At 44.0% G+C, this 72,089-nt stretch overlaps 1 protein-coding gene and 1 long non-coding RNA gene across 4 annotated transcripts; both read right to left on the bottom strand.

Moving 5' to 3' along the window:
- Positions 1-9,319: 9,319 nt before the first annotated feature.
- LOC120997218 lies at positions 9,320-9,547 on the bottom strand. Its single transcript, XR_005778121.1, has 2 exons — positions 9,509-9,547; positions 9,320-9,475 (listed from the first exon to the last, which is right to left on the bottom strand). It is a non-coding gene; the product is annotated as an uncharacterized LOC120997218 (long non-coding RNA).
- A 26,362-nt stretch (positions 9,548-35,909) lies between these two features.
- Positions 35,910-71,873, bottom strand: LOC120997227 (cysteine-rich venom protein pseudechetoxin-like). Of its 3 annotated transcripts, none has more exons than XM_040427221.1 (9): positions 71,773-71,873; positions 64,235-64,300; positions 61,139-61,261; positions 59,640-59,730; positions 57,903-58,048; positions 54,737-54,831; positions 44,764-44,849; positions 36,944-37,082; positions 35,910-36,002 (listed from the first exon to the last, which is right to left on the bottom strand). In XM_040427221.1, the coding sequence occupies exons 2-8, from the start codon at positions 64,292-64,294 to the stop codon at positions 36,961-36,963; spliced, it is 723 nt and encodes a 240-aa protein (XP_040283155.1). In that variant the 5' UTR covers positions 64,295-64,300; positions 71,773-71,873; the 3' UTR covers positions 35,910-36,002; positions 36,944-36,960. The 3 variants fall into 3 exon arrangements, with proteins under 3 accessions (XP_040283155.1, XP_040283157.1, XP_040283154.1); XM_040427223.1 differs by having other exon boundaries at positions 35,947-36,005; positions 36,947-37,082; XM_040427220.1 differs by lacking the exon at positions 35,910-36,002 and having other exon boundaries at positions 36,877-37,082.
- Between the last annotated feature and the right edge of the window lie 216 nt (positions 71,874-72,089).

Here is a 72,089-nt window from a genome sequence, read left to right as displayed (position 1 = left end):
AAAGAGGTTCTCCAGGATTTTGATATTGATGGCCTATCCTCAGGATAAGTCATCTACAGTCAGGTCCATAAATATTGGAACATAGACACAAATCTAGCATTTTTTGCTCTATACACCACCACAATGAATTTGAAATGAAACAAACAAGATGTGCTTTAACTGCAGACTGTCAGCTTTAATTTGAGGGTATTTACATCCAAATCAGGTGAACGGAGTAGGAAATACAACAGTTTGCATATGTGCCTCCCACTTGTTAAGGAACCAAAAGTAATGTGGCAGAATAATAATCATAAATCAAACTTTCACTTTTTAATACTTGGTTGCAAATCCTTTGCACTCAATTACAGCCTGAAGTCTGGAACGCATATACATCACCAGACGCTGGGTTTCATCCCTGGTGATGCTCTGCCAGGCCTCTACTGCAACTGTCTTCAGTTCCTGCTTGTTCTTGGGACATTTTCCCTTCAGTTTTGTCTGCAGCAAGTGAAATGCATGCTCAATCAGATTCAGGTCAGGTGTTGTATAACATTCCACTTCTTTCCCTTAAAAAATTCTTTGGTTGCTTTTGCAGTATGCTTTGGGTCATTGTCCATCTGCAGTGTGAAGCTCTGTCCAATGAGTTCTGAAGCATTTGGCTGAATATGAGCAGATAATATTGCCCGAAACATTTCAGAATTCATCCTGCTGCTTTTGTCAGCAGTCAAATCATCCATAAATACAAGAGAACCAGTTCCATTGGCAGCCATACATGCTCACGCCATGACACTACCACCACCATGCTTTACTGATGAGGTGGTATGCTTAAGATCATGAGCAGTTCCTTTCCTTCTCCATACTCTTCTCTTCCCATCACTCTGGTACAAGTTGATCTTGGTCTCATCTGTCCATAGGATGTTGTTCCAGAACTGTGATGGCTTTTTTAGATGTCATTTGGCAAACTCTAATCTGGCCTTTCTGTTTTTGAGGCTCACCAATGGTTTACATTTTGTGATGAACCACTCTGGTGAAGTCTTCTCTTGATGGTGGACTTTGACACACATACACCTACCTCCTGGAGAGTGTTCTTGATCTGGCCAACTGTTGTGAAGGGTGTTTTCTTCACCAGCGAAAGAATTCTTCGGTCATCCACCACAGTTGTTTTCCGTGGTCTTCCGGGTCTTTTGGTGTCGCTGAGCTCACCGGTGTGTTCCTTCCTTTCTCCTTCTTTTTAAGAATGTTCCAAACAGTTGTTTTGGCCACGCCTAATGTTTTTGCTATCTCTCTGATGGGTTTGTTTTGTTTTTTCAGCCTAATGATGGCTTGCTTCACTGATAGTGACAGCTCTTTGGATCTCATCATGAGAGTTGACAGCAACAGATTCCAAATGCAAATAGCACACTTGAAATGAACTCTGGACCTTTTATCTGCTCATTGTAATTGGGATAATGAGGGAATAACACTGTCACGAGGGTGTCAAGAGCCACGCCTGACTCCGTTATACCCGGGGTCAGGAAGTCGCAGCGGGTGGCTGCGCGCTCTATGTCTAAAGACAGTGCTGTTTATTAATGGTAGCTTTCTGGGTTTGCCTTGCAATCCTTTTTGGCTCACTCAGGGATCCATAGCTTCTCCTCCTCAGCTGTTTCTTGTCCAGCAATCCCAACCTCCTTATATTCCCATCTCTCACTTCTATAGAGCTTCCTGCCTGGACTTCTATACTGACCCACTGGAGCTGTGTAGCTGTGTTCCCTGGTTGTTGTTCCAGAACGTTACCCTCCGGATCCCTGTTGGGCCTTGGTGGTCTGCTGTTGTCGCCCACCTGGGATTATATGTTTGTCTGTATTGTCTGTCCTCTCCTTGGTGTTTTCCTCTTAGTGTCAGTGGTGCGGACTAGTGATCCCACTGCCCCGTTCACTACATAGGGCTCATCTTAGCGAAAGCCAGGGTTTAGGCACGTGATCGGCATACGGGTGAGGAACCCGTCTAGGGACGTCAGGGCAGTCAGGTGCCAGCCGCAAGGTGAGTCAGGGGTCACCATCTTTCCCTCTCCCTTGGACAGGGCCTTCCCATTTCCCTCCCTTTGCGTGACGCCGGTCATTACATTATATCTGGCCCTTATTTTGTGTAGGTAAAAAAAAAAAAAACTTTTTCTTTCTACCTACTTAGAATCCAGTATGGATACAATTGCTGCTTTGTCAAAGCAACTTCAAGGCCTGTCTTTGGAGGTGGCAGGATTGAAGGCGTCGGCCCTCCAGCAACAGCAGCAATTGCTACAGACCGCAAGCCCAGCGGTTGCTACAGGTAACTAGGTTGTTGCGGAACCCAAGGTTGCTCTTCCTGACAGATTTTCTGGTGGAAGGGACAAATTTGTGACGTTCCGTGAGGCCTGTAAATTATATTTTAAACTGCGCCCTTACTCCTCTGGTAATGAAGAACAGCGGGTGGGGGTTGTTATTTCCCTGCTGCAGGGGGACCCGCAATCCTGGGCGTTCTCTTTACCCACTGATTCCCAGGCTCTCCGGTCAGTGGATGAATTTTTTGGGGCCTTGGGTCTCATATATGATGACCCTGACCGAATCGCACTGGCTGAATGAAAGTTACGGAGACTCCTACAGGGAGAGCGGCCAGTAGAGGAGTATTGCTCAGAGTTCCGTAGGTGGGCTACGGATACCCAGTGGAACGACCCGGCTCTCAGGAGTCAGTTCTGCTCTGGGTTATCCGAAAGGATTAAGGATGCGCTTGCGCTGTATGAGACTCCCTTTTCCCTTGATGCGGTTATGTCCCTTTCTATCAGAATAGATAGACGTCTTAGGGACAGATTGAAAAATCCGGAGCAACTGGTAACCCCTCCCAAGCAGCAGTTAGTCTGTATGGACTTAGACGAGCCTATGCAGCTAGGAGGAACTACTCGTCAGGCCCGTCCCCCTGAGGCTCGCCGTAGGCGTGGGGGTTCTTTTTTCTGTGGGGAGAGGGGTCATTTTATTAATGTCTGTCCTTGCTTTCTCAAAAACAAAAGACCGTCGGAAAACTACTAACCCCAGGCTGTGTGGAGGATGTCAGCCGGGGGGTATACGTTTCCTCCATACGAACATCGCAATTTGTGTTGCCAGCGGTTGTTGTTTTTGGCGTTAAGACGGAGACTATTTCTTTTTTTCTAGACAGTGGAGCAGGAGTAAATTTGATTGATGCCCATTTTGCCCACACTATGGGTTTGTCTCTCTGTACGCTACAGAGACCTATTCCCATATTCACTATTGATTCTGCTCCTCTGTCTCAGAGAAACCTCACTCACATTGTCCATAACTTACACCTTCGGGTAGGGGACCACCATAACGAGTTGCTTTCATGTTATGTTCTGGAGGGGCTCCCCACTCCTGTGGTGTTGGGTGTTCCCTGGTTGGTAGCGCACAATCCAGTGGTGGATTGGCAGGCCAGGGAGATATTGGAGTGGAGTGAGCAGTGCAGAGAAAATTGCTTAAATAGCAATTGCTTAGTCGCCTCCATAGCTACCCTACCTACATTTGTTTCGGACTTTGAGGACGTTTTTTCTGAAAAGGGTTGTCAGAAGTTACCACCTCACCGTCCTTATGATTGCCCGGTTAACCTGATTCCTGGTGCAAAATTACCCAAGACCAGGTTATATAATCTTTCGGGTCCAGAGAGACAAGCCATGAAAGATTATATCTCCGAGAGCTTGGCTAAGGGACACATCAGACCCTCTTCTTCACCCGTGGCTGCAGGGTTTTTCTTCGTTAAAAAGAAAGATGGGGGCCTGCGTCCTTGCCTAGATTTTCGCGAATTAAACCGGATAACCATCCGAGACCCATACCCTCTTCCTCTCATTCCTGACCTGTTTAATCAGATTGCGGGTGCTAGGTGGTTCTCCAAACTTGATCTTAGGGGTCCAACAATCTGATTCGTATCAAGGAAGGGGATGAGTGGAAGACAGCTTTTAACACCCCTGAGGGGCATTATGAAAATCTAGTCATGCCTTTCGGTCTGACCAATGCTCCTGCTGTCTTCCAACATTTAGTTAATGACATTTTTAGTCATCTTATCGGCAGGTTTGTGGTGATATACCTAGATGATATTTTAATTTATTCGTCTGATCTGAAAACACATGAGGTGCATGTCAGACAGGTACTGCAGGTCCTACGGACGAATAAATTATATGCTAAAATTGAAAAGTGTGTCTTGGCCGTTCAGGAAATACAGTTTCTAGGTTATTTATTATCTGCTTCAGGTTTCCGTATGGATCCTAGGAAGGTCCAGGCAATTTTAGATTGGGATCTTCCTGAGAACCTCAAAGCACTGCAACGGTTCTTGGGCTTCGCAAATTTCTATAGAAAGTTCATTAAAAATTATTCGGTGATTGTAAAACCCCTTACTGACATGACTAGGAAGGGGACTGATTTTTCTAAATGGTCTGACGCCGCTAAAATTGCTTTTTCCTCTCTAAAAGAGAGGTTTACCTCGGCACCTGTACTAATCCAACCTGATGTCTCCCAGCCTTTTATTGTTGAAGTAGATGCGTCAGAGGTGGGAGTGAGGGCTGTACTGTCTCAGGGTCCGTCTCCTGGCAAATGGCGTCCTTGTGCATTCTTTTCTAAAAAACTATCTGCAGCGGAGAAGAACTATGATATTGGCAATAGGGAACTATTAGCTATTAAACTAGCGTTTGAAGAATGGTGTCACTTTTTAGAGGGGGCAATCCACCCCGTCACTGTGATTACGGACCACAAAAACGTTCTGTACCTCGAATCAGCTAAGCGTCTCACCCCTAGACAAGCTAGGTGGTCGCTATTTTTTACCAGGTTTAACTTAGGTAATAACAATCGTCCTGGGGCAAAAAATACCAAGGCAGATGCACTATCTCGTTGTTTCCCTGGAGGGGGTAATGTGAGTGATCCGGTACCCATTCTACAAAGAGGAGTGGTTGTCTCTGCGTTACACTCTGTTCTGGAGGGGAAGGTGTTAGAGGCCCAGGGGGACGCCCCGGTCTCTTGCCCCTCAGAGAAATTATTTGTACCATTAAACCTGCGCCTCGAATTATTAAAGGAACATCATAATTCGGCACTTGCTGGGCACCCGGGTAGTAAAGCAACCTTGGAGCTATTGTCTCGTTGTTTTTGGTGGCCAAGGTTGCGTCAGGATGTAATGGATTTTGTGTCTTCCTGTTCTACTTGTGCGCACGCGACATTCTCTCATACACGTCCTGCAGGGTCTTTATTGCCACTTATCATTCCCAATAGACCATGGACACATCTGTCAATGGATTTTATCACTGACTTACCTTTGTCTGCGGGTAAAACAGTTATCTTGGTAGTAGTGGACAGGTTTAGCAAAATGGTACACTTCATTGCGTTACCCGCACTACCTAATGCTAAGACTCTTGCTCAGGTATTCATCAGTGAAATCGTGAAGCTTCACGGGGTCCCTTCTGATGTTGTTTTGGATCGGGGAACCCAGTTTATTTCTAAATTTTGGAAAGCTTTTTGTTCCCGTTTGGGGGTACACTTGTCCTTTTCCTCAGCTTTCCATCCTCAGTCGAATGGACAGACTGAGCGTACCAACCAAAACCTTGAGACATATCTAAGATGTTTTGTGTCTGAAAACCAAGAGGTGTGGTCATCATATTTACCGTTAGCCGAGTTTGCCATAAATAATCTTCTGGGGTTCCCGAAGAGGAACGGTTTTCGTCATCTCTTTCTTCTGTATGGCAGAAAGTGCAAGCTAATTTGAAAAATATGGGAGGTAGATATAAATGCATGGCTGATAAGAGACGGTCGCCAGGTCTGGACCTAGGAGTGAATGACTGTGTGGTTGTCTACTAGGAATATTAAATTAAAGGTTCCCTCTTGGAAACTGGGTCCTAGGTTCATTGGCCCTTACAAAATAGTAGCCATCATTAACCCCGTGGCTTTTCGCCTGGAGCTACCTCAGACTTTTAAAAACCATAACGTCTTCCATAAGTCGTTACTCAAGAAGTACAGTTGTGGCCAAAAGTTTTGAGAATTACATAAATATTGGAAATTGGAAAAGTTGCTGCTTAGGTTTTTATAATAGTAATTTGCATATACTCTAGAATGTTATGAAGAGTGATCAGATGAATTGCATAGTCCTTCTTTGCCATGAAAATTAACTTAATCCCCAAAAAACTTTCCACTGCATTTCATTGCTTTCATTAAAGGACCTGCTGAGATCATTTCAGTAATCGTCTTGTTAACTCAGGTGAGAATGTTGACGAGCACATGGCTGGAGATCATTATGTCAGGCTGATTGGGTTAAAATGGCAGACTTGACATGTGAAAAGGAGGGTGATGCTTGAAATCATTGTTAACCATGGTGACCTGCAAAGAAACGCGTGCAGCCATCATTGCGTTGCATAAAAATGGGTTCACAGGCAAGGATATTGTGGCTACTAAGATTGCACCTCAATCAACAATTTAAAGGATCATCAAGAACTTCAAGGAAAGAGGTTCAATTCTTGTTAAGAAGGCTTCAGGGCATCCAAGAAAGTCCAGCAAGCGCCAGGATCGTCTCCTAAAGAGGATTCAGCTGCGGGATCGGAGTGCCACCAGTGCAGAGCTTTCACGCACAGTGAGGTGAAGACTTTTGGAAGATGGCCTGGTGTCAAGAAGGGCAGCAAAGAAGCCACTCTCCAAAAAAAAAACATCAGGGACAGATTGATCTTCTGCAGAAAGTATGGTGAATGGAATGCTGAGGACTGGGGCAAAGTCATATTCTCCGATAAAGCCTCTTTCCGATTGTTTGGGGCATCTGGAAAAAGGCTTGTCCGGAGAAGAAAAGGTGAGCGCTACCATCAGTCCTGTGTCATGCCAACAGTAAAACATCCTGAGACCATTCATGTGTGGGGTTGCTTCTCATCCAAGGGAGTGGGCTCACTCACAATTTTGTCCAAAAACACAGCCATGAATAAAGAACGGTAGCAAAACACCCTCTAACAGCAACTTCTTCCAAAATTCCAACAACAGTTTGGTGAGGAACAATGGATTTTCCAGCACGATGGAGCACCATGCCATAAGGCAAAAGTGATAACTAAGTGGCTCGGGGACCAAAACGTTGACATTTTGGGTCCATGGCCTGGAAACTCCCCAGATCTTAATCCCATTGAGAACTTGTGGTCAATCCTCAAGAGGCGGGTGGACAAACAAAAACCCACTAATTCTGACAAACTCCAAGAAGTGATTATGAAAGAATGGGTTGCGATCAGTAAGGAATTGGCCCAGAAGTTGATTGAGAGCATGCCCAGTCGAATTGCAGAAGTCCTGAAAAAGAAGGGCCAACACTGCAAATACTGACTCTTTGCATAAATGTCATGTAATTGTCGATAAAATCCTTTGAAACGTATGAAGTGCGTGTAATTATGTTTCACTACATCACAGAAACAACTGAAACAAAGATCTAAAAGCAGTTTAGCAGCAAACTTTGTGAAAACTAATATTTGTGTAATTCTCAAAACTTTTGGCCACGACTGTATGTTCCACCTCTAGAACCGTCACCGCTGCCACCTCCTCCTGTTGTTGTGGATGGTAATCTAGAGTTTCAAATATCCAAAATTGTTGATTCTCGTCGGGTCCGCCGCTCTCTTCAATATCTGGTGCATTGGAGGGGTTACGGTCCCGAGGAGAGAATGTGGGTTCCAGCGTCTGAGGTAAACGCCGACAGGTTAGTTTGGGCTTTTCATGCCTCTCATCCTGAGAGACCTAGTCCTGAGTGTCCGGAGGCCCCTCGTAGAGAGGGGGGTACTGTCACGAGGGTGTCAAGAGCCACGCCTGACTCCGTTATACCCGGGGTCAGGAAGTCGCAGCGGGTGGCTGCGCGCTCTATGTCTAAAGACAGTGCTGTTTATTAATGGTAGCTTTCTGGGTTTGCCTTGCAATCCTTTTTGGCTCACTCAGGGATCCGTAGCTTCTCCTCCTCAGCTGTTTCTTGTCCAGCAATCCCAACCTCCTTATATTCCCATCTCTCACTTCTATAGAGCTTCCTGCCTGGACTTCTATACTGACCCACTGGAGCTGTGTAGCTGTGTTCCCTGGTTGTTGTTCCAGAACGTTACCCTCCGGATCCCTGTTGGGCCTTGGTGGTCTGCTGTTGTCGCCCACCTGGGATTATATGTTTGTCTGTATTGTCTGTCCTCTCCTTCGTGTTTTCCTCTTAGTGTCAGTGGTGCGGACTAGTGATCCCACTGCCCCGTTCACTACATAGGGCTCATCTTAGGGAAAGCCAGGGTTTAGGCACGTGATCGGCGTACGGGTGAGGAATCCGTCTAGGGACGTCAGGGCAGTCAGGTGCCAGCCGCAAGGTGAGTCAGGGGTCACCATCTTTCCCTCTCCCTTGGACAGGGCCTTCCCATTTCCCTCCCTTTGCGTGACGCCAGTCATTACAAACACACACCTGGCCATGGAACAGCAGAGAAGCCAATTGTCCCATTACTTTTGGTCCCGTAACAAGTGGGAGGCACATATGCAAACTGTTGTAATTCCTACACCGTTCACCTGATTTGGATGTAAATACCCTCAAATTAAAGTTGACAGTCTGCAGGTAAAGCACATCTTGTTTGTTTCATTTCAAATCCATTGTGGTGGTGTATAGAGCCAAAAATGTTAGAATTGTGTTGATTTCCCAATATTTATGGACCTGAATGTATATCTGATCATTAGGGGTCTGACTCTCAAAGCTCCAACGATCAGCTGTATAAAGAGGCTGTTGCACTCAGTCCTACGAAATGTGACATCACGTTTATTCGTCACATGGCCTAGACATAGCTTAGTCTCATTCAAGTAAAAGGTACTCAGCTACAGTACCAAGAACACCTGCTATCCAATGAAGGCACTGTGCTTGGTATGCTGTGAGGAGGCCATGCTGCTCCCCAGAGCTGTTGTGAGCGCCACAAATTCCTCAAACAGTTGATTGGCAGGGGTGACAGGAGTCGGATCTCCTCCGATCTCATATTAACCCCTTAGTGACCAGCCTGTTTTGGGCCTTACTGACGAAGCTTTTTTTTTTAAAGTTTGCATCGTTGCCTTCCAAGAGCTATAAGTTTTTTATTTTTTATTCTATATAGCCGTATGAGGGCTTGTTTTTTTGCGGGACAAGTTGCAGTTTTTAATAGTGCCATTTTGGGGTACACATAACTTTCTGATTAACTTTTATTAACTCTTTCTGGTCAGGAGAAGGGAAAAACAGCAATATTGCCACTGAATTTTTATGTTATAAATTTTACGGTCAGTGGCGTAGGGATCGCCATAGCAACCATAGCAGTGGCTATGGGGCCCTACGCCACTGGGGGCCCTGTCCGGACCGCATAATTATATATATTTTTTTATTAATACACACAGGCAGCCAGGCCCGACTGCCCGTCCAGTGTAGTGGGCAGGGCGCGGGCGGTCCGCGGCTCGGGCCTGGCTGGGGGGAAGGCGGAAGCCAAGGAAGGAGGAGTAGTAGTAGGAGGACTGTAGGAGTACGTACTGTAGGCCTGGAGGCTGGAGCAGGCGGGCCCGGGGCGCACTGCCGGCTGCCGCACAAGGAGAACATGAGGTAGGCGGTGCTGGTGGAGGGGGCCCGAACGGGGGCGTAGCGGAGGCGGAGCCAGGCTGGCACCAGCGCCGCAGACCGCAGTGCAGGAAATGGAATGAAAGATTTCCACCGCCTCCGCCTCCTAGTAACTAGAGGGAGGACTCAGGAGGTGGTGGAGGGGGCAGGGCCAGGCCGGGGGGTTGGGGGGGCGGGGGGGGTACCTGTTGTGGAGGGACTATGGAGGGAGTGGTCCCTCCGGCCGCACTGGCGCCAGTCAGATTCGGCGTGCTATCTATCTGATAATTCTAATCTGACTGCCCGAAACCAGTCTGAGGCTGAGCAGAGCAGGCGCAGCTCAGACTGAGAGAGAGAGTGAGAGAGAGGATTCCCCACTCCAGTCTCCAGTCCAGTGACAGTCCTGCCGTCCGTCGTGCCACTCCAGTCTGTGCGACTACAGTGACTCTAAAAGTAAGTGATGTGAATATGTGATTCATTTGATTGAATTTAAAGGGATTGGGAACCTGTCACCAGGATTTTGTGCATAGAGCTGGGGACATGGGCTGCTAGATGGCCGCTAGCACATCTGCAATACCCAGTCCCCATAGCTCTTGGTGCTTTTAATGTGTTAAAAAAACGTTTTGATCCATATGCAAATTACCTGATATGAGTCCTGTGTCCGGAGATGAGTCAAGCGGAAAGGAGCCCAGCACCGCCCCACGTCCTCCGAATCTCCTCCTTGCTGGCTGACATCACAGAGCTGGAGCGCTGAAATCTCGCGATGCGCGAGCTAGCGCATGCGTAGTTCGCTCCCTGTGCTGATGCCAGCACAGGGAATGAACATGATGCCGACACTGCGCATGCGCTAGCTCGCACATCGTGAGATTTTGGCGCTCCAGCTCTGTGACGCCAGCCAGCAAGGAGGAGATTCGGAGGACGCGGGGCGGTGCTGGGCTCCTTTCCGCTTGACTCATCTCCGGACACAGGACACATATCAGGTCATTTGCATATGGATCAAAACAGTTTTTTAACACATTAAAAGCGCACAGAGCTGTGGGGACTGGGTATTGCGGATGTGCTAGCGGCCATCTAACAGCCCATGTCCCCAGCTCTATGCACAAAATCCTGGTGACAGGTTCCCTGAGATTATTGAGAATTTATGATTTCTGAGATAATCTAAATTCTTAAGTTAAAAAGAGCTGCCTGCAGACTCAGAGTGGGGCCCCCAAGTCCTCAGGGTTCTCTTGGGGCCCAAGAGAAGCAAGGGGCGCTCTCCTTATCCTTGCAGGTCTGCAGGCAGCTCTTTTTAACTTCAGAATTCAGATCATCAGACTCTCACTAATTACAGCACACACCCTGCGCCCTGGCCTGTAGTGTCCACCATCAGACAGGGGAAGGAAGAAACCCTAGAACTAGAGTGTGGCCCCCAACACATTGGGGGCCACACTGACACTCTAGTTTTGGGGTTTCTTTTTGTTACGACACTCACCGCCAGGTAGATGAAGCCGCCGTTTAGTGAATAAGCCCCTTTCTGCAGAAATGCAGTTTTTAATCCAGCCGATCGTCAAACTCCCGAATGGAGCATACGAAGTGGCAACTCCCGATCAGCAATTCAGTCGAACTCCTTCCACAGCTAGCAATATACGAAAGCGCTGTCCCAGTAATAAATCCCTCCACAAACGAGACCAAGCTCCGTCTTGAAAGTCAAACAGGAATGTTTTATTGAGGGCTACCCGCCCGTATTTATGCAGGTCTCCATCTGGTGGACACGCCCCTAGGGGACCAGAATGGAGACTGACACAGGACAGACATGCAGCACTACAGAGACAATACATCCCCACAATGCATCATGGTCTCCTCCTCTCTGCCCTGGAGACACCCGAGGAGTAATCCCATTATCTCTCAAGACAGAGGGAAACCACAATACACATGTGGGGACAACAGAACAGACATCACCATTTAAACATACAATGTCACAACCCTTTTCAATACACAGACATTTAACATCCCAAAATGGCACGCATTAGACCAGGAGTTCAAGTTAGTTCAAGTCCTTTGTGAACAATGAGGCCATTTGGGTTAACTAGCAGCACACTCCTCTCCTGGGTGGCCGTCCATTCAGTAGTTCCAATCGGTATTTGGGGAAACACAGGAACAGGGGCATACGGGCAGGAAATCCAGCGAAATGAAGGCAAACAGACGAACCAGCAATATAGGTCTATACAGATGGATCTGTCACACGGCTCCCCCCTTGTGGGACACTGCGGCAGACCCGGCTTGACCCTTTAGCGGGTCAACTTGGGGATGACCGGACTAGGAGGTAGCAAGAACGTCGGTTTGCCGGGACAATCCATCTACATTCCCATTCTGCTTACCGGGTCGGTAGCTGATGGTGAAGTTATACGGTTGTAAAGCTAAACTCCACCGCAGCAGTCTACCATTGTCTCCTGAGACCCGGTTAAGCCAGACAAGGGGATTGTGGTCCGTCACAAGGGAAAATTCCTGTCCATACAAATAAGGGCTTAACTTTTTCAATGCCCAGACCAGGGCCAAGCATTCCTTCTCCACTGCCGCATAACTCACTTCTCGGGGTAACAGCTTTCTACTGAGATATGCGACAGGGTGCTCTCCTCCATCTTCCCCGACCTGGCTCAGCACAGCCCCCAGTCCATACATGGAAGCATCTGTATGGACGAGAAAACTTTTGTTAGGGACTGGGGCAGCCAGGACAGGGGCATTTACAAGAGCCTGTTTGAGTGCTTGAAAGAGCAGCTTCACAAGTCGGAGACCACAGGACCTGCTTAGGGTGATTTTTCTTAGTCAGGTCAGTCAGGGGCTTAGCAATAGTGCTGTAGTCTGGGACAAAGCGTCTGTAATACCCTGCTGTCCCTAGGAAGGCTAACACCTGGGTCTTAGTGATAGGTGTGGGCCAGTTAGCTACTGCCTCTATCTTAGCCGGCTCCGGTCTCTGGCTCCCACACCCCACTCTGTGACCCAGGTATTGCACTTCAGCCATGCCTAGATGGCACTTCTCTGGCTTCAATGTCAGGCCAGCAGCCCGAATTTTGTCCAAAACTACCCCTACATGTACTAGGTGTTTCTCCCAGGACCCACTGTAGATCGCAATGTCATCCAGGTATGCACACGCAAATTCCTGGAATCTATCGAGAAGTCTATCCACCATACGCTGAAAGGTAGCCGGGGCATTCTTCATCCCAAATGGCATGTCCTTAAATTGGTACAAGCCAAATGGGGTGACGAAGGCCGACTTGGGGATAGCATCCTCGGCCAGGGGAATCTGCCAATAGCCTTTACACAGGTCTATGGTGGTCAGATAGCGTCCCCTGGCAATACGATCTAATAATTCGTCTACCTGGGGCATCGGGTAGGCGTAAGTGGTGGTCCGCTCGTTGAGCCGCCTGTAGTCTACACAGAACCGCGTGGTCCCATCTTTCTTAGGCACCAGGACTACAGGCGAAGCCCAAGGGCTATCGGAGTGTTCGATGACCCCAAGCTGGGTCATCTCATGTATCTCCTTCCGCATTCCTTCTCGGACTGCTTCAGGGATACGGTAAGGGGGCTGTCGCAGGGGGTTCTGTCCAGTGGTCTCTACCTTATGTACAGTTAGGGTAGTGTAGCCAGGCTCTTGGGAGAACGTCGCCTGCTTCTCCCACAGAAGCTATCTTGCCTGTCCCTTCTCTGTGGGGCTTAATCTATCCCCTAGCTGTACAAGACTAGTAAGGTCAGTCTGGGAGTCCCTCTCTAACAAATTAAGTAAGGGTAAACTCTCTGTATCGTCTGCAGCAGGGGCACATACTGCAGTGACATCCTCCGGTCTCTCCTGATACTCCTTTAGCATGTTCACATGAAAGGATCGCTGGATCCTTTCATCTGAACAGCTGGCTATGAGGTAGGTAGTATCACACACCTGAGCTACCACCTTTTACGGGCCCTGCCAAGATGCTTTCATCTTGTTCGCCTTCACAGGTTTGAGCACTAGCACTTTCTGCCCAACCTGGAAGACTCGCTGCCGGGCACCCCGATCGTACCATCTCTTCTGTCTCCCCTGGGCCACCTGGAGATTCTCTCTTACCATCAGGGACAGTTTCTCCATGCGGTCCCGGAGTTCCAGGACATATGGTACTATGGGGGTCCCTTCCTGCTCTGTCTCCCCTCCCAGTGGCCTCTAATGAGATCTAGGGGTCCGCGGACCCTCCTCCCATAGAGCAACTCAAAGGGGGAGAACCCAGTAGATTCCTGGGGCACCTCTCTGTAAGAAAACAACAGATGAGGCAGGAATCGCTCCCAGTCTCTGCAAGTGTCAGAAAAGGTCCTCAACATCTGTTTGAGGGTGCCATTAAATCGCTCGCAGAGGCCGTTAGTCTGTGGATGGTACGGGGAACTAAGTATCGGTTTAATGCCTCACACCCTCCACAGTTGCTGGGTGAGCACAGCGGTCAGAGAGAATCTTCTTAGGGAACCCGACCCTAGTAAAAATTCTAACCAGGGCATCAGCAACTGTCTCTGCCTCTATATTAGACAGCGCTACTGCCTCTGGATAGCGAGTGGCATAGTCCACCACGGTGAGAATATACTTCTTACCGGATGGACTAGCCCTGGCCAGTGGACCCACAATGTCAACGGCTATGCGGGCAAAGGGCTCCCCAATGATAGGCATAGACATAAGCCTAGCTCTTGGGTGGTCCCCCCGCTTTCCTACCCGTTGACAAGTGTCACACGTACTACAATATATTCGCACAGCCTGATTAAAATTTGGCCAAAAGAAGTTCTGCATGATCCTATAGGCTGTGCGGCGGGACCCTAGATGTCCAGCTAATGGAACATCATGCCCTATCCGCAGAATCTCCTGCGGGTATTTTGCGGGCACCACCAGCTGTCGATTCGGCGGATGGGCAACCCTTTTCTGGGACGGTTTAGGGATCCTATATAACCTGTCCCCCACCCATTCATACCGCTCCCCATCTACTCCTACCTCTCCAGTATCTGCTCTGTCTCTATACTTCTGGAGAGTCGGATCTGCCTGAGTTTCCCTCCCAAACTCCTCTGGGGAATCCCAGCTAGCAAAGGTCTGTCCTAGGGTATCAGTCGGGGAATCGGGTCTTACCTGGGTCTCAGCAGCAGGTGGGCTGGTTCCAGCAGCACGGGTCTGGGCCCGGGTAGTCACTGCGTTGACATCAGCAGGTCCCATTGGAGCATAAGCAGAAACCAAAGGGGCCAGGTCATTCCCGAGCAAGACATCAGCAGGCAAGTCTTTCATAACCCCCACATTCACATGTCCAGAGCCCACTCCCCAATCCAAATGAACCCGGGCAACAGGTAGACGGAACACAGCGCCTCCTGCTACCCTCACTGCCACAGTATTTCCAGTGTGTTGGTGTTCCGAAACAAGGTTCTTTTGGAGCAGGGTCATAGTGGCTCCGGTGTCTCTCAGACCAGTGACCACTTTGCCGGTCTGCCTGTGCTGCTGCCGGTTATCCTGCTGGGCTGCTTGTACTGGATCCGCCTCATGTAGTATACCCCAAAATTCCTCCTGCTCAAGACAGTGAGCGGAAGGCTGGGGTGGCTGCTGATGTCCGCCGGCTGGTTTTCTCCACGACTGCGCTTGGTTGGTATTGTTCAATGGGCACTCCGGTCTCTTGTGCCCCAACTGTTTGCACCCATAGCACCGGATAGGCTGAGAGTAATCCCGGGCGTTGAACCGAGCTGGCTGAACATAATTGTTCGCTGGGGGTATTGTGGGGGTGCGTTGCGCTGGGGGGTGATACACAGTAGTGGTTGGAGGTGCTGCCGGTTTGTACTCCACTCGGGTAGGGACCTTGGCTGCTGTCTGGTCTAGCCTTCGTGCATCTGTGTATTCATCGGCCAGACGAGCAGCTTCAGGTAAGGTAGCGGGTTTGCGGTCCCTAACCCACTCTCTGACTCCTGCAGGTAACCGATCAAAGCAGTGCTCCAACAAAAATACTTGCAGCACCTCTTCCCCAGTTACCGCTTGACACCCTGCCATCCAGTGGGCTGCGGTGCGGTGTACCCTGCATGCCCACTCCACATAAGAATCGCCAGCCTGCTTGTTAGTGTCCCGGAATCGCCGCCGGTACGCCTCAGGGGTGACAGCGTATCTGGCCAAAAGGGCATCTTTTACTGCCCGGTAACTTGTAATTTCCTCCTCTGGGATGGCCCGAAAAGCCTCACTGGCCCGGCCGGATAATTTCCCAGAGAGGATAGTGACCCATTCCTCTGCGGGTACCTGGTGTAAGACACACTGCCTTTCAAAATCGGCCAGGAACCCGTCAATCTCTCCCTCCGTTTCCACAAAATGTCTAAATGCAGCAAAAGGTACCTTTCTCCTTCCATTATTATTATGGTGTACCTCTGCTGCTGCAGCTCCTCTTCCCTGGAGCGCCTGTTGTGCTGCTACTGCTGCTTGCACCTGGACCACAATATCTGCTGCAGGGTTGGGGCCAAGGTGTGCCAGCCTTATCTGGACTGCCCGGTTAAATTGTACCTCCTCGGGTGTTAAATCCAGTATACCAGGCACATTAGCTCTCTCCGTTCCCTGTGCTGCATCCATCTCCAATAATATAGAAATAATCTCTCTCTTCTTGAGATTACTCGCTGATCGTCCTCTGCGTTGCAATATATCTTTAAGGGTAGCATGCCTTAATTCCTCATACTGCATTTCCACCCTGGGATTTGTAGCTGGCCTTCTGGGCGGTGGGATTCATCCCGTTGCTTGCCACCAATTGTTACGACACTCACCGCCAGGTAGATGAAGCCGCCGTTTAGTGAATAAGCCCCTTTCTCCAGAAATGCAGTTTTTAATCCAGCCGATCGTCAAACTCCCGAATGGAGCATACGAAGTGGCAACTCCCGATCAGCAATTCAGTCGAACTCCTTCCACAGCTAGCAATATATGAAAGCGCTGTCCCAGTAATAAATCCCTCCACAAACGAGACCAAGCTCCGTCTTGAAAGTCAAACAGGAATGTTTTATTGAGGGCTACCCGCCCGTATTTATGCAGGTCTCCATCTGGTGGACACGCCCCTAGGGGACCAGAATATGCAGCACTACAGCACTACAGAGACAATACATCCCCACAATGCATCATGGTCTCCTCCTCTCTGCCCTGGAGACACCCGAGGAGTAATCCCATTATCTCTCAAGACAGAGGGAAACCACAATACACATGTGGGGACAACAGAACAGACATCACCATTTAAACATACAATGTCACAACCCTTTTCAATACAAAGACATTTAACATCCCAAAATGGCACGCATTAGACCAGGAGTTCAAGTTAGTTCAAGTCCTTTGTGAACAATGAGGCCATTTGGGTTAACTTGCAGCACACTCCTCTCCTGGGTTGCCGTCCGTTCAGTAGTTCCAATCGGTATTTGGGGAAACACTAACAGGGGCATACGGGCAGGAAATCCAGTGAAATGAAGGCAAACAGACGAACCAGCAATATAGGTCTATACAGATGGATCTGTCACACTTTTCTTCCCTCCCCTGTCTGATGGTGGACACTACAGGGGTGTGTGCTGTAATTAGTGAGAGTCTGATGATCTGAAGTTAAAAAGAGATGCCAGCAGTGATAAGGAGGGCGCCCCTTCCTTCTTTTGGGGCGCACACTCTTATATGACAGACATAAAGGTACTTTTACACTTGCGGCAGGACGGATCCGGCAGGCTGTTCACCCTGTCGGATCCGTCCTGCCGCTATTTTGCTGGACCGCTGCTCCGTCCCCATTGACTATAATGGGGATGGGGGCTGAGCTCCGGCGCAGCACTGCGCGGTGAGAGGCCACCGGACGAAAAAGTCGGACCTGCAGTACTTTTCGGCCGCCAGCCTTTCACCGCACACTGCCACGCTGCATCGGAGCTCCGTCCCCGTTCCCATTATAGTCAATAGCGGCAGGACGGATCCAACAGGCTGAACAGCCTGTCGGATCCGTCCTGCCGCAAGTGTGAAACTACCCTAAGTTCTGCTCCTTATTGAAGGTTGCTGTACTCGCAGTAGATGGTTCCACTGTGGGCGGTCTGGTGGTGGCAGAGGCACTACTGTGGCAGGCATCAGGCTAGTCTGGACTGGGAGTCTGATGGGACTGACTTGTAAAAGTTAGATGAGAGAGAAAAGTCTGAGTGCACTCAGACTTTTCTCTCTCATCTAACTGAAGACGCATGGTAAGGCCCCATTCACACGTCCGTAAGTGTTTTGTGGATCCACGGGCCCGTGGATCCGCAAAACACTGACATCGGTAATGTGCGATCCGTAATTTGCAGTTGCGGACAAGAGTAGGACATGTTCCATTTTTTTCGGGAACGGAATTGTGCGGGTCCGCAACTCCGTGTCCAACATCGTGCAGCCCCATAGAAATGAATGGGTCCGCAATTCCGTTCCGCAAAATGCAGAACAGAATTGCGGACGTGTGAATGGGGCCTTATTGGTAGGTGCCAGACCAGATGTGACAACTCCAGACCCCAGAATCTTCTCTGCACCCCTATAGTATATGAAGTGGCACTGCCTTGGGGTGCCCCATTACAGGACCAATGATCCAGCTTCCAGCCCGTTACTCTCCTGGGGCAGAGGGCTGGTCTGGTGGTGGCAGGCAGTACTGTGGGACTTGTAAAAGTTACTCTGGAGTCCGGATTAATTGGGTCCTGGATCATGGTCCTGTAATGGGGCACTCCACCTACCATGTCGTCTTATGCAACCGCGGCATATGGCGGTTGATATGAGTGGTTCCGCAGATTGTGTGCGGACCAAAAATACAAATGTTTGAATGAGGGAGGCCTTACAAATAGCAAATCCACATGAATTTCTGTGTTTTCTGCACTAATTCCACGTCTTACTTTCTGTTTTTTGTTGCAGATTTTCGCGGATCTCAGCCACACATTGAAAAGGGTGAAAACAGCACAAAGAATTGGCTGCAGATTTCACAATCCAGGTAAATTACCGCTCAGAAATAAAAAGAAAATTGTACAATCAGTTTGGAAAATATTATTTACTTTGCAAGTACTCTATAAAGCTACTTTCACACTAGCGTTTGGTGCGGATCTGTCATGGACAGATCCGTTCAGATAATACAACAGTCTGCATTCGTTTAGAATGGATCCGGTTGTATTATATTTAACGTTGCCAGCCAAGACGGATCCATCATGAACACCACTGAAAGTCAATGGGGGAATGTTTTCTATTGTGCCAGATTGTGTCAGAGAAAATGGATCCATCCCTATTGACTTACATTGTGTGTCCGGTTGGATCCGTTTGGCTCCGTTTCATCATGCGGACACCAAAACGCTGCAGGCAGCCTCCAGAGCGGAATGGAGACGGAACGGAGGCAAACTGATGCATTCTGAGCGGATCCTTTTCCCTTCAGAGGGCACTAAAGCAATAGGCAAAACGGATCTGTTTTGGAGAGCTTGTGAGAGCCCTGAACGGATCTTAAAAAACATAAACCAAAATGCCAGTGTGAAATTAACCATATTAAGTTGATGCATACTTTAGGAACTTTTCAGAAATAAACCAGCGTTTAAGGCCCCATTCACACGTCCGCAATGCTGTTCCGCATTTTGCGGAACGGAATTGCGGACCCATTCATTTCCACAGGGCCGCACGATGTGCAGCCCTGACACGGAGTTGTGGACCCGCAATTCCGTTAACCGAATAAAAAAAATAGAACATGTCCTACTTTTGTACGCAACTGCGACAGGAGTAGGCATATTCTATGCATTGTCGGCATATTCTATGCGGATCGCACATCGCCGATGTCAGTGTTTTGCAGATCCACGGACCCGTGGATCTGCAAAACACTTACGGACGTGTGAATGGGGCCTAATATGGCTTTTCATACTGTGTGACAATTAAAGGTCTTTCTTTGCGCTGTTTTTCTAGAGATTGTAACATGTCTTCCTATACCCATCAAAGTGGTGCTCAAAAATGCAAAAAGAAGAGGGAAGAAAGCCAGAAAACATAAAAAATTCCCAAAATTACCAGCTTTTTTACTTCTCCCAATGCTGGTGAAAGCTCTAAAGATGCTGAGGGAGCTAGCTCAGAAAGCCTTCCTAGTGTAGGTAGTCAGATGGCAGTGCAGGATCAGATATCACATGCATTTCAGGATTCCTCAGGTGAAACAAGTGCTGAATTGCCTACTGAGGTTGAACCAAGCCGGGCATATGATGCTGAACAAGCTGGAGGTCACACTCTTGATCTGCACAGCATTGCATCCGAAAAAAATGTCACAGACAGGGCACACTTTCCTATAACCATTTTAGATCCACAAGTGAAACGCTTTATTCTTTCTCATGGTCCTTGTAGGCCTTCAGGGCCTTTTCCTAGAGACAATGATGCAGATAAAAGATGCTTTTCAGAAAAATACTATGAGAAAATCACCAAAACAGGATTTAAACTCCCAGTGACCTGGCTGTGCTACTCCCCTAAATTGAATTCGGTCTATTGTGAACCTTGTTGGCTTTTTGGGGATCGAAAAAAACTAGGCTTTGAACCTGCTTGGGCCAAAGGCATCCAAAAATGGAAAGGCCTGTCAACTAAAATTCAGTCCCACGAAAACGCACAGGCTCACTTAAATGCCTGTGTGGTTTATGACCAGTGGAGGAGGCAGGGCACTATAGATGAGGAACAAGAAAAACAAATCCAAAAAGAGAAAAACTTCTGGAGGGAAGTTTTAAAAAGAATAGTCAATGTTACATTGACAATGGCAATGAGCAACATGGCTTTTCGAGGCCACAGGGAAAAAGTTGGCGAAATAAATAGCGGTAACTTCCTGGCCATAATTGAGCTCTTAGCAGAATATGATCCTGTACTTAAGCAGCTGTTGCAGCAACCTCATGGGAAAGTAAAATATTTAAGCCCTACAATTCAAAATTAGCTTATTGCTATTTTGTCCAATCATGTCCTCAATGATATCCTGTTAGAAGTCCAACAAGCTAATTTTTACTCATTGATCATCGATACAACAGAGGATATTTCACGAACTGATCAAATGAGCCTGGTTGTCCGATATATTACTGTGGACAGAGATTCAAATATGAGGGTAACAAAAATTAATATACATGAGTCTTTTCTCGGTTTTCATCCCATTACAGATCAAAGTGCCACTGGGATAGAAAACCAAATATTGGCAAGCCTTGAAAAAAAGGGACTTCCTTTAGACAAATGTAGAGGTCAGGGTTACGATGGAGCAGCCACCATGAGTGGCGTATATTCTGGTGTGCAGGCAAGAATTTTAAAGAAACAGGAAAATGCACTTTATGTGCACTGTGCGGCCCATAACCTAAATCTGGTTCTTCAGGATGCTGTTTCAGACATCACTGAAATATCATAGTAACATAGTAGTAACATAGTACATAAGGCCGAAAAAAGACATTTGTCCATCCAGTTCGGCCTGTCATCCTACAAGTTGATCCAGAGGAAGGCAAAAAAAAACCCTGTGAGGTAGAAGCCAATTTTCCTCACTTTAGGGGAATAAAAAATTCCTTCCCGACTCCAATCAGGCAATCAGAATAACTCCCTGGATCAACGACCCCTATCCAGTTTTATAACCACATTACAAAGCCTTTATTCGTTTTTCGGAGACAGAGGGAAGCGATGGGGCATTCTATCATCATTCACAAGTGAATCCTCTGTCACACTGAAAAAACTGTGCCCCACGCGGTGGTCTTCTCGCTATGACTCACTGTTGGCCCTGCGTTTCCGCTACCCAGATATTTTGAGGGCTTTGTCAAAAATTGTTCTGCTGTCATAAAAAAAAAGTGAAAGAGAGGAGGCTATGGCATTTAAGAAAAAATTGGAGTCATTTCACTTCATCTTTTTAATTGTTCTGCTATCAAAAATATTAAGCAGTGTAAACTCCTTGTCCAAAATTCTACAGTCTGAAAATATGGACTTGGCTAGAGCTTCTCAATTTATAAAAACTGCCATAGAAGGCCTTTCAGCATTCCGTAACAATTTTGAGAATGCCAAAACAGATGCCATTACCCTTGCAGAACAGTGGAATATAGCTCCAAAATTCGAAAGTAAGCGAATTCGCACAGTAAAAAAGCATTACGACGAACTGTGTGTCGATGAGAGACTGCAAGACCCCGAGGAACGGTTCAAAGTCATAGTTTTTTACCAGTGTCTGGACATCATAGTAAACCAGCTTGCCAACAGATTCCAAGGACTGAATAACGTTGTTGAACTTTTTAACATACTTCAGCCTGCAGTTTTATCATCTGTCTCAGATGATAATTTGTTTACAGCTGCATCAAAGCTGCAGGAAAAATACGATAGTGACCTACCCCCATCTTTCCCAGGGCAGCTACTCAGTTTTAGAGCAGCACTAAAAAATGAAATCCAGAAGGCAACTACTGTAAAAGATCTTGCACGCTTGCTCCTGGTTGAGAACAATGCACTGGCATCAAATATACCAGATGTGTGCATAGCCTTTCTGCTGTTTCTATCACTTCCTGTGACAGTGGCCTCTGCGGAGCGGTCCTTCTCAAAATTAAAACTAATCAAGAGCTATTTGAGAAGTACTATGTCAGACCAAAGGCTTTCTGGGCTTGCAATCCTCAGCATTGAAAATGTAAGAGCTAAAGCCTTGCATCTAGACAGCATTGTGGACACTTTTGCAGAAGTAAAAGCACGTAAACGTATTTGCTAATGTAGTCTTCTGAGTGAGTCTACTGGTTCAAATGGTTTCAAAACTTCCGTTTTTTCTTTCTTCCGTTGAAGAAAGTCAGTTCATGCTAGTTACACGACCTGTTGTGGTAAAAAAAGAAGCAGGATTCCAGCCAAATGTTTCATCCTAGCCAAATTTTATAATAATTCAAATATTTTCAATTTAAAAACAAATCTGTCAGTTGTCTCCTCTTCAGATCTCCCCCTGCACAGCAGAATAACAAAAAAAAAGGAAGCCTAGTAGAAGGCTTAGAAGTTTGCAGAAATTTGATAAGAAAAATTGCATTTAGCTATAAGATGGAAACAGTAAAAAGTATTTCAAAGGGAGGGAAGTGAATGGAATTGCTCTGGAATATGCAGTCGGAGTGCTCCTAAAGCTGCTCAGGTGACAGAGCAACCACAGGTAATGGGGTCACTTATCTGCCTTTGAAATGTAGCAGGGGAGTGTGAATCACAAGACAAAGCAGATATTTCACAGGTAGAAGTCTGTTTGGCTGTAGTTCTGCTTCAACCGTTTCAGTTCAGCACCAAAGGGAACCGGAAGTGAGGGACATGGAAGCTGCCCTTAAACCAGCAGACTACCTCGAATACTTTGACATAGACCCTGAACAAGCATGCAGATCAGGTGCTCTGACTGAAGTCTGACTGGATTATCTGCATGCTTGTTTCAGCCAGGTGTGTGATGCAGACACAACTGGTGCCAGAGAGACCAGGAGGACGACCAGGCAACTGGTTTTGTTTAATAAGACACTTTAGGTCCCCTTTCAGTTCAACGTTGACCGTTAAAGATAATTCTTCTTGTCTCACTGTTTACAGCTGCGTTGCACTCATTTTCACAATTTGTAAAGCTTTTTACAACTACATATTATAATTGAATAATCCACCAGCTCTTACAGGCTTACCAATTCTCTGTCTTTATCACTTGCGGTGTCCAGCTCTTGGCTGGGGGATAGGAGACCCCAAAGAGTTTAGACATGCACTAAATGGAAATTCTCTTTATATGGCAGCTGTACACAGAGATGGCAAAAATAAGTGAACATGTGTACAAGGAATGTAGTAATATTGTTGTTTTTTTTTATTCTTTTTTTGTAAATGTAGGTTACATAGTCAACATGTTCGTTTGTTTGGTGTTAACCACTTAAGGACCACAGGTTTATACCCCCCTAGTGACCAGGCCCTTTTTTACAAATCGGCACTCCACAACTTTAGCGGTTTATTGCTCGGTCATGCAACTTACCACCCAAATGAATTTTACCTCCTTTTCTTCTCACTAATAGAGCTTTCATTTGGTGGTATTTCATTGCTGCTGACATTTTAACTTTTTTTGTTATTAATCAAAATTTAACGATTTTTTTTGCAAAAAAATGACATTTTTCACTTTCAGTTGTAAAATTTTGCAAAAAAAAATGAGATCCATATATAAATTTTGCTCTAAATGTATTGTTCTACATGTCTTTGATAAAAAAAAAATGTTTGGGTAAAAAAAAAATGGTTTGGGTAAAAGTTATAGCGTTTACAAACTATGGTATAAAAATGTGAATTTCCGCTTTTTGAAGCAGCTCTGACTTTCTGAGCACCTGTCATGTTTCCTGAGGTTCTACAATGCCCAGACAGTACAAACACCCCACAAATGACCCCATTTCGGAAAGTAGACACCCTAAGGTATTCGCTGATGGGCATAGTGAGTTCATAGAACTTTTTATTTTTTGTCACAAGTTAGCGGAAAATTATGATTTTTTTTTTTGATTTTTTTTTTTTCTTACAAAGTCTCATATTCCACTAACTTGTGACAAAAAATAAAAGCTTCCATGAACTCACTATGCCCATCAGCAAATACCTTGGGATGTCTTCTTTCCAAAATGGGGTCACTTGTGGGGTAGTTATACTGCCCTGGCATTCTAGGGGCCCAAATGTGTGGTAAGGAGTTTGAAATCAAATTCTGTAAAAAATGGCCGGTGAAATCCGAAAGGTGCTCTTTGGAATGTGGGCCCCTTTGCCCACCTAGGCTGCAAAAAGTGTCACTCATCTGGTATCTCCGTACTCAGGAGAAGTTGGGGAATGTGTTTTGGGGTGTCATTTTACATATACCCATGCTGGGTGAGAGAAATATCTTGGCAAAAGACAACTTTGTATAAAAAAATGGTAAAAGTTGTCTTTTGCCAAGATATTTCTCTCACCCAGCATGGGTATATGTAAAATGACACCACAAAACACATTCCCCAACTTCTCCTGAATACGGAGATACCACATGTGTGACACTTTTTTGCAGCCTAGGTGGGCAAAGGGGCCCATATTCCAAAGAGCACCTTTCGGATTTCAATGGTCATTTTTTACAGAATTTGATTTCAAACTCCTTACCACACATTTGGGCCCCTAGAATGCCAGGGCAGTATAACTACCCCACAAGTGACCCCATTTTGGAAAGAAGACACCCCAAGGTATTCGCTGATGGGCATAGTGAGTTCATGGAAGTTTTTATTTTTTGTCACAAGTTAGTGGAATATGAGACTTTGTAAGAAAAAAAAAAAAAAAAAAAAAATCAGCATTTTCCACTAACTTGTGACAAAAAATAAAAACTTCCATGAACTCACTATGCCCATCAGCGAATACCTTGGGATGTCTTCTTTCAAAAATGGGGTCACTTGTGGGGTAGTTATACTGCCCTGGCATTTTCCAGGGGCCCTAATGTGTGGTAAGTAGGTAAATGACCTGTGAAATCCTAAAGGTGCTCTTTGGAATACGCTTTAGGGCCCCTAAAATGCCAGGGCAGTATAATTACCCCACATGTGACCCCATTTTGGAAAGAAGACACCCCAAGGTATTCAATGAGGGGCATGGCGAGTTCATAGAAATTTTTTTTTTTTGGCACAAGTTAGCGGAAATTGATATTTTTTATTTTTTTCTCACAAAGTCTCCCTTTCCGCTAACTTGGGACAAAAATTTCAATCTTTCATGGACTCAATATGCCCCTCACGGAATACCTGGGGGTGTCTTCTTTCCGAAATGGGGTCACATGTGGGGTATTTATACTGCCCTGGCATTCTAGGGGCCCTAAAGCGTGAGAAGAAGTCGGGAATATAAATGTCTAAAAAATTTTGCGCATTTGGATTCCGTGAGGGGTATGGTGAGTTCATGTGAGATTTAATTTTTTGACACAAGTTAGTGGAATATGAGACTTTGTAAGAAAAAAAATATATATATTTCCGCTATCTTGGGCCAAAAAAATGTCTGAATGGAGCCTGACAGGGGGGTGATCAATGACAGGGGGGGTGATCAATGACAGGGGGGTGATCAGAGAGTCTATATGGGGTGATCACCCCCCTGTCATTGATCACCCCCCTATAAGGCTCCATTCAGATGTCCGTATGTGTTTTGCGGATCCGATCCATCTATCAGTGGATCCGTCAAAATCATGCGGACGTCTGAATGGAGCTTTACAGGGGTGTGATCAATGACAGGGGGATAATCAATGACAGGGGGGTGATCAGGGAGTCTATATGGGGTGATCACCACAGTCATTGATCACGCCCCTGTAAGGCTCTATTCAGACGTCCGTGTGCGTTTTGCGGATCCGATCCATCTATCAGTGGATCCGTAAAAATCATGCGGACGTCTGAATGGAACTTTACAGGGGTGTGATCAATGACAGGGGGGTGATGAGGGAGTCTATATAGGGTGATCACCACAGTCATTGATCACGCCCCTGTAAGGCTCCATTCAGACGTCCGTATGCGTTTTGCGGATCCGATCCATCTATCAGTGGATCCGTAAAAATCATGCGGACGTCTGAATGGAGCTTTACAGGGGTGTGATCAATGACAGGGGGGTAATCAATGACAGGGGGGTGATGAGGGAGTCTATATGGGGTGATCACCACAGTCATTGATCACGCCCCTGTAAGGCTCCATTCAGACGTCCGTGTGCGTTTTGCGGATCCGATCCATCTATCAGTGGATCCGTAAAAATCATGCGGACGTCTGAATGGAACTTTACAGGGGTGTGATCAATGACAGGGGGGTAATCAATGACAGGGGGGTAATCAATGACAGGGGGGTGATCAGGGAGTCTATATGGGGTGATCAGGGGCTAATAAGGGGTTAATAAGTGACGGGGGGGGTGTAGTGTAGTGTAGTGGTGCTTGGTGCTACTTTGCTGAGCTACCTGTGTCCTCTGGTGGTCGATCCAAACAAAGGGGACCACCAGAGGACCAGGTAGCAGGTATATTAGACGCTGTTATCAAAACAGCGTCTGATATACCTTTCAGGGGTTAAAAAAAACACATCTCCAGCCTGCCAGCGAACGATCGCCACTGGCAGGCTGGAGATCCACTCTCTAACCTTCCGTTCCTGTGAGCGCGCGCGCCTGTGTGCGCGCGTTCACAGGAAATCTCGGCTCACGCGAGATGACGCCTATTGGCGTTAGCGTAGCCTGGGGGAGCCGCCGCAATGACGCCTTTCGGCGTTACAGTTGCGGCAAGAGGTTAAACGTTTTAAGTGTTTTTGTTGTTTATCGGGTTTAAAAAACAATTTCACAGAGGAAGAGATAATAACGAGTACAGTTTGAAGTAAGTATAAAAGAACGGATGGGTAGTATTGTGTGTTTAGATCCAATCTTAAAGCTTTCCCCTTTCCCTTCTCCTTTACAGGTAACATTTAATGATGACACATCAAGAAGATGAAAAAGACTACGAAGAGGACACTTCACAACTAGTGAACATACAGGTCTTACAAGTAGTCTAATATCCCCCAGCCCCCCACCACACACATACTTTATGTTTAAATACAATTATTAATTATTATTTTTTTCCAATTCTTCATGTTTCAGATTGGTCACTTTATCAGTTACTGAATGGTTTTCAATTTTGAATTAAAAGGTTCATATACTTATTTGATTTTCCTCTGACTTTTCTATGCTCATGACGGTGGGAGATCTAGGATGGGTGTTTGCGTGGGAGCTCTGGAAGGGGTGGTGGGAGGCCCGATAGATATGTGGGGGCTGGGGGGGCCCATAATTTTTTTTTGCTATGGGGCCCATGCATTTCTAGCTACGCCCCTGCCTGTAGCTGAAGACTGACTTATACAAAAAAAATATATATTAGTAAATACAATCAAAAAAGGAACCCGCGCTGCCTTCTTAAAATAAAATAAAACAGAGTATGATCCACAGTACACTGTATAACACTCCTTGGAGTGTGCCGCTGCAGGTTTAGAATAGGGAAAAAATGCATAAACCCTAAATGAGTGAGTAGAATCAAGAAAATAATATAATAAACCGCGCTGGCTATCCAGTGTAAATCTGCAGGTTGTATACCTAAAACAGGGTGAGTTTCCTAGTAACTTGCCTTACTACCGATGGCTTATGGGGATTTCGTCCGGAGCTTCCTGGTGCTTGTCTTCAGAGATAGTGGTGACGGCTGTATCTTCAGGTTTCCTCTTTCAAACGCTCGCGGTCCCGGCCGGTGACTCGTGCGCGTGAGGGAAACCCAGGCTGGTGATCAGGGAGGACGCTGCTTCCGTGTGACGTCACACTGAGTACGGATACTCTCTTAGACCAAAAGACCTCTCCAACACGTTTCGAAATTACCGAATTTCTTCATCAGGGATGAATTCTGGCCGATCTCTCGCAGAGTAAATAGGCGTCCGTCTCCATGGTCACCAGTTAACCTGTCACTCCCCACAACACTTTGTGACTACATACACAAATCTTCACTTTAACGTCGCTGCTGTTGTAGTCAGATAGGAGCTTTAGGGGATAAAGTGATATGATATATTATATATGTGAATGCGATTTCAAACAGTATGGATTATGTAGATCCTAGAGACATCATTATGAATTTATTTTCAACAGCTATTATATAATCCTGGATATTTAAGAGAAGGCAAATAATTTGATCTCTTGATTAAGTCCCGCTGGTGCAAGGGTGTTCAAATTGAAGATCCACTTTGTTTCATTTCTGGACATTGTTTTGATAAAGTCTCCGCCTCGTTGGTCAGGCTTAATATGTTCCAGCGCACCAAACGTGGATCCTCTAAAAATTCCTCCATGTTTTTCGGTGAAATGTCGGGATAGTGGGTGACCGTCAAACTTTTTCTTTATGTTAGCAATGTGTTCCTTAATCCTGGTTTGCAAGGTTCTTTTGGTCCTCCCCACATATAGTTTTGTGCATGGGCATTTGATAAAGTAGATCACCCCACTGGTATAACAAGTGAGGTGACCCTCTATCCCAAATGTCCCCTGTGCGCCTTCGATGGTATTTATTGGTTTTGTCTGACTTGTAATATGGCAGACTTTGCAGGTTTTGCACGGAAAAAAAAACTGAATTGGGATTATGGGTGGTTATTTTTGTATTTTTCTTTATTGTTTTGACAGACGGAGCTATTAAATTGCCCACGTTTTTAGCCTTCTGAAATACAAAACATGGGTATTTGGATATTTTATCCCCTATTATTTTGTCCTGTTTAAGGATATCCCAGTGACATTTGACAATTCTTTTAAAGGTTTTTTCCTTTTCACTATATTGTGTTATAATAGGAATTTTTATGAGATTAATTTCATTCTCTAAATGATCTTTTTGGATGTTCTCCTCCCTATTGGTCTTTTTCTGTATCAGTGACTTTCTATCAATTAATGCTATTTCTGACTTTATTTTCTCCAATTCGTCAGTCTTATAGCCCTTCTCCTCAAATTTATTTATTAATACCTTGGCCTCCTTGTCAAACTGCTCCAAAAGTGTGCAGTTTCTCCTTAGTCTGATGAATTGGCTCCGTGGCACGTTAGTTAGCCAGGTTGGTAGATGGCAACTTTCCAATGAAATATAGCTGTTGCTGTCGGTTGGTTTTGAATAAGTTTCGGTCAGTATTATATCATTCTGTATGGAAATTGTAAGATCCAAAAAGTGGATCTGCTCTGTGCTGAAGGTTGGGGTGAATTGAAGATAAAAATCGTTTTTATTAATTTCCGTTAAAAAATCTTGGAGCGATTCCTGTCCCCCCCTCCAAATAAAAACAATATCGTCTATGAAGCGATGCCAGAGGACCAGACTCGCGCGGAGCTCGCCACTTGGGTAGATGGTAAGCTCCTCCCACCATCCCATATATAAATTAGCAAAGCTCGGCGCGAATCTGGTCCCCATGGCAGTACCCCATGTCTGGAGGAAAAAACTGTCTTCAAACTTAAAATAATTATGTTTTAAAATAAATAAAATGCACTCCCCAATGAACTCTATTTGTTCCAATGGTAGTGTATTGTCTTTCCTCAAAAAATATTCGGTAGCTTCTCTACCCTTCTCATTTTCGATGACAGTGTAGAGTGAGGAAACGTCAAGGGTGCCCAAAATGTATCCTGGTTTCCATTCCACTCTATCCAAAATTTCCAAAATATGCCGAGTGTCTTTCAAATACGCTGGAAGTTTTTGAACATGGGGCTGTAGGATGACATCAACATATTTTGACAGATTAGATGTGAGGCTACCTATGCCCGAAATTATGGGCCTCCCTGGTGGATCAGTGGTACTCTTATGAATTTTAGGCAAGTAATAAAATATAGCCATACGTGGGAATCGGATGTTAATAAATTCAGCTTCCTCTTTGGTGATAATACACTTTTTTCTCCCTTTTTGTATCAACCTGGTCATCTCATGTTTATATTGAAAAATAGGATTTGATTTAAGTGGTTGATATGTTTTGGTGTCCCCCAGGAGTCTCATAGATTCAATATGATATTGTGAGTATTCCAATACAACGATACCCCCGCCCTTGTCAGCCGGGCGGATAATGATATCGTTGTTACTTTGAAGGGATTTTATACTTGCTTGTTCGTCACGGCTTAAGTTGTGTTTATGTCTTTTTCGATTTGGTTTTATTTTTCGCAAGTCCCTTAATACCAGGTGTTCAAAGGTTTTAAATGCTTCCGAATATTCATTTAGGGGGTTAAAGTTGGACTTGTTTTTTAAAAAAGTATTATAATATGTCACTTTATTATTTGGTGCTACTTTAGGTATCGCTTTAGTATCTTTGTTATCAATATTTTCTACTGTAATGATATTTCCTATATTAGTTTTGTTATTTTTCATATCTGATTTCGTATTGTCCATGTAAGTCTTCATTGTAATAGTTTTACTATTATTTTCATTTTTATTTTTATTTTTATTTTTTAGGGTTAGCATAGTCATATCATTCATTGTACTTTGGCGATCCTTTTTCAAAAAGTATTTTTTGAGGGCCAGGTTACGTAAAAATTTCATTAGGCCCACAAATGCATTAAAGGGGTTAAAAAGAGAGGATGGTGCATATTTCAAACCTTTTTGCAGTAATTTTTGGTCACCAGTGGTAAGGACATATTTATCAGGTTTACTTAATTTCTTGGAGATTTTCTTCCCCCTTTTTCCCCTTTTGGTTCGTTGTTTTCTTTTTGTTGTTTTCGTGACGGACGTGCCTGAAAAAAATCCTTTTTGATACTTTTCTTCAATGTTTTATTTTTAGTTATAACTAAATTAGTATTAACTTCAGATATTGGTGTATTTTTTGGTGTATTTTTTTGTATGTTTTGTAGATCTAGTGTTTTTAGGGGTATAACTTTTGGATAATGATATATGGTCCTTCTTTGAAACATTACTTTTAACTGCAGCGCTATAGCTTCTACTGAGATTACTAATTAATGAGGGTTTGACTTTTGGAGCGGTTTGACAAGGAGGCCAAGGTATTAATAAATAAATTTGAGGAGAAGGGCTATAAGAATGACGAATTGGAGAAAATAAAGTCAGAAATAGCATTAATTGATAGAAAGTCACTGATACAGATAAAGACCAATAGGGAGGAGAACATCCAAAAAGATCATTTAAAGAATGAAATTAATCTCATAAAAATTCCTATTATAACACAATATAGTGAAAAGGAAAAAACCTTTAAAAGAATTGTCAAATGTCACTGGGATATCCTTAAACAGGACAAAATAATAGGGGATAAAATATCCAAATACCCATGTTTTGTATTTCAGAAGGCTAAAAACGTGGGCAATTTAATAGCTCCGTCTGTCAAAACAATAAAGAAAAATACAAAAATAACCACCCATAATCCCAATTCAGTTTTTTTTCCGTGCAAAACCTGCAAAGCCTGCCATATTACAAGTCAGACAAAACCAATAAATACCATCGAAGGCGCACAGGGGACATTTGGGATAGAGGGTCACCTCACTTGTTATACCAGTGGGGTGATCTACTTTATCAAATGCCCATGCACAAAACTATATGTGGGGAGGACCAAAAGAACCTTGCAAACCAGGATTAAGGAACACATTGCTAACATAAAGAAAAAGTTTGACGGTCACCCACTATCCCGACATTTCACCGAAAAACATGGAGGAATTTTTAGAGGATCCACGTTTGGTGCGCTGGAACATATTAAGCCTGACCAACGAGGCGGAGACTTTATCAAAACAATGTCCAGAAATGAAACAAAGTGGATCTTCAATTTGAACACCCTTGCACCAGCGGGACTTAATCAAGAGATCAAATTATTTGCCTTCTCTTAAATATCCAGGAATATATAATAGCTGTTGAAAATAAATTCATAATGATGTCTCTAGGATCTACATAATCCATACTGTTTGAAATCGCATTCACATATATAATATATCATATCACTTTATCCCCTAAAGCTCCTATCTGACTACAACAGCAGCGACGTTAAAGTGAAGATTTGTGTATGTAGTCACAAAGTGTTGTGGGGAGTGACAGGTTAACTGGTGACCATGGAGACGGACGCCTATTTACTCTGCGAGAGATCGGCCAGAATTCATCCCTGATGAAGAAATTCGGTAATTTCGAAACGCGTTGGAGAGGTCTTTTGGTCTAAGAGAGTATCCGTACTCAGTGTGACGTCACACGGAAGCAGCGTCCTCCCTGATCACCAGCCTGGGTTTCCCTCACGCGCACGAGTCACCGGCCAGGACCGCGAGCGTTTGAAAGAGGAAACCTGAAGATACAGCCGTCACCACTATCTCTGAAGACAAGCACCAGGAAGCTCCGGACGAAATCCCCATAAGCCATCGGTAGTAAGGCAAGTTACTAGGAAACTCACCCTGTTTTAGTTATACAACCTGCAGATTTACACTGGATAGCCAGCACGGTTTATTATATTATTTTCTTGATATATTAGTAAATAATATAATGAAACAATGTACAATAATGCAGGAATGAAAAACAATCATATATTAATAATGTAATAAAATATCTGTATGATAATTCATTCCATAGCTGTGTTTAAGGTAAAAATCCAGCAAGCTTTTCCCTCAATAATAGTTTTTTGAAACTGCCCCCTCGCTTATATAATTAGTTGCAATTTATGTGGCTTTTTATTTTATATTTTATTTGTTTTTGGGTGTGTGAGAATTCTTTGGTTGAGTGAACATAAGAGCAGCTTTTGCAGGGATGATTCCCACAGGAATAAAATTCTAAATTGGATAGCCATGTGAACGATTTGGAATAATTTGTTTTTAAATCGCTAGGTGCGATTTTTTTTACTTATTGTTTGAGCTTTCCTGTAAGGCTACTTTCACACTGGCGTTTCTGGGTCCGCTTGTGAGATCCGTTTCAGCGCTCTCACAAGCGGCCCAAAACGGATCAGTTCAGCCCCAATGCATTCTGAATGGATAAGGATCCGTTCAGAATGCATCAGTTTGGCTGCGTTTGGTCTCCGTTCCGCTTTAGACGATGCGGAGCCAAACGGATCCGTCCTGACTTACAATGTAAGTCAATGGGGACGGATCCGTTTTCACTGACACAATATGGTGCAATGTTTTTTTTTTTTTTTAAAGAATAATGCAAACGGATCGGTTCTGAACGGATACAAGCATTTGCATTATCGATGCGGATCCGTCTGTGCAGATACAAGACGGATCCGCACCGAATGCAGTATTGAAAATAGCCTAAGACACTCTAAGGCCTCTTTCACATGGGTGTTGCGGGTGAGAGCCGGATGCGATGCAGGTGCGTTCAGGGAAAATCTTCAGAGTAGGCACGCAATTTCAGTCAGTTTTGACTGAGATTGCGTTCCGTTATTCAGTTTTTTCCACGCTAGTGCGATGCATGGTATTCTGTAGATTTTATTATTTTCCCTTATAACATGGTTATAAAGGAAAATAATAGCATTCTTAATACAGAATGCTTAGTAAAATGTTGATTGAGGGGTTAAAAAAGAAATAAAAAATGAACTCCGCTCATCCACTTGATCGCGCAGCCGGCATCGTCTTCTTTCTTCTTCTTTCAGGACCTGCAAAAGGACCCTTGATGATGTAATTGCTCTCACAGCGTGGTGAGCGCGGTGACATCAGCGCAGGTCCTGCTGAATGAAGATAGAAGGATCTTCTATCTTCATCAAAGGTCCTTTTTACGTCATCAAAGGTCCTTTTGCAGGTCCTGAAAGAAGAAGAAAGAAGACGATGACGGCTGCGCGATCAAGTGGATGAGTTAATAATTTATTTTTTAAAGATGAAGATGAAAAATATAATGTTGCGGAATGGTAGGACTTGTTCCAGAGAAATAATGCAATAATACTTTTGATGTTCACAAAACCATAATGCTATGTAATTCAGTTTGAAAAACCTCTATAATTCTTCCAAGGTTTCCAAATTGACTCAAATCTGTGTGGTGTTCGGGCTTCCCAGTGAGCTATCTGCTCAAGGCGGTACAATTGATCGCATCTATTAAACCATTGTTTTATTGGGGGTATCTCAGTCTTTTTCCAGTAAACTGCGATGAGTATTCTGGAAGCTGCCAATAGAATCTGACTCAACCTTTGCGAATCTCTAGGGCACCTGAGATCCCCGAACACCCCAAAGAGACATACCTTCGGAGAGGCTGGAAACGGCATCTTACAGATCTCAGACAAGACCTTACATATCTCACGCCAGTAGGAAGCAATTTTGGTGCAACTCCACCATAAATGGCTGTGGGTGCCTACGTCCTGCTCACATCTCCAACAGTTTGGGCTGCATTCAGGGAACATGCGGTTAATTCTTTGTGGCATATAGTACCATTGAGTAAGTACCTTATAGCTATTCTCTTGTAGTTTGACACACCTGGACACCCCATGAGGAGCTTTCAAGACACTATGTATTTCTTTCGCTGAAAACTGGATATTTAACTCACTCTCCCATTTTGACATGAAAGACAACTTGTCTGGGCGTGATAGGGTGAATAGAAGGCTATATAATTTAGATACCTTACCCTTTGAGTCTTTTAATTGCAAAGCTATTTTCTCAAAAATGGATTGCGGAACAGAACAGCTGGCCCCTGATAGAACAGTACTATCCTTGTCCGTTAGGATTCTTTCACACAACCGTTTCTATTTTCTGTTTAGGTGCCATTTTTTGCATTCTGTATACGGTCCCTATACGGAACCATTCATTTCAATGGTTACGCAAAAAAAAAAACGGATGTACTCCGTATGTATTCCGTTTGCGTGATTTCATTTTTCCGTTCCTTTTAAAGATAGAACATGTCCTATTATTGCCCGCAAATCACGTTCCGTGGCTCTATTCAAGTCAATGGTCCCAAAAAAATAAAATGTAACACATACGGAATGTACTGTGTATGTCTTCCGTATCCGTTCCGTTTTTGAGGAATCCTCTATTAAAAATTTTATGCCCAGCCCAATTTTTTCTATGTAATTACTGTATACTGTATATGCCATACGGAAAAACGTAACAGAAACGGAACCACAATGGAAACAAAAAACGGAACAACGGATCCGTGAAAAACGGACCGCAAAACACTGAAAAAGCCATACAGTCGTGTGAAAGAGACCTTATGCAGACAATAATAGGACATGTTCTATCTTTGAACGGAACGGAAAAATGGAAATATGGAAACGGAAGGCATACAGAGTACCTTCCGTTTTTTTTTGGCGGATCATTGAAATGAATGGTTCCGTATACGGTCCATATACAGAACGCAAAAAAAGGAAAAAAAAACGTTCATGTGCAAGAGGCCTTAGAATGCAAATTGTTGATCTCTCTAATCAATACTGTTTGGACTCGGTCCATGGATTCCACCCTAGAATGTATTAGTTGTCTTGGACATGTCTTGGACATGTTCACATTAGGGTTAGGCTACATGCACACGACCGTTGTGTCTTTTGTGGATCTGTGCTTCGCGTGGTGAATTTTGCTTTCTGTTTTTCTAAGCTTTTTTCACTGTGTTCTTCCGGTTTCACTGTGTTGTGTCGGTTTATCTTAAAGCCAAAAAAAAAACTCACATTCTTCTGCAAGTGTCTTGCACCTTACTCTACTATACCATTAAGTTAGGGTGACCAGACGCCCGTTTTCCGCCGGACAGTCCGGTTTTCTGTCTCCCTGTCCTCCGTCCGGTGCAGGGCCTGGACGGAGGACAGGGATGTCCACCCTTGCAGTAGCTCACGCTCAGACAGCAGCACTGCGCTGTCTGAGCGTGAGCTGCAGCAACCGACTGAGGCTTCTCTCACCCCCGGGCAGTCACTAGAGCCGCAGACATGGCTCCCTGTGGCTGACTGAGGGGGAGAGAAGCACCCGGCTGCCCCCAGCTCACCTTCGCTCTTCTTCCATTAGTTTTTCTCCCACAGCCTGTGACGGGGGCGTGGCTTCACGGAGCAGGGGGCGTGGTATATCTGTTTGGGGGCGTGGCCGTGAGGTGAAGCCAGTGGCCACCCTACATTAAGTGCACACACAGTAATGATTCCTCCTGTTTCATTTAGAATTGCTTTTATTTACTTAGAAAGAGAAACAAACTGCTACTTTATTTTTCCCCATGAATATATACAGTACAGACCAAAAGTTTGGACACACCTTCTCATTCAAAGAGTTTTCTTTATTTTCATGACTATGAAAATTGTAGATTCACACTGAAGGCATCAAAACTATGAATTAACACATGTGGAATTATATACATAACAAACAAGTGTGAAACAACTGAAAATATGTCATATTCTAGGTTCTTCAAAGTAGACACCTTTTGCTTTGATTACTGCTTTGCACACTCTTGGCATTCTCTTGATGAGCTTCAAGAGGTAGTCCCCTGAAATGGTTTTCACTTCACAGGTGTGCCCTGTCAGGTTTAATAAGTGGGATTTCTTGCCTTATAAATGGGGTTGGGACCATCAGTTGCGTTGAGGAGAAGTCAGGTGGATACACAGCTGATAGTCCTACTGAATAGACTGTTAGAATTTGTATTATGGCAAGAAAAAAGCAGCTAAGTAAAGAAAAACGAGTGCCCATCATTACTTTAAGAAGTGAAGGTCAGTCAGTCAGCCGAAAAATTGGGAAAACTTTGAAAGTAAGGGCTATTTGACCATGAAGGAGAGTGATGGGGTGCTGCGCCAGATGACCTGGCCTCCACAGTCACCGGACCTGAACCCAATCGAGATGGTTTGGGGTGAGCTGGACCGCAGAGTGAAGGCAAAAGGGCCAACAAGTGCTAAGCATCTCTGGGAACTCCTTCAAGACTGTTGGAAGACCATTTCAGGGGACTACCTCTTGAAGCTCATAAAGGGCATGCCAAGAGTGTGCAAAGCAGTAATCAAAGCAAAAGGTGGCTACTTTGAAGAACCTAGAATATTACATATTTTCTGTTGTTTCACACTTGTTTGTTATGTATATAATTCCACATGTGTTAATTCATAGTTTTGATGCCTTCATAGTCATGAAAATAAAGAAAACTCTTTGAATGAGAAGGTGTGTCCAAACTTTTGGTCTGTACTGTACGTAGAGAGTGGATTTCATATGATTTCAGTTTTGCATATGCATGACGCTTTGCATTTATCCCCGATCTGCGGGTAACTGCAGTATTGCTTCATATCTGGACAGTTACTGTAATCGTTATATTTTTGACAAGGATTTGCTGAAAGAGAGAAAAAAGAAAAGGAAAGCATTCAAACATTGTTTGTACTAAGTATCCCTACATATCTCAAGAGCTCAATGTGTGGTGGAAATTATAGATCATATTCAGGTGTTTTGTGAATTCTGTTTCTATACTGTACCTACAGTGTGTTATCTGTGGTTTTACATAGGGCTGCAGGTAAAGCTATTCTTGTTGCCGATGGCCATTTGGATACTTGTATCATCGTTTGTGGGCCATACAAAATTCTCAACTTAAAAATTTGACTGCTGTATTTGGTCAAACTATACACTGTATTTTTCGCCCCTATAAGACGTACCAGCACATAAGGCGCACGTAGATTTTAGAGGAGGACAATAAGAAATAAATATTTCTCATTAGACCTCAGCTCTAGCCGCAATCGGACCTCATCTCACAGCCCCAATAAGACCCTCAATGTAAGACCCTTAATCAGACCCCCAATGTTGATAAGACCTCAATAAAACCTCAGATCACACCCACAATGTTAATAAGACCTCAGATCAGACCCTAATGTGAATAACCCCAGATCAGACCTCAGATAACAGCCTCAATAAAAATAAGACTCCCATTACGACCTGAAATGAGACCCCCATACCTTATATCAGCCCCAATGCCTTTTAATCAGCCCTCATGCCATAGATCAACCCCCCAGCCTTTTAATCAGCCCCATCAGACCCCAGAATTCTCCATCAGCCTCAGATAAGACCTCCCCAGTTTCAGATCAGATCCCATCAGACCCTCACCAGCCTCTATTAGCTTCAGATCAGCCTCCCATCAGCCTCAGATCTGACTATCTCCAGCCTCTATTAGCCTCACATCAGCCCCCATGATACTCCCCCAGCCTCAGATCAACCACAATCAGACCCCCCAGCCTCCATCAGCCCCCCCCTCCCAACGTCCAATCAAACTCCCCAGGCTGCACTCTTTCAGATTGGACCTCCAATCAGATTTCAGAACAGGCATTTAAAAATACATAAATAAACTTACCTCTCCAACTCCGGACAGCGCTGCACTAGTTGTAGTCACCCTCCCTGTACTGTGACCTGACGGCACACAGTGTCAGGTCATAGTGTGCGCCTACGTGCACTACGTCCTGACACTGAACGTGTCAGGACACAGAGCGTGGCCTGGAAGAAGACCAGGAAAGTTGAGTACAGCCAGTGCAGCGCTGTTCTCACCTTCCTCTTCCTCCCACATGCTTCCATAATGGAGTCGGTCATTAGTATTTGCACTATATGCTCTGGCGAGGGGGCAGGGAGCTGGGGGCCACATGAAATGATTGCACGGGCCGTATTAGAAAAGAACTATTCAACAATTTAATTCAACAAATTCAACAGTTTTCTGCAGTTCACTTGTCAGCATTTCTTCATAGAGGAAAAATGCAACGTGGAAGAAGAACTTCCAGGTTATTGGGGGGCGTGGATGAGCTGCAGTCACAACCCTTCCCATAGTGCTGTCTGGTGCAAGATCAGGCATACAGGGATGTAACTATAGGAGAAGCAGGGGAAACGGTTGCTTTGGAGCCCCTACTAGATAGGGGCCCACCCAGAAGGACAATAAAATATTTTATTGTCAGGACCCCTTCAATAGTATTATGCAATGACATTATATACAGTGACAGTATATACAGTGACATGACATACAGTATATACAGTATATGTAAGAAACGGAGCGGCTGCCAGGCCTCTTCTGAACTAGACACAGGAGTGGGGGTTGCATTGGAGTCGGCAGTTGCAAAGAAGCTGCTGGGGGTGAGGAGGGTCTCATTCAAAAATGTGCTGTAGAGCCCAGTCATTTCTAGTTCATACAGGCAGAAATGAAAAGGGTTATGAGGTAATGAGATATCCTCAGGTCCGTCACCCGGGACCTCCTCTGATCAGTTATTTGTAGAGGGGCTCAATGAGACATGACAGCCGTATGTCAGTTTTATACAATACATTCCAGACCTCTAAGGGTTACATAATATCATAAATCAATATAATGCTATGGGACCCCGACAGTGCTGGGAGGTCAGGACGGGTGCTCTTGACGGGTGTTGTGAATCCAATGGGTGGAACTCACTCGCTTGTGTGAAAGTGGTCTTTTATGGGGGGTATTCTGGTTGCCATGATACAACTGTGGAGTGTCGATCGTAGGAGAGAGTGAGCTCGCTCTTTGTCTACCCTTTCTACTGACCAAGTAATGGCGTGTGCACAGCTCCTAAAATACGTAGGATATTAAAAGTGCTTATCACTAGAGTTGAGCGAACACCTGGATGTTCGGGTTCGAGAAGTTCGGCCGAACTTCCCGGAAATGTTCGGGTTCGGGATCCGAACTTCGCCCCGAACCCGAAACCCATTGAAGTCAAGGGGGACCCGAACTTTCCGGCACTAAAAAGGCTGTAAAACAGCACAGGAAAGGGCTAGAGGGCTGCAAAAGGCAGCAAAATGTAGGTAAATCCCCTGCAAACAAATGTGGATAGGGAAATGAATTAAAATAAAAATAAAATATTTTTTTTTTTACCAATATCAATTGGAGAGAGGTCCCATAGCAGAGAATCAGGCTTCGTGTCATAGCAGAGAATCAGGATTCATGTCACCCACCACTGGAACAGACCACTGTCAGATATTTACTAGGCCCCGGCACCCAGACAGAGGAGAGGTTCATTCAACTTTGGGTTGCCCCGCAATATAATGGTAAAATGAAAATAAAAAGAGGATTGAATGAGGAAGTGCCCTGGAGTACAATAATATATGGTTAAGGGGAGGTAGTTATAAATGTCTAATCTGCACAAGGGATGGACAGGTCCTGTGGGATCCATGCCTGGTTCATTTTTATGAACGTCAACTTGTCCACATTGGCTGTAGACAGGCGGCTGCGTTTGTAATGACGCCCCCTGCCGTGCTGAATACACGTTCAGACAAAATGCTGGCCGCCGGGCAGGCCAGCACCTCCAAGGCATAAAAGGCTAGCTCTGGCCACGTGGACAATTTGGAGACCCAGAAGTTGAATGGGGGCGAACCATCAGTCAGTACGTGGAAGGGTGTGCACACGTACTGTTCCACCATGTTAGTGAAATGTTGCCTCCTGCTAACACGTTCCGTATCAGGTGGTGGTGCAGTTAGCTGTGGCGTGTTGACAAAACTTTTCCACATCTCTGCCATGCTAACGCTGCCCTCAGAGGAGCTGGCCGTAACACAGCTACGTTGGCGACCTCTTGCTCCTCCTCTGCCTTCGCCTTGGGCTTCCACTTGTTCCCCTGTGACATTTGGGAATGCTCTCAGTAGCGCGTCTACCAACATGCGCTTGTACTCGCGCATCTTCCTATCACGCTCCAGTGCAGGAAGTAAGGTGGGCACATTGTCTTTGTACCGGGGATCCAGCAGGGTGGCAACCCAGTAGTTCGCACACGTTAAAATGTGGGCAACTCTGCTGTCGTTGCGCAGGCACTGCAGCATGGAGTCGCTCGTGTGTGTCAGGCTGCCCAGAGGTAAGGACAAGCTGTCCTCTGTGGGAGGCGTATCGTCATCGTCCTGCGTTTCCCCCCAGCCACGCACCAGTGATGGGCCCGAGCTGCGTTGGGTGCCACCCCGCTGTGAACATGCTTCATCCTCATCCTCCTCCACCTCCTCCTCATCCTCGTCCTCCTCGTCCTCCAGTAGTGGGCCCTGTCTGGCCACATTTGTACCTGGCCTCTGCTGTTGCAAAAAACCTCCCTCTGAGTCACTTCGAAGAGACTGGCCTGAAAGTGCTAAAAATGACCCCTCCTCCTCCTCCTCCACCTCCTCCTGGGCCACCTCCTCTTTCATCATAGCCCTAAGTGTTTTCTCAAAGAGACATAGAAGTGGTATTGTAACGCTGATAACGGCATCATCGCCACTGGCCATGTTGGTGGAGTACTCGAAACAGCACAACATGGCACACAGGTCTCGCATGGAGGCCCAGTCATTGGTGGTGAAGTGGTGCTGTTCCGCAGTGCGACTGACCCGTGCGTGCTGCAGCTGAAACTCCACTATGGCCTGCAGCTGCTCGCACAGTCTGTCCAGCATGTGCAAGGTGGAGTTCCACCTGGTGGGCACGTCGCATATGAGGCGGTGAGCGGGAAGGCCGAAGTTACGCTGTAGCGCAGACAGGCGAGCAGCGGCAGGATGTGAACGCCGGAAGCGCGCACTGACGGACCGCACTTTATGCAGCAGCTCTGACATGTCGGGGTAGTTGTGAATGAACTTCTGCACCACCAAATTCAGCACATGCGCCAGGCAAGGGATGTGCGTCAAACCGGCTAGTCCCAGAGCTGCGACGAGATTTCGCCCATTATCGCACACCACCAGGCCGGGCTTGAGGCTCACCGGCAGCAACCACTCGTCGGTCTGTTGTTCAATACCCCGCCACAACTCCTGCGCGGTGTGGGGCCTGTCCCCCAAACATATGAGTTTCAGAATGGCCTGCTGACGTTTACTCCGGGCTGTGCTGAAGTTGGTGGTGAAGGTGTGTGGCTGACTGGATGAGCAGGTGGAAGAAGAGGAGGAGGAAGCCGTGTAGGAGCCTTCAGGCTCTGATGGCACAGAGTGCAAACCACTCGGGTCTTGTCGTCAGCACATTGTTTGAAGAACTGCCACGCCAGGGAACTCCTTGAAGCTGCCTTTGGGGTGCTCGGTCCCAGATGGCGGTGGCCAGTAGCAGGCGGACTCTCTTGGCGGCGGGTGTTCTGCTTTTGCCCACTGCTCCCTCTTTTGCTACACTGTTGGCTCAGTCTTACCACTGCCTCTTCCTCCGAACTCTGAAAGTCAGTGGCACGACCTTCATTCCATGTGTGGTCTAGGACCTCATCGTCCCCTGCATCGTCTTCCACCCAGTCTTCCTCCCTGACCTCCTGTTCAGTCTGCACACTACAGAAAGACGCAGCAGTTGGCACCTGTGTTTCATCATCAGAGACGTGCTGAGGTGGAATTCCCATGTCCTCATCATCAGGAAACATAAGTGGTTGTGCGTTAGTGCATTCTATGTCTTCCACCGCTGGGGAAGGGCTAGGTGGATGCCCTTGGGAAACCCTGCCAGCAGAGTCTTCAAACAGCATAAGAGACTGCTGCATAAGTTGAGGCTCAGACAGTTTCCCTGATATGCATGGGGGTGATGTGACAGACTGATGGGCTTGGTTTTCAGGCGCCATCTGTGCGCTTTCTGCAGAAGACTGGGTGGGAGATAATGTAAACGTGCTGGATCCACTGTCGGCCACCCAATTGACTAATGCCTGTACCTGCTCAGGCCTTACCATCCTTAGAACGGCATTGGGCCCCACCAAATATCGCTGTAAATTCTGGCGTCTACTGGGACCTGAGGTAGTTGGTACACTAGGACGTGTGGCTGTGGCAGAACGGCCACGTCCTCTCCCAGCACCAGAGGGTCCACTAACACCACCACGACCATGTTCGTGTCCCTTACTAGATGTTTTCCTCATTGTTACCGTTCACCACAATAAGAAAAAAATTATTTGGCCCAATGTATTGAATTCAAATTCAGGCCTTTTTTTTACAGGCACCTAACATCTAGCTATCTACTTAGGTACCGTATTACACTAATACAGGCACAGCAGTAACCACAGATTTAGCTGAATATAAATTGTAGGCCTAGTATTTAGGCGGTGGATGACAGGTATACATTTACAGACAGAATTAGACTTGGAAATGCACGGTAGCGTTTGAAGTTATTGAGAATGACCCTATCCGCACCTTCAATCTAATATACCCTTTTATGGATAGATTTAAACTTGGCCTGATACAGCAGAAAACAATTATTTAGGGAATTGCTAAGTTGGGAATTGTATTTCAACCCAGAACAAAATATATCCTTTGCCAGACAGCAGACAGTATTACAATTGGCTAGCCACAGCTGAAACACCAGATTTAGGGTACTGCTATTTTGGCAATTGTATTTCACCCCTCAGTAAAATAGCAAGCACAGCCAAGCCCCTGATGTAGGATATAGCAATAAAAAACATCACACTATTGATGGTTAAATGTACTTGGTGGCAGCTTGTGCTGGCGCACCACAAGACACAAAATGGCCGCCGATCACCCCAGAAAAAAGTGACAGAAAAACGCTCTGGGCAGCCTTAAAACAGTGAGCAATTAACTAGCAGAAGTTGAATGATCCACAGCTGTACAATCATCACTTCAGTAATTGTTTTATAAGACTAAATCACTGCCTAATCTCGCCCTAACAGCAGCAGCTGCATCCTATCCCTACACTGATCAGAGCAGAGTGACGGGCGGCGCTACGTGAACTTATGGGTGACCCTTCACTACACGTTGAGACACAATTATATTTTTATTTTTCAAATGGTCCGTAAGACCAATGGCTGTCTCTAAATTACACGTGTGATGATACCAAAAATAAAACATAAATTTTAATTATATTCAATTAAAAAAATTTTAAGCACTCTAAATAACGTTTAAAATTGTCAGCTGGGCCTGCTGTCTGTATGGAATTTCCTCTATATATATATAGGGATCAATATGCTGGCATTTTGGGATCCTGGTGGACGTGCTTGCTGTCTATTCAAGGTCTTTAGATTTTAGTAATCTTACTGTAGCTCCGTTTGGCTACTTTGTATTCAGCAGCCACAACAGATGCTAACTGATACCAGCTCTGTTATACCACAGCCTGTGGTCCGTCACAGTCGCTGGTCTTATTCACATTCCTATCTATCACTACCAGTGAGTGATGTGCCTTCCAACCAGTTCCCTATCTGACTGCTGTTCAGCTACCTATAATTTGTCATTTGACTGCAGGCTCTTGCTGTTTAAAACTTGTGCTTTACAGCACTCTGCCCCCCGACATGTTTCGCCAAATTAACTTGGCGTCTTCAGGGGACAGCAGTCAGATAGGGAACTGGTTGGAAGGCACATCACTCACTGGTAGTGATAGATAGGAATGTGAATAAGACCAGCGACTGTGACGGACCACAGGCTGTGGTATAACAGAGCTGGTATCAGTTAGCATCTGTTGTGGCTGCTGAATACAAAGTAGCCAAACGGAGCTAAGATTACTAAAATCTAAAGACCTTGAATAGACAGCAAGCACGTCCACCAGGATCCCAAAATGCCAGCATATTAATCCCTATATATATATATATATATATATATATATATATATATATAAAGGAAATTCCATACAGACAGCAGGCCCAGCTGACAATTTTAAACGTTATTTAGAGTGCTTAAAATTTTTTTAATTGAATATAATAAAAATTTATGTTTTATTTTTGGTATCATCACACGTGTAATTTAGAGACAGCCATTGGTCTAACGGACCATTTGAAAAATAAAAAAAAGTGCGGCGCTACGTGACTCCAGCTTAAATAGAGGCTGGGTCACATGCTGCAGTTGGCAAATCACAGCCATGCCAATAGTAGGCATGGCTGTGATGTCCTCTTGGGGCAAGTAGTATGACGCTTGTTGATTGGCTGCTTTGCAACCTTTCAAAAAGCGCCGAACACCGAACCCGAACCCAGACTTTTACGAAAATGTTCTGGTTCGGGTCCGTGTCACGAACACCCCAAAATTCGGTACGAACCCGAACTATACAGTTCGGGTTCGCTCATCCCTACTTATCACATGTTTAATGTACGAATAGGCTTTAATAAATTAGAAATGTCTCCTGGAAGTTCTCTCCTTATACTTACTACACAAGCCGCCATCGCAGTTATTGGGGCAGTGTCCACATTTCGGTCCAGAGGTGTATGGAAAACTTAAGGAGCCCACGTTTCCTCTGAAATAAAAAAATAGAAATGTGTTCATGAATGTTTATATCGATTACATTGTAAAGCCACTAGACAAACTATATGCATATATTGTAAACCTACACAAAATACTGGTGTGAATACCAAAAGCAAATAATCAAGAAAAGATATGTAAAAATATACAAATCCTTTATTCCAATGCATTAACATACACATAAATCACCGTTTAAAATTAAAGGAGTATCTATACCGTAATGGATGACCAGAAAAAGCAATGTGAGGAGCAAATCTCAGGCAGACATAATATTAACTGCATATGGACACAAGCACCAAACTATTAAAGATACTGCAGGAAAATCCAACACTGGCACCCTAACAGATTGCCTAAAAAGTACACAGGTGCAGATCCAGTCCTAAAACACAATGCTAACGGTGTTCAGAAATAACAGTGCCAAATACTGTCCCATGATGATAAAGCCGAAACAAAAAGTTCAGCAAAGAAAAAGACAGTAGTCTGCCTGAGGAGTCCTCACTCACCCAACGCGTTTCACCAGGGGGTATTCACACCAGTATTTTGCGTAGGTTTATATTTATCTTTTGGTGTTTTGAGGTTTAATTTGTATATGCTGTATACCAGCTGAAGGACCTGGCTTCGCACGGGTATATTTAATCTATTTCATTTAATGTTTGTGTGAGTCATTAAAAGATATCGACAGTATCCCCCATAACAGTGACATCTACAGCACCCCGCACCCTTAACAGTGACCTCCACAGCACTCCACAGGGTCCCGTCCCTTAAAATGGAAGCTCCACAGCAGCCCACCCCCTTAACTTTGACCTATGCATCAGCCTGCCTCTTTAACAGAGAGTTCCACAGCACCCCACCCTCCACTGGGGCCCGCCCCCTTAACAGTGACCTCTACAGCACCCGCCCCTTAACACTGACCATAGGTTACAGTCCCCTTAACTCACCATTCCCGGCCCTCTTAACAGAGACCTTCACAGCGACTGCCCCTTTAACAGTGACTGCCACAGTACCCCGCTCCCTAAACAGTGACCTCTACTGTACCTCGCTCCCTTAACAGTGATCTCACAGTACCCTGCTGCCATTTTAATAGTGGCCTCCACAGACCCCTCCTCCCTTAACAGTGACCTCCGAAGTGCCTACCCCTTTAACAGTCACCTACTCAGTGGCCTGCCCTCTTAACAGTAATATCCACAGCGCCCTCCTCTTTAACATTGACCTCCACAGCGGCCACCCCTTTATTAGTAACCTCCACACTACCCCATCTCCTTAACAGTGATTTCTACAACACCCCGCCCCCTTAACAGTAGCTTTTACAGCAATCTGCGCCTTAACACTGACATCCATAGTAGACCATCCTCTTAACTGTGACCTCTACAGCAGCCTGCCCCTAGGGTGGTCAGAGGTATGGTTTTAGGCTGGACAGTCCGGCTTGGATGGACACAGGGATATCCTTTTTAACAGCTCACTCTTAGACAGCAGCACTGTGCTATCTGAGCGTGAGCTGCAGGGAGAAAGTCACCCTCCCTCCTATCCCTGCAGCTGACAGCAGTGGATTTTTACCTTAATTTTTTCAATCCCTGTGAGCTGCAGAGTGGGATGGGAGTGGCCTAATCAGTCAGGGGCGTGGCCTGGTGGACCTGGAGGAGGGGTTGTTAAGGCCGTCTTTTGAGGGTGGCCTGAATGGCCATAAATTGTGACCTCCACAGCACGCTCCCTTAAAAGTGTCATCCACAGCTTCTATTGGCTTATAAGGGACATGTGACTATGTGTATGGCAGTTGGGATATGAAGAGAAAGACCTGCAGGCTTTTATTAGCTAATGTAGGTCATGTGATGTGCCATATTTGTATTTTTTGGGAAATATCTCAGGAACAGTACGTGCTAGAGAGCTGAGACCCAGTCTAAAACCTTCCCGGACACCTGATGTACCTGTGTGCCAAATTTCGTGATTGTAAACGCAACAGTGTGGATTCCTTTAGCAGACATATATATATATATATATATATATATATAGTACAGACTAAAAGTTTGGACACGCCTTCTCATTCAAAGAGTTTTCTTTATTTTCATGACTATGAAGGCATCAAAACTATGAATTAACACATGTGCAATTATATACATAACAAACAAGTGTGAAACAACTGAAAATATGTCATATTCTAGGTTCTTCAAAGTAGCCACCTTTTGCTTTGATTACTGCTTTGCACACTCTTGGCATTCTCTTGATGAGCTTCAAGAGGTAGTCCCCTGAAATTGTCTTCCAACAGTCTTGAAGGAGTTCCCAGAGATGCTTAGCACTTGTTGGCCCTTTTGCCTTCACTCTGCGGTCCAGCTCACCCCAAACCATCTCGATTGGGTTCAGGTCCCGTGACTGTGGAGGCCAGGTCATCTGGCGCAGCAACCCATCACTCTCCTTCATGGTCAAATAGCCCTTACTTTCAAAGTTTTCCCAATTTTTCGGCTGACTGACTTACCTTCATTTCTTAAAGTAATGATGGCCACTCATTTTTCTTTACTTAGCTGCTTTTTTTCTTGCCATAATACAAATTCTAACAGTCTATTCAGTAGGACTATCAGCTGTGTATCCACCTGACTTCTCCTCAACGCAACTGATGGTCCCAACCCCATTTATAAGGCAAGAAATCCCACTTATTAAACCTGACAGGGCACACCTGTGAAGTGAAAACCATTTCAGGGGACTACCTCTTGAAGCTCATCAAGGGAATGCCAAGAGTGTGCAAAGCAGTAATCAAAGCAAAAGGTTGCTACTTTGAAGAACCTAGAATATGACATATTTTCAGTTGTTTCACACTTGTTTGTTATGTATATAATTCCACATGTGTTAATTCATAGTTCTGATGCCTTCAGTGTGAATCTACAATTTTCATAGTCATGAAAATAAAGAAAACTCTTTGAATGAGAAGGTGTGTCCAAACATTTGGTCTGTACTATATATATATATATATATATATATATATATATATATAGTGGTAATGTGTACAGTATAGTGCTGGGAGGCGTGTATATCCCACTCAGATACCTCAGCTGAGTGTGATAACTAAAATCCAGAAAACTGCAGTGGTTTCAGCAAAGTGTAGTTTGCTGAGTCAGGTTTGTCTAGATTCTGTTCTGGGCTGTATTTTATTTGGACTGGTGGGTAGGTTTGGTAGCGGGACCTACCATTCCACCCCTTCCAGTACAAGTATTTCCTTTAGCTGAGGTGATAATAGGTGAAGCCTGATGAAATAATCACAGAGGGATAAAACAAACCTCTGTGTATGTCTGGGGGAGAGGCAGTGACCCTAGAGAAGGGGAAGCCTGAGAGGCTTGTGTGGTCACAGCCAGGAGGCCTGTTAGACCGTATGGCTGAGTGAAGCCGGATCTCTCCCCTGGTGGGGGGCTTATGTCTGGTGAAGCTGACCAGCTAAGTGTCGGAGCCGGATACCCCGTGTGTGAACAACACTTTAGAGGTGAGATAGGGAGACCTATGTATTAGGTAGAGCCCAGGCGGGCAGCTGTTTATTTTGCTGTGTCTTGGGGTGCTGGAACCTCACCTCACCCAGTGACGATATAACTGGGGGATCATCTGTATTACTGAAGTGCCAAAATAAAGCACCATTTGGACTTTAACCCCGTTGTCTGAGGTGGAATCTGTCATCGCCGCCCTGCTTGAGAGAACGATCCCTTATATACAAACCGGATTCCAAAAAAGTTGGGACACTAAACAAATTGTGAATAAAAACTGAATGCAATGATGTGGAGATGGTAAATGTCAATATTTTATTTGTAATAGAACGTAGATGACAGATCAAACGTTTAATCCGAGTAAATGTATCATTTTAAAGGAAAAATACGTTGATTCCAATTTTCACGGTGTCAACAAATCCCCAAAAAGTTGGGACAAGTAGCAATAAGAGGCTGGAAAAAGTAAATTTGAGCATAACGAAGAGCTGGAAGACCAATTAACACTAATTAGGTCAATTGGCAACATGATTGGGTATAAAAAGAGCTTCTCGGAGTGGCAGTGTCTCTCAGAAGCCAAGATGGGTAGAGGATCACCAATTCCCACAAAAAATTACCCAGCGAAAAATTGCAAAGACTTTGCATCTATCATCATCAACTGTGCATAACATCATCCAAAGATTCAGAGAATCTGGAACAATCTCTGTGCGTAAGGGTCAATGCCGTAAAACCATACTGGATGCCCGTGATCTCCGGGCCCTTAAACGACACTGCACCACAAACAGGAATGCTACTGTAAAGGAAATCACGGAATGGGCTCAGGAATACTTCCAGAAACCATTGTCAGTGAACACAATCCACCGTGCCATCCGCCGTTGCCAGCTGAAACTCTACAGTGCAAAGAAGAAGCCATTTCTAAGCAAGATCCACAAGCTCAGGCGTTTTCACTGGGCCAGGGATCATTTAAAATGGAGTGTGTCACGATTAGAAGTTCTTTTTGGAAATCTGGGACGCCATGTCATCCGGACCAAAGAGGACAAGGACAACCCAAGTTGTTATCAACGCTCAGTTCAGAAGCCTGCATCTCTGATGGTATGGGGTTGCATGAGTGCGTGTGGCATGGGCAGCTTGCATGTCTGGAAAGGCACCATCAATGCAGAAAAATATATTCAGGTTCTAGAACAACATATGCTCCCATCCAGACGTCATCTCTTCCAGGGAAGACCCTGCATTTTTCAACAAGATAATGCCAGACCACATTCTGCATCAATCACAACATCATGGCTGCGTAGGAGAAGGATCCGGGTACTGAAATGGCCAGTCTGCAGTCCAGATCTTTCACCTATAGAGAACATTTGGCGCATCATAAAGAGGAAGGTGCAACAAAGAAGGCCCAAGATGATTGAACAGTTAGAGGCCTGTATTAGACAAAAATGGGAGAGCATTCCTATTTCTAAACTTGAGAAACTGGTCTCCTCGGTCCCCAGACGTCTGTTGAGTGTTGTAAGAAGAAGGGGAGATGCCACACAGTGGTGAAAATGGCCTTGTCCCAACTTTTTGGGGATTTGTTGACACCATGAAATTCTGATTCAACATATTTTTCCCTTAAAATGGTACATTTTCTAAGTTTAAACTTTTGTTCCGTGATTTATGTTCTATTCTTAATAAAATATTAGAAGTTGGCACCTCCACATCATTGCATTCAGTTTTTATTCACGATTTGTATAGTGTCCCAACTTTTTTGGAATCCGGTTTGTATATATGTGCTGTCGGAGTGCTTCCATTCTAAGAACTGAATGCTAGTAAGAGCATGCTTTCTTACTACAGCCAGGGTCAGAAGAAGTTCCAACCTCGGAGGACAAACGTTTGATTATACCACTGTCTGTACTGCAATGTGATCAAATGGCACTCCTCCGGTGGTCGGGTTACTAGGTTTCCCAGTAACCCAATCGAAGCTTGGGAAGGAATGCACAGTCAATCCTGAGGTCCTATAAAGTACCCCAGGGCTGTCTGCACTGTAAAGCTGCTGTTAGAGAATACTTCATACAGACACGGAGTATACAGGAATATGCAAATACAATTGGGAAATAATGCTCTAAATGGTAATCCTATAATGGGTTTTAAAAATGTTATATGTAATGTAATAACCAATAAATAAAAAAGCCCCCTCCTCCCCCAAAATATCACCATTATTTAGTCATTTTGAACATTAAATAAAAAAGAAATAAAAATGCATACGAGATATCTACATGTCTGTAATAAAATAAAGAATTTGATTATTAGTTTATTTTATTGAAAAAGTAAACGGCGTAAACATAAAATAATAATTTAAAAATTGGCTTTTTTTTATTTATTTCTCAGGTAGGGGTATATATATACAGGCAGGACTATAAATATTGGGACATCGACACAATGCTAACATTTTTGGCTCTATACACCACCACAATGGCTTTAACTGCAGACTGTCAGCTTTAATTTGAGGGTATTTACATCCAAATCAGGGGAACGGTGTAGGAATTACAACAGTTTGCATATGTGCCTCCCACTTATTAAGGGACCAAAAGTAATGGGACAATTTGCGTCTCAGCTGTTCCATGGCCTGGTGTGTGTCATTCCCTCATTATCCCAATTACAATGAACACCTAAAAGGTCCAGAGTTCATTTCAAGTGTGCTATTTGCATTTGGAATCTGTTGCTGTCAACTCTCAAGATGAGATCCAAAGAGCTGTCACTATCAGTGAAGAAAGCCATCATTAGGCTGAAAAAACAAAACAAACCCATCAGAGAGATAGCAAAAACATTAGGCGTGGCCAAAACAACTGTTTGGAACATTCTTAAAAAAGAAGGAACGCACCGATGAGCTCAGCAACACCAAAAGACCCGGAAGACCACGGAAAACAACTGTGGTGGATGACTGAAGAATTATTTCCCTGGTGAAGAAAACGCCCTTCACAACAGTTGGCCAGATCAAGAACACTCTCCAGGAGGTAGGTGTATGTGTGTCAAAGTCAACAATCAAGAGAAGACTTCACCAGAGTGAATACAGAGGGTTCACCACAAGATGTAAACCATTGGTGAGCCTCAAAAACAGGAGGGCCACATTAGAGTTTGCCAAACGACATCTAAAAAGGCCTTTATAGTTCTGGAACAACATCCTATGGACCGATGAGACCAAGATCAACTTGTACCAGATTGATGGGAAGAGAAGAGTATGGAGAAGGAAAGGAACTGCTCATGATCCTAAGCATACCACCTCATTAGTTAAACATGGTGGTGGTAGTGTCATGTTTTTTTGCATGTATAGCTGCCAATGGATCTGGTTCTCTTGTATTTATTGATGATGTGACTGCTGACAAAAGCAGCAGGATGGATTCTGAAGGGTTTTGGGCAATATCATCTGCTCATATTCAGCCAAATGCTTCAGAAATCATTGGACAGCACTTCACAGTGTAGATGGACAATGACCCAAAGCATACTGCAAAAGCAACCAAACAGTTTTTAAGGGAAAGAAGTGGAATGGTATGCCATGGCCAAGTCAATCACCTGACCTGAATCCGATTGAGCATGCATTTCACTTGCTGAAGACAAAACTGAAGGGAAAATGCCCCAAGAACAAGCAGGAACTAAAGACAGTTGCAGTAGAGGCCTGGCAGAGCATCACCAGGGATGAAACCCAGCGTCTGGTGATGTCTATGCGTTCTAGACTTCAGGCTGTAATTGACTGCAAAGGATTTGCAACCAAGTATTAAAAAGTGAAAGTTTGATTTATGATTATTATTCTGTCCTATTACTTTTGGTTCCTTAACAAGTGGGAGGCACATATGCAAACTGTTGTAATTCCTACACCGTTCACCTGATTTGGATGTAAATACCCTCAAATTAAAGCTGACTGTCTGCAGTTAAAGCACATCTTGTTAGTTTCATTCCAAATCCGTTGTGGTGGTGGTGTATAGAGCCCAAAATTTTAGAATTGTGTCGATGTCCCAATATTTATGGACCAGACTGTATATACTGTATATACAGTGGATATAAAAAGTCTACACACCCCTGTTAAATTGTCAGGTTTCTGTAATGTAAAAAAATGAGACAAAGATAAATCATTTCAGAACTTTTTCCACCTTTAATATGACCTATAAACTGTACCACTCAATTGAAAAACAAACTGAAATCTTTTAAGTGGAGGGAAGTTATGTGGTTACATAACTGGGGTTATAACTGGGGATGTAGCTGTGTTCAGAATTAAGCAATCACATTCAAAATCATGTTAAATAGGAGTCAGCATACACCTGCCATCATTTAAAGTGCCTCTGATTAACCCCAAAAAAGTTCAGCTGCTCTAGTTGGTCTTTCCTGGAATTTTCCTAGTCGCATCCCATAGCAAAAGTTTTATGGTCCACAGAGAGCTTCCAAAACATCAGAGGGATCCCATTATTAAAAGGTATCAGTCAGGAGAAGGGTACAAAAGAAGTTCTAAGGCATTAGATATTCCATGGAACACAGTGAAGACAGTCATCATCAAATGGAGAAACTATGGCACAACAATGACATTACCAAGAACTGTACGTCCCTCCAAAATTGATGAAAAGACGAGAAGAAAACTGGTTTGGGAGGCTACCAAGAGGCCTACAGCAACATTAAAGGAGCTGCAGGAATATCTGGCAAGTACTGGCTGTGTGGTACATGTGACAACAATCTCCCGTATTCTTCATATGTCTGGGCTATGGGGTAGAGTGGCAAGACCAAAGCCTTTTCTTACGAATAAGAACATCCAAGCCAGGCTACATTTTGCAAAAACACATCTGAAGTCTACCCAAAAGCATGTGGTAAAAGGTGTTCTGGTCTGATGAAACCAAAGTTGAACTTTTTGGCCATAATACGCAAAAACAACACTGCAGATCACCAAAAGAACACCATACCCACAGTAAAGCATGGTGGTTGCAGCATCATGCTTTGGGGCTGTTTTTCTTCAGCTGGAACTGGGGCCTTAGTTAAGCTAGAGGGAATTATGAACAGTTCCAAATACCAGTCAATATTGGCACAAAACCTTCAGGCTTCAGCTAGAAAGCTGAACATGAAGAGGAACTTCATCTTTCAACATGACAAGGACCCAAAGCATACATCCAAATCAACAAAGGAAGAAGAAGATTAAAGTTTCAGAATGGCCCAGCCAGAGCCCAGACCTGAATCCGATTGAAAATCTGTTGTGTGATCTGAAGAGGGCTGTGCACAGGAGATGCCCTCGCAATCTGACAGATTTGGAGTGTTTTTGCAAAGAAGAGTGGGCAAATCTTTCCAAGTCAAAATATGCCATGCTGATAGACTCATACCCAAAAAGACTGAGTGCTGTAATAAAATCAAAAGGTGCTTCAACAAAGTATTAGTTTAAGGGTGTGCACACTTATGCAACCATATTATTTTATTTTTATATTTTTTCTTCCCTCTACCAAAAAGATTTCAGTTTGTTTTTCAATTGAGTTGTACAGTTTATAGGTGACCTTAAAGGTGGAAAAAGTTCTGAAATGATTTATCTTTGTCTAATTTTTTTACATCACAGAAACCTGACATACCCACTGTATATATATAACCTTAATGCTCTTGGAGAAAAAAAAGAAATAATGATGACTGCTGAAATGCACAGACAAACACAATATTTTTTTATTATTAAGGGGTATTGAGAGCAGATTGATTAGGCAAAACTATATTTTTTTTTAATTGTAGCACAAGGCTGCAACATATAATGTGAAAAAATGACAGGTTCTGAAGACATTTTAGATGCATTTTACCTGTGTATATGTGTATATTTATATATATATATATATATATATTGTAGGAAGGCGCAGGGGTCCGTCATTGACGGAAGGTACGCGTCTCGGTGAGATAAGAACCGGTAATTTTGTGTCAGCCGCAGCTTGTGCTCGCTGACACTGTTTTACTTAGTGTGGCTGTAAAGCCAATCTGGGCCGGTTCTTATTGGGAGCAGCCAAAGAGCAGGGTGGGTGGCTGTTCCCCACGTTCCAGGCCAGGTTTTGGACTAGGGTTTAAAAACCCAGCCAGCAGCTAAGCTGGGGGTGGAATGGACCTCCAGGTGATAGTGGAGCTCTTTGTTTGGGATCTGAGGAGTTCTGCCATACTGCAAGGCTGAGAGCCGCATGAGAGCTGCCAGCTGAAAGCCAGGCGCCCTAAAGCCTGCTGTGGACTGCCAGGTGACGTGTGTCTTTGAGTTCTGTGGACTTTTGCATTGTGAATTAACACCAGGGCCCTGCCAAGTATTGTGGGTTTTTTTCCTGACTTTTTTTGTGTGAATAAACACTGACTTTTGCTTTTCAACCGTGGTTTTGCCTCTGTATTGCGTCCGCTTACCCTGCCTACCAGAGCAAATCCCTACAATATATATATATATAATTACATAATTATGATTGCTACTCACGGTGGGCAGTGATGGCACACGAAGAAGTAATTGTATTTACTGTTAGCACATGGAGCAACTGCACATCCGATCATGTGGGAATTGTACCAGACAAGCTGAAAAGGATTTACATTTGTAAGCGGCATTTATAGATAGTGAGAATCTAGCAGAGACACTTTAACACAAGCGAGCCATCAAATACATCTGAGATATTCTCCCCTAGAATAAAAACCAAACCCCTTATTGACCAGATGAGCACCACACCATTCTCTCCATTCATGACCAGACACCTTTTACTTTTCTGTTGATTCTATTGGGGTTCTATTTTCATGCCATTTTTATTTTAGTATTTTTTAGTTTACATATTTTAAACAGTACCTGGAAAAATATGAAAAAAATAAAACTTTTCTTTTTACATTTTCTTATTTTTTTATTTAAAGGGGTTTTCAGGGAGTAGAATATTAATGACCTATCCTCATGATCTATGGCTGATCCAAATAGGGACTTTTGGGGCCCTGCAGTGTACCCTCTAGTTTCTATACTGCTCCCCTCCAGGCCCGCTCTCAACTACACTCCCCACCTCCTCCCTTTTGCCACACTGCTGTTTCCTCACTGGAAGAGAGGGAGGTCTGTTGTATGTGGTGTTACATAGGACTGCAAGTAACATAATATATCTTGTTATTATACATGGTTTGCAGTCAGAGAGCTATCACTGTGTTATCTGTGGTGTTACATAGGACTGTAGGTGACATCTACTGCATTATTTGTACACAGAGACTCTTCAAAACACCTTTGCTGGTCACAGGAAATGTTAAAGTTCAGACAACCTCTGCCTGAAGAGGGTGCCGTATATACCTAGGGGCCTTCAGCCATTGGCCCTTTAAGAGGTCACAGATGGTCACGTGCCCTAACGCTGGGTTCACACTTGAGCGTACTCTGTTGCGCTCTGTATGCACGATTTTATCGGGCGTTTACATACGCGGCTCCGGAAACAAGCAAACTCCCATTGTCGCGCGTTCCCGGAAGTCTATGTACGGGAACGCGCGACATTACGCCCCAAAGAAGCTCCTGTACTTCTTGAGGCGTAGGGCGTTTTACAGCGCGTTCGTACGCGCTGTAAAACGCTCAGGTGAGAACCATGCCCAAAGGGAACTATTGGTTCTTGCCTGTTGAGCGTTTTACAGCGCGTAGGAACGCGCTGTAAAACGCTCAGGTGTGAACCCAGCCTAAGGGAACAGAGACTGGAGCAATGGATACAGCAGTTTGCAGAAGAACACCGGGTACCACGGTGAGTAGCATAGCAGTGGTGGACGTAAACTGCCTACCTAACAATCAGCTCCATCACCATCACTGTCATCATAATCCATTGACCTTTTTTGTTATTATGATCTTCATTTTCAGCATCTTCATCAACGTTTATCATAATCTTCAACACCATCCTCATCATTCTCACTATTCACCATCTCTATCAACATCATCATTACGCTCATCAACATTTTTTCATCATCCAAATTATCATAATTTTCATCATAATTATCGCTATTATTATCACAACTAAAAATACTATCATCATTGTCATCATCATCTATAATTTTTTATTTTTTATTTTAGAGAACTGAGAAGTGTTTCTCCCAAACAGCTGCCAACTTCTATCAGGGAAAGCTGCAACCATCCAGACATTTCCCCTAAGGTGGCAGCTGCCAGAAAATGTAGATAATACTGTATGATAACTAGAGATGAGCGAATTTCTGAAAAGGTAAATTCTGCTGATTTTGCCGAATTAAAAAAAAAAAAAATTTGCTTTGTGACTAATTACTTTTTTTGTAAGTAGCGGCTGCAATGACAGGGAGCTGCGATAGCGCCGCCTCCCGTCATTGTACCCCTCAGATGCCACTTTCATACACGATTGCGGCATCTGAGTGTAAAAACAGTGTGAAATTAACATTTAAAAAAATTACGTCAAGCTTACTGCCTCCATTTGCTCGCAACGGGCCGGCCGCCGCCATCTTGCTTGAAGATCTGGAGCACAATATTGCGCGGTCTCCACGCACAGGATTTCGGCCGAGATCTCAATCTAGATGGTGGCTGGCGGCCGTCTCGAGCAAATGGAGGAGGTAAGTGATATGATATTTTTTTGTTTTTTACACTATTTCAGGGTAAATCGATTCGCTAACACGAAGCACGAGGAAATTCGGCTTCTAGACTTATCGAATTTATCTTGAAATTTGGATTGAATTCCACTTCGTGGGATTCGATTCGCTCATCTCTAATGATAACAATTCAGATGAATGTCTGTCCATCTAATACAAGGACAGCCTGAGTCTTCCAAAGTGGAAGTCACTCTCACAGTGGCTCTCCAGTCTGGTTCCTTTAAAAGGGGTGTTTCTATATGGAACATTTATCGCATATTGATAGTGTATGCCATAAATGTCTGACAGTCAAGAATGGGGCCATGAAGTTACTGGAGCACAAGCACTGATTTGACTATCCAATAACAGTGAATGGACAGGACATAGCGCATGTGTGGTGTGAACCCTTTCTTGAGATAGGAACAGATCCCAGAGACCGGTCCAACAGCTTTTGGACATTTAAAACATATCTTATCAAATCGCCATAAATGTCTCATAAGAAGATCCATTTGAGTGGATCACATTTTTGGCAGAGAATTGTCAGGTCGTGGCACCCTGTGGCATCACTGTCTATGTGGTGCTAGGATTGTTTCAGGGAATGAGAGTCTTCTGGGTGGCAGAAGAACAGATGAAATGTATGACTGTCTAAGCTTAGAAAGAGCCTGCTGAGATACCCCATTTTACATACTGTCAGGTTTTCAGACCTATTGTGGTCAGAAATGAGCTTACACCAGTGGTGGCGATACAGTAGATGGTAATCTACAGGTACTGTAGACCTCAGATCTGGGACTAGTAGATCTCAATGTTATGCCACCACTGGAAACTAGGCTATGTGCTGCTAGCTAAAAGAAAGGGTGATTTCTCACACTAAACAGTTGAACATTCTAAATTGTGACTAGTTGATTTCAGTCTAGTACAATAGTTATCATCTTTGGCTCCATGTTCTCAGCCATTTCAAGTGTGGAAATTCCAAAAGATCCCCAAATTTGCAGTTTAAGAACAACACTGTGATTAGTTTTCTACAGATAAGAAAATAGATATAGGAAAATCCATGGTACCTGGGTGTAGTGTCCAATGACGTCGCCCCTTTTCTTTTGTCCTTTTCCAAACACAAAATTATTTACTTCGTCATAGAGTGCTTTAAATGCTTTCTCCCAGCTGTCTGCGTCTGAGGACATGTAAAGGTTTTCCCCACAGCCGCAATCTAGAGGATAGTGGATAATATAATGTTTACCATTGGGATTTCTGGACTGTAACATGGGCAAAAGAGACAATTCCGTAGAGGCTAAAGCCTCCATTAATTAGGGACCCCGCACCCCAAAGCCCACACACACTCATCCCATTCTAGGTTTCTTCCCTAGCACCCTGTTATGAATTTACCTATAGACTATGAAATTATCTGGTAATGTATTATTTTCTACTGTGTAGCACTACATGGCACTATTGGCAGCAGATACTGTATATGTGATGGTGAAATGTAAGTGCTTAAAACTAGTGTTCTTGATAACAAATCAGGTTTTCCTAAAATGGCGGCTGCATGTGTTAGAAAGCAAAACTAAGTATAGAGGAGAAAAGACCGGGAACGCAAGATCACTCATAATGCTGGGCAGCCATCAGATCCACAGATAGCCACCCCCTGTGATGTCACAGGCCTATAAAACCCTCATCCCGCGTGGTCTCCGTCATTGTCCTGTGAGCTGAGCTTAGAGAGAGACATGAGCTAAGAACAGTGTTAATAGAAGAATATTGGAGAGGGAGAGTGAAGGGAGAGTGCAGGAAGACTTATTCTGCATCAGGAATTATTTATGTTATCCTACATTTACTTATTCCTACATCAGCCATAAACTAAGATATGTGATGCAATACCAATAATGGCGGGTTAAGATCGGCGTTATGAATTCCGTTATTGCATTCCGTTATAACGGAAAATAATGGAATTCATAAAACAGAATTCAAAATGGAAACCTTTAGAGGCATTTTGTTTTGATCTGTGAGGTCTGTGGGCCAGCAGAACAGATCTGTCTGGTTTTCGTTATGCAGGACGGAAAAGAAAGTGGTACTTCCTACCAATCACAATGAAGGCCCCACCCATGCAGAACCTGCTGGGTAATCTATAGCTTCTTAATGGAAAATCTTGTCTGTTTGAAGAACATTACCCCTGTTGCTTATCTTGAATACCACTTTCTATAAAGGCACTTTCCAGGATGTTTTCAGAAATGTTTGTCAAGCACGAAATAATAATACTTACCCTTTAAATTCCCCTTAGGTGGTTCTTGCAGCTCCTACATCGCGATGACCTTGCATACGTCATTCATGTGAATGCTGCATCTAGTTACTAGCCTCAGCAGTGATGCTTGCAGGTATGGCACATGACCCCTAAGGTCAGTGACTGGCTGCAGTGGTCACATGATTGCTGTACATGACATTATTGCTGTAGGACTGAAGGGGATGGACCATTGAAACTGTGGCAGTGGAGCTGCGAGTGATTTAACGGGTAGGTAATAGTTATTTTTTATTTTGGACCAAAAATCTGGATAAATAGGAAACCTGATTTTTTAGCAAATCTCTAACTAAATTTAATTCACTAATTTCTATTTTCTAACCTTTCTTATTGTGAAATTAAGCATTACTCATGCCCCTAATCTTGTATATTAGGTGGTTAAACATTTGCACTTTCTCAAATTTTTAAAACCAGGTAATATATATATATATTTTTTTTTTTTTTTTTTTTTTTTTATTGGAGATGCCTTATGGATGCTCAATAGTTCCAGTGCATAGATTATTGTCATAGTCACCTTTCATCTCTCTTTCCGACGGATCGCTGTGTTTGAAGGAACAGGTTTGGGCCCACTTTAAGGCAGTCTTTGCAGCTTCCTTGCTCCATGACTTAAAAAAAGAAGAAAAAGGCAATGGCATAAAATGCACTTTATTGTAGTATAAAATCTGACAGTACAAACTGACCAAATATTAGTAAATCGGAATTCAGATCTCTAGACAAAGTCTGGTAATTATGTTGTATTTGCTCAAATTGACTTACCAATACTTGACAATTTTTACAATTTCAGTAAAAATCCTCTAACTAAGTCCTTTGGCGTATCCACCGCTGGTCTAAATGTAAGCCTCTGCATACTGATAGCAGATAGAGCTTGTAAGCCTGCTGCCAAGTGTGCCTTGTTGAATTGACCAACTGTGAGCAATACTAGGTACAAAACTGAGTACAATGCTTTGTGTCTTGAGGAGATAGATACCTCAACTGCATGAAAGAGAATAGAGTGTGCACAGGGGAATGTCTGTTTAAGAATGTCTACATTGTACAAGACTGCACCAGGTGGAAGGAGATACTGCAGTTAGTCATATTCACCACTGTCCTCTTGAGGAGGCTCCAACCAGATTGTCAGTGTCCAGGGAAGTTGGCGGCATCCCAAGCCAAGGGATACAGTAAACTGTTGCCTTTTAAAAAGACAGGACTTCTATTGCAACTGTTGCCACTATTAAAAAACATACTCTCAATGAGACCTTCTGTAAGCATATGCTCGGTGCCCCATGTAAGAATGTAACCAATAAGCCTTCTTTGTCTTGTAAAACTGTTGTAACCATCAAGCTTGTTGACAAAGTTGAGGCCAGGAAATATTTTTGTTGCAACATTCCATCTGTGTCCAACTACTTTCCTTCTATCATCCTAGAGTGGGGAGCCACATATTCCACACAAAGGCCAAAAAAAGGTCTGAAGACTATTAACCCCTTACAAGCCTCCTCTTTACTGCTCCACTGACCTGGACACACACCTAAAAAACTCCACTCTGGCACCAAAGCTGAGTTCATCTGTGCATTTTTTTTCATTGGATTTGCTGTGTTGCCTAACTTTATTTTTTTGTTTTGTCAGTAAGCATGTGGAGGTATGGCTGCCCCATTTTGATCTTGCACATAAACTACCCATCTTTCCAAGGCTGCACTGAATTGGAGGAATATATACTGTAGCTGAATCATTTTAGAGTAGAGTCCCATCTAAAAGAGGCCACCTTGTTGTGGTGGATGGGCACAAATGATTTTGATCAAAAGTGCCTTCTATTTTTTTTATATAGTAATTGTGGCATTAGCAAAAAATTAATCCATTTATCCAATGTTTGAATAGTGCTTTTGCATCTTGTGTTTGCTACATTGTTTAATGGTTGGCTATGGCAAACTTTAAATTTTTACATGTACTCTCCATGCACTAGGACCAGGAAGCAGGAGAATGGAGGGAGGCCATATGTACATCCCAACACAATCACGCAATGCCAGTGACAAATCTTACCACTTTCACCATGTTTTGGGCAGTCGGCGTAACACCCCTTCTGTATCCATTTACGATGTCAACAATACGTTGCTGCACGTCGGGGCTATCAGTGGATATACCGGCCAATAGATTGGCCGCCACCTGAAAAAGCAGAAAAATAGAAGTTAAAATTTTTCCTGGGCCCAGCAATATGAAGAGGTTGGGAGCATGAGAACTACAAACAGGAAGTAAACTCAATCTCCATGAGACTTTCTCAGCATATTCATTGGCAAATTATAAATTTTAGCTGTTTAATTGCCAATTATAATCCTATAATTTACCGGCTTGCCACGTGTTAGTCCTTAATTATAAAAATGAGTGTTGCAATTACTATCTGACAGGTAATACACAGATCAGAAAAGATTAAGTTCATGTGTCATTAGTCATCGACTTCTTCTAAAACTGATTCCGTAAACTCTCCGTCTAAGTAAAGTGAGAACACTACCCAGTTCCTTTGATGGTTTGCCAAGCACTCAACAATAAGTCAACAAGATATGACTTGAGCCATGGCGTTAGTGACATTTTCCAGCATAATATCCCGTTTGCTTACTTGTCAATATCAAGGGTGGACAGACCACTTTAGCCATCGGGCAACAACCAGAGCTTTAAGGTACCTCTCAGCCCTCCATCTGTAAACTGAAAAAGCTCCAGTGTCTCATATGAAACTTTAATCCCCTGCTTCTTATAAATGGTTACTACCTGCAGCCACAGCTAGAGGGAGCTCCTTTAAAATGTATGTAGCTCCTGTTGAGCTACTCCATTTTAATTTTTATTTTGCTACAATCTGAAATTCCAAATCATTATAATATTTATTTTTTTTAACACTGGAATTTTCTTTATTTTGCCCAGACAAGCTTGTCTTACAGTTTGCTACCCATTTGAGTTTGATAGAAGCTTCCAAAATCTATATACAGGGTCTTTCCATTTTGATGGGAATAGACAGTCACACTTTTATCATTTAACCACTTAAGGACATAGACTAGTTGCTTTGCACTGATCACTTTTGAGCAGTCCTCTCATGATCACAGAATTACAATGACAGATAAGGCATCTGTATAGATAACACAGGACCCACCATTCACAATAGGTGATATCACAGCTTTTCTGCTCCCTCCTGACCTCTGCACAGGTTACAGAGCATGCCTAAAAAACTCTCCCATAGAAGGTCATGGGGCCCCTCCTGACCATTGTGTCTGTGACCCATGGTGGCTGCTCTAAAGCATATATCTAAATGCTGATAACAGCAGCTCAGGTAAGATGGCCGCCCCATAATCATGTTCAGTAAATAGTTAGCAAACAAATCTACAATAAAAATAATGAAAATGCTAGTATTCAAAATATTCTGCACCCCGTAATTGCATTTATCGTAGGACAGAGGGCTTTCCCTTCCTCTGTCTAATTGTTCCGATATTGTGGTCACTATTGACTGCGGCTTTTAAGAGGTTAAACTGCGAAGATCATAAATCTGAGTGACTGCTGTATAATACAGTGCCAGCCCCTGAGATAAAGAACTGTTGGATATAACAGGATGTTTAGCAGTCGTACAAGGATAGTGTTGAAAATGTGTCAGAGAAACCAATGCATGTAATTTAGCTATAGACTTTCCTGCATGTTGGTTGGGGTAATAAACTTCAGGGCTTTTATCATTTATCATATAAAAGAGACAGGCTGGCCATCTGTTAGAGCTCCGCACCCCACTGAAATTATTGTAGAAATACAGGTGCAGAGAGTGAGAAAGGTTCCAACTCTTAGCATAGTTTGGAACATTGCATGCGTTATCTGAAGGGGGACTTTGTACTGTCTACACACCCTATATAGAGCTTTAGAAAAGCTGTCTATGACACATGTATCATAAGAACTGTGTGCCATGGTTCCCCTGGCTGCTGCTACCTCCATATGGCAGCAGCATCTGGTTGCCGGGGGAACCAGGAATGCAGCCCCGCCCCCGCTGACATCGGAGCTCTGGGTCAATAAGGAAGCATGCCGGGGCTCCAGAATGGCAGATTACATGGGCAACAGCTTCACCCGGAGTGCAGGCACGCCAGCGTGAGCTGCCTTTATTTCGCTATGAAGGCTAGCAGCTGCAGTGCGCCACTGCTGGTAAATTTTTTCATCCTCTTGCTCCCCCTACTGTTCATTGTGATTATTGTAGACTTCTCTGGCTTTTGATTTCTGGATTGGACTTGTGAATATGGTTTTGGCTTCTGCCATCATATTTGACCTTCTGGGTCAAAAGTCGATCTGAAGTCGATTTGTTCAAAACTTTGTTTTAATGCTGTATGGAGATCCTTCTCTGTACAGCATCCAAATATATGGGCTCTGGTGAGGGAAATTCAGTATCGCCAAAGTCTTGTGGGACTTGGGTAAATAACTTCGGACTTTGATTTTTAAACTTGAAAACCATTTTAAAACTTGGATCCAAAGTCAGCTTCCATACCGATGTACCAGCCAGTACCGAAGCCAACTTCGGATTCAAGTTTTAAAATGGTTTTCAAGCAATAGAATTGATGGTCGAAGTTATTCACCTTGCGAGACTTTGGTGATAATGAATTTGACCTTGCCGGAGCCCATACTTTTTAATGCTGTAAAGAGACGGATTTCTGTACAGCAACAAAATGAAGTTTTAAACAAATTGACTTTGGATCTATGATCCGAAGCTCAATTCGCTCAACACTAGTGACGGTAGTCATTATCCTGTCACTGTGCCTATCTCTGCTAGCAGGTGTACATGTGAACTGCTAAAGGTGGTAGTAAACCAGTTCATTGGTTATCTCTAAAACTAGCCTCTTCATTGCATAAACCAACATCTGCATTGCCAAGGCATTATACTTCTCCACCTCGGCCTTCACCTTAAACCCCACCTACACCCCAAATAACACCAGCATGGTTCCCAAAACCATGCATGGCCCTGGGAGAACCATAGTGAGGACCACCACCATGAATACCATTACTCATATTCTCACAACCACTACCACCCTCGTTCTCCTGCTGCCCTCTTACAGGCTTGCTGAAAATGTAATAAAGTGGAAAGAAAATGCAACTACATTCCTGTATATATTTGTAAGGCGCACATACCTGAATCTGGACCACATGGACCATAAGCAAGGCTGATAAGCAAAGTGTAGAAATCCACATGTCTTCCTGTAATAGATAGTTATGTCTATTAGGTATCATTTATCTTCACCTTCTAAACATATTTTACTCACAAAAAAAAATACAAAATCTTAAAGAAGCTCTCCACTTATGAAAATCCTTTGACAATGAGCTGAACACAAAGGTTTCTCGTGTTAGAACCTCCAGTGGTCAGCTGCAATATGTGGGGAAACTTGCAGTAAGCATTTAGTTTCCCTGTAGCTCCTCCAAATTAATACTTCTGAACCTAATACCCAACTCTATTAACACAGAATTCCTTGATATGGCAACTGAAAAACTCTTTTAAAGGGGTTATCCAGTAATTTATTACAATGCCCAATCCTCAAGATAGGTCACCAATATCAGATCAGTGGGGGTCCAGCACTCAGGACACCCGCCTATCAGCCGTGTTCTCTTCCTAGGCCAAATGAAGTCACCATACATCAAGTCAATGGGGCTGAACTGCAAAACGAAGTACAGCTGCCATACAATGTACGGCACTGTGCTTAGGCTACTTTCACACTAACGGCAGGATGAATCCGACAGGCTGTTCACCCTGTCGGATCCATTTTGCCGCTATTTCGCCATGCCGCCGGACCGCCGCTCCATCCCCATTGACTATAATGGGGATGGGGGCGGAGCTCCGGCACAGCACAGCAGTGCACGGCGAAAGGCCGCCGGACTAAAAGTACTGTATGTCCGAGTTTTTAGTCCGGCGGCCTCTCACCGCGAACTGCTGTGACGGAGCTCCGCCCCAGTACCCATGATAGTCAATGGGGACTGAGCCACGGTCCGGCAGCATGGCGAAATAGCGGCAGGATGGATTAGACAGGGTGAACAGCCTGTCGGATCCATCCTGCCGCTAGTGTGAAAGTACCCTTAGTAAGCTGCCGGGAGCCCGTCTGGTAAACGGCTTCCTGAAGCAGCTGATTGGCAGGGGTGATAGGACTTTCACCCTCACCAATTTGATCCCGAGAATATGTCGTCATTAGCAATTTCTGGATAACCCCTTTAACACTCACACTCACCAATATAAATGTGGATTCCATCCATATAATTATTGGACGCAAATTTTAATTTCACAAAATAAACCTGGTCATTAGGACCATGATGTGGAGATGCTTAATCCACCTATGAAATAATTCATCATGTATAAGGCCTTAATCACCCATCAGTGTTTTGATCACTGTTTTAGATCAGCGCTTGTTTTGAAAAACCAGGAGTGGATCCTCCGCCGAGATAAGGTATATGGGAAATATTTGCATAGGTTATGTGTCCTTTTCCTGCTCCTGGTATTGGACCACAATTGCAGTGACCAGGAGCGGGTTCGCTGATGCCACTTTTAGTGCAGTAGCGGGGTCAGGTGGATAATATTCTGTATTTGTCGTGCCGCCAATTGCAGCATGCGCAGGCTACTATTGCAGGACCCTTCCAAGGTGTTATAACGCACTTCCCAGATTAGGAATGCCAGAGTGGTGTGATGGCCTATTTAGTCTCTATAGTTTTGTGGCAGTTGTGTCACGGTGTCTCCTACCTGGGTATGGCCGGACTCCTGGCTCCTGGCTCACTTGCAATAAATTTGAGTGTAGTGATAGTAGGATTAATAGAGAAACTTGGCAGAATAGTTGTTGTGCAGACCTTTAGATAAAGTTCAAACGCTGTTTTGCTTGAAATAACTTTCATCCCAGCAGTATACAGCTTTGGTCTCTTGGTCCCAGCAGGTTTTAGCAATCATTGGCAGGAATGAGTACTTCTGCTTTAAATGTGGAGCTTGCAGGATAAAACATTTGCTTGGTAGCTCTGTGACTGTGGCAGGATTAGCTTCTGCACTTATCTGGTACCTTCTGCTGTATAGGGACAGACTAGCTGAGGAGGAATAGGCTTCTCCTAGGTCCCTGGACTTATCTCACAGATGGATTCTCAGGGGATGTTTTCTTCCTGGAACTCTGGAGTTTGTCTGTAGTTTTTGCTTTCCTCATCTAGCAGACCTGAAGGTGCTCAGACTGGGTATATGGCTAAGTCTCAACCAAGACTAGGTCCTTGCTGTCTTCCCTAAGAAGGGGTTCTCCTGGACACTAACACACAGCCTTTCCCTAGCAGGGGGGGAGGCTACACTAACTCTAACTTCCTTTTCAACCCATGCTACAGGATATGGGACCAGCCCACCTCTCCATAGAGAGGGACCTAAGCTGGAATACACCATTCCAGTTTAGATACACTAAACTGTAACTTGTACTTGCCAATGGGTTGCTGCCATCTACTGGTAACCAGGCTAATTACATGTACAATTGCTTTTAATATGGATTTGTATGCACATTTGTGGAAGACATAATGTAAATTATATCTGATGACATTATAAAGGCTCTTAGAAGATAGTAGTGGGGTAGAGGAGTGTACTAACACAACTCTGGGATGTTACACAATCACTGATTCCCAATACTGATCAATACACTGACATGAAATACGCCTAATGCAGTGGTCTCTAATCTGTGACCATTCCCCTAGTGTTTTTTAATTTCATAATAGTTGGGGAGCCACAGGTTGGGGCTATGTTTTTGTGGTCTGATCAGAGTTTGTATAAGGGATCTGATATGGGGTGTGACACAGTAAGAGGTTTGTTTTGGTAAAACAGGTATTTTCCTCCCAGCATGTTCTGCTGGGCTGATTTACAGCCAGGTGAGGTCAAATACCGGACCGAATTTTAAATGCCCGGTCCGGGTTTTGGCAGCACCTGGCTGTCCTTAAATAGGCAGCTGGGCTCAGAAGCCATGTCTCTGTGTTGGGATCTGGGAGCCTTGTGTCTGGATGAAGGCTTGCTACCTGTTTGGCGTGAAAACAGGTTGGTGCTGCCATCAGCAAGGACTCTTTGGGGCAGAATTGCCGCATGGTGTGAATTACCACCAACACCGCAAGGTGACTTTTTGTTTGAATATGACTGTTTGTTTTGTCACTTGCCTAAAGTGTGAATAAAACACTGAACTGTTTGATTCAAAGAACTTGTTGTTGCCTCTATACTGCAACCGTTAAGCCTGTCTACTAGAGCCTTGGCTCTATTTTAAAGGTCTGATATGGGATATCATTTGATTTAGGGATCAGCTCTTGGTTCTGATTAGTTTAAGGGCTTTGTGGTCTGAATTTATTTAGGGATCTGCTCTATGATCTGAATTATTTTAGGGATCTGGCCTGGGGTTAAAATTATTTTAGGAGTCTGGATTTGGGTCTAACATTTAATTAATTCAAAGCGTTGAATCAATTGTATAGTCTGATTTCTGAGGTTTTAATACATTTTTAGAATGGTGTCTGTGTAACAACACAGTAAGGGTAGGGCCACACAGGTTTTTTTTTGGGGGGGAGGCAGATTTCAGCTGAAGCCAGAAATGGATTTAAAAGGAATTGAGAATATAAAGCAAGAGCTTAAAGGGAATCTGTCTCCGAAATCCCGCGCAGCCGCAGTATCGCTGACTGCTTGCGCCTGTACGATACTCCTGCTCCTGAGGGCAACAGCCTCTATAGTGTCACTGGACATGCGCCGAGCCCAGTGACGTAATCAGAGCGATGTTGCCTCAGGAGCCAGAGTATCGTATACTCCGGCTGCGCGGGATTTCGGAGGCCAAGAAAGGAGGACGCAAGGATGGTGGGGTGAATAAATAACATGACGTAGTGGAGGGGGCGGCGCCGTTCGGCAAGGATGTGGGAGTAAATTTATTTCTTAGGAGGCGTGCTGGGCTTGGAAGAAAGGCAGGCTGGGCACTGCAGGGGGGCGTTACTGGGCACTAGAGGAGAGGAATAACGCCCCTCTGGGCACCTTGAGGCTCAATTAGCATATCAGAAAAATCGCTTTTTCTTCTATCGCGATCCCCCGCCCGCCTCCTCTTGAATAATCGTTGGTGGACAGTGGTATACCAGGGTGTCAGCACATTGCTGACACCCTGGTATAAACGGCTGACATCGGTGATGCGATGTCAGCCATTCAACCCTTTCCATACAGCGGTCCATACGGACCGCTGTATGAAAAAGGTTAACAGCTCAGGGAGCACCCTCCCTCTCCCATCAGGGGGCTGCTGTGCCTTTGCAGCCCCCCGATGGGAGAGGGAGAGAGCCCCCAGACAGCCCCCCGACAGCCCCGTCCTTACCCTTCCCCGTCTGCGCAGTTGTGGCTACAACTGAGCAGACGGGGAAGGTTCCCATGGCAACAGGATGCCTTCTCAGGCATCCTGCTGTCCATGGTGCTGAACAGATCTATGCTAAAGGCATAGATCTGTTCAGACAAAGTGTAAGTAAAATACAGTACAGTACCCTATATAGTGTACTGTACTGTATTATACAGACATCAGACCCACTGGATCTTCAAGAACCAAGTGGGTCTGGGTCAAAAAAATGTAAAAAAAAGTGAAAAAAGTTAAGATTTAAAAAAAAAAACACATTTATCACTGAATAAAAATAAAATAAAAAATACACTACACATATTAGGTATTGCCGCGTCTGTAACGACCTGATCTATAAAATCGTCATGTTACTTTCCCCGCACGGTGAACGCCATAAAAATAAAAAAATAAAAACTATGAGAAAATTGAAATTTTGCCCACTTTACTTCCCAAATAAGGTAATAAAAGTGATCAAAAAAGTCGCATGTACGCCAAAATAGTACCAATCAAACCGTCATTCCATCCCACAAAAATCATACCCTACCCAAGATAATCGCCCAAAAACTGAAAAAACTATGGCTCTTAGACTATGGAAACACTAAAACATGATTTTTTTTGTTTCAAAAATGAAATCATTGTGTAAAACTTAAATAAATAAATAAAAAGTATACATATTAGGTATCGACACGTCGGTATCGACCGGCTCTATAAAATTATTACATGACCTAACCCCTCAGGTGACCACCGTAAAAAAATAAAAATAAAAACGGTGTAAAAAAATCCATTTTTTGTCATCTTACGTCACAAAAAGTGTAATAGCAAGCGATCAAAAAGTCATATGCACCCCAAAATAGTGCTAATCAAACTGTCATCTCATCCCGCAAAAAATGAGACCCTACTTAAGATAATCGCCCAAAAACTGAAAAAACTATGGCTCTTAGACTATGGAGACACTAAAACATTTTTTTTGTTTTAAAAATGAAATCATTGTGTAAAACTTACATAAATAAAAAAAATTGTATACATATTAGGTATCGCCACGTCTGTAATAACCTGCTCTATAAAATTACCACATGATCTAACCTGTCAGATGAGTGTTGTAAATAACAAAAAATAAAAACGTGCCAAAAAATCTATTTCTTGTTACCTTGCCGCACAAAAAAGTGTAATATAGAGCAACCAAAAATCATATGTACCCTAAACTAGTACCAACAAAACTGCCACCATATCCCATAGTTTCTAAAATGGGGTCACTTTTTTGTAGTTTCTACTCTAGGGGTGCATCAGGGGGGCTTCAAATGGGACATGGTGTCAAAAAAACCAGTCCAGCAAAATCTGCCTTCCAAAAACTGTATGGCATTCCTTTCCTTCTGCGCCCTGCCGTGTGCCCGTACAGCGGTTTACGACCACATATGGGGTGTTTCTGTAAACTACAGAATCAGGGCCATAAATAATGAGTTTTGTTTGGCTGGTAACCCTTGCTTTGTAACTGGAAAAAAATATTAAAATGGAAAATCTGCCAAAAAAGTGAAATTTTGAAATTGTATGTCTATTTTCCATTAAATCTTGTGCAACACCTAAAGGGGTAACAAAGTTTGTAAAATCAGTTTTGAATACCTTGAGGGGTGTAGTTTCTTAGATGGGGTCACTTTTATGGAGTTTCTACTCTAGGGGTGCATCAGGGGGGCTTCAAATGGGACATGGTGTCAAAAAACCAGTCCAGCAAAATCTGGCTTCCAAAAACCATACTGCGCACCTGTCCCTCTACGCCCTACTGTGTGCCCGTACAGTAGTTTACGGCCACATATGGGGTGTTTCTGTAAACGGCAGAGTCAGGGCAATAAAGATACAGTCTTGTTTGGCTGTTAACCCTTGCTTTGTTAGTGGAAAAAATGGGTTAAAATGGAAAATTAGGCAAAAAAAAGAAATTCGCAAATTTCATCCCCATATGCCAATAACTCTTGTGCAACACCTAAAGGGTTAACGAAGTTTGTAAAATCAGTTTTGAATACCTTGAGGGGTGTAGTTTATAGAATGGGGTCATTTTTGGGTGGTTTCTATTATGTAAGCCTCACAAAGTGACTTCAGACCTGTAGTGGTCCCTAAAAATTGGGTTTTTGTAAATTTCTGAGTCTTGTAAACTTCTAAGCCTTGTAACATCCCCAAAAAATAAAATATCATTCCCAAAATGCTACAAACATGAAGTAGACATATGGGGAATGTAAAGTCATCACAATTTTTGGGGGTATTACTATGTATTACAGAAGTAGAGAAACTGAAACTTTGAAATTTGCAAATTTTTCAAGATTTTTGGTAAATATGGTATTTTTTTATGCAAAAATATTAACTTTTTTGACCCAATTTTAGTAGTGTCATGAAGTACAATATGTGATGAAAAAACAATCTCAGAACGGCCTGGATAAGTCAAAGCGTTTTAAAGTTATCACCACTTAAAGTGACACTGGTCAGATTTGCAAAAAATGGCCAAGTCCTTAAGGTGAAATAGGGCTGAGTCCTTAAGGGGTTAAACTTCTCTTTTCTGTTGGATCTATTTCTGGTTTCATTTGAAAAACCTCCTCCAAAAAAATCCTAAGAGCCCCTTTTCTCTGGTACAATAATTTATAAGTTCTTGTGCATTACTTAGTTTCAAAATATTTAAAAAAAGGTTGGCATGGGTTCTATGAGAGAGATTTTTTTCCCCCAATGGTTTCTAAATACTGTACTTAAAAGCAAATATTTGATATTTGTATGGTACCAAGACAATTCTGAAAATAAGAAAAACCTGAAAACATAACTCTATACTACACATAATGGGATTGTCTGATTTAGAAGTTCAAATACCCCATTAGGAGATTCTGAGTTAATCAGAAAAAATTCAGAAAAAATATTAGCTTCAGAGGAAAGCGGCTACAAAAAGCATCTATCACCTTGGAGGACCCAACATGTCGTCAATGACAGCCTATTGACATCAATGATCACCAATATGGTAGTTACTGTTCTACCAGATTTCCCTCATATCTGCTACATGCTAGAAGTCCCATCATGAAAAGAGACCATAAACTGCTCAATTTCAGGAGACTCTTCGACAAGAAATGGATTTCCCTAAGTATTTACAAGCCTACAATTTTACATTATTTACAATCCCATATAATCTTTTCAAAGTTGACTTCAATAATCACAAAAAAATACAGATCAAAAGAGCAAAATGCCCAATGTAATAAAATAAATACGTGGAGGTACATAAATAATGAAAATGCTGCATGATTAAAAAACATACTAAATAAGTATGTAATAAGTAACATTGACTTTCCGGCGACAGTGCATCCGAACTCTTACCTGTCTCTAGAAGGAGATTCTGCAGACCTGACGAAGGAGATGTGAGGTCTCTGCCTCTGAACGCTCTATTTATTAGGGACACGCATGAAATACTTCCTGTGATTTGTCACGAGCTGATGAAGCAATTATCATTTTAAAAAGCCACGAGACAATAATAACACAGGTTACATCAGTGCTAAGCAAATATGCCGAAGGGATCGCACTAGAACAGTGCTTCTCAATTATTTTCTGTCATGCCCCCCCCCCCCCCCTAGGAAGAAGAAAACACTGCGACTGTAAATAGTATCATTTGTCTATAAAATTGTTATAAGTACACC

The sequence above is a fragment of the Bufo bufo genome, chromosome 4 (assembly GCF_905171765.1).
Source record: "Bufo bufo chromosome 4, aBufBuf1.1, whole genome shotgun sequence".
Lineage (NCBI taxonomy): Eukaryota > Metazoa > Chordata > Amphibia > Anura > Bufonidae > Bufo > Bufo bufo.
The sequence above is the reverse complement of the archived record's forward strand: the minus strand, read 5'-3'. Positions and strand labels throughout refer to the sequence as shown.

What these genes read in the sequence shown, in the direction of transcription:
- LOC120997227 (XM_040427221.1), bottom strand. Translation starts at nt 64,294, where the DNA reads ATGTGGATTTCTACACTTTGCTTATCAGCCTTGCTTATGGTCCATGTG. An exon ending in TCATTGGACACTACACCCAG is followed by an intron (nt 54,832 to 57,902) that starts GTACCATGGATT and finishes AATCCTTTTCAG; the next exon opens with CTTGTCTGGTACAATTCCCA. An exon ending in GTGTGCCATCACTGCCCACC is followed by an intron (nt 44,850 to 54,736) that starts GTGAGTAGCAAT and finishes TTTTTATTTCAG; the next exon opens with AGGAAACGTGGGCTCCTTAA.